Source organism: Callospermophilus lateralis, chromosome 17, assembly GCF_048772815.1.
Source record: "Callospermophilus lateralis isolate mCalLat2 chromosome 17, mCalLat2.hap1, whole genome shotgun sequence".
Taxonomy (NCBI): domain Eukaryota; kingdom Metazoa; phylum Chordata; class Mammalia; order Rodentia; family Sciuridae; genus Callospermophilus; species Callospermophilus lateralis.
This window is the reverse complement of record NC_135321.1, coordinates 65,419,192-65,490,613: the sequence shown is the minus strand read 5'-3', so window position 1 is coordinate 65,490,613 and position 71,422 is coordinate 65,419,192. Positions and strand designations below refer to the sequence as shown.

The 71,422-nt window shown below is 46.2% G+C and overlaps 1 protein-coding gene and 1 pseudogene across 3 annotated transcripts; both read right to left on the bottom strand.

Annotated features, from left to right (window-relative positions):
* Positions 1 to 12,266: 12,266 nt before the first annotated feature.
* On the bottom strand, positions 12,267 to 51,974 carry Ralbp1 (ralA binding protein 1). 3 transcript variants are annotated; one of them, XM_076836746.2, is made up of 10 exons: positions 51,643 to 51,974; positions 30,875 to 31,165; positions 28,385 to 28,843; positions 23,076 to 23,425; positions 21,143 to 21,304; positions 20,110 to 20,241; positions 18,576 to 18,677; positions 16,220 to 16,341; positions 15,448 to 15,571; positions 12,267 to 13,894 (listed from the first exon to the last, which is right to left on the bottom strand). In XM_076836746.2, exons 2-10 carry the CDS (start codon positions 31,116 to 31,118, stop codon positions 13,685 to 13,687), a joined length of 1,905 nt encoding a protein of 634 aa, XP_076692861.1. In that variant the 5' UTR covers positions 31,119 to 31,165; positions 51,643 to 51,974; the 3' UTR covers positions 12,267 to 13,684. The 3 variants fall into 3 exon arrangements, with proteins under 3 accessions (XP_076692861.1, XP_076692859.1, XP_076692860.1); XM_076836744.1 differs by lacking the exon at positions 51,643 to 51,974 and adding an exon at positions 51,095 to 51,200; XM_076836745.1 differs by lacking the exon at positions 51,643 to 51,974 and adding an exon at positions 50,760 to 50,780.
* A 5,168-nt stretch (positions 51,975 to 57,142) lies between these two features.
* LOC143382706 (bromodomain-containing protein 7 pseudogene) lies at positions 57,143 to 62,055 on the bottom strand (annotated as a pseudogene).
* Positions 62,056 to 71,422: the final 9,367 nt, after the last annotated feature.

The following is a 71,422-nucleotide window of genomic DNA, read 5'->3' as shown; positions in this document are numbered from 1 at the left end:
TTCTCTAGCCTTGGTGCTGCTGCCCTCCAGTCCCCTCTTGGTTTCCCCATGTGACCTCAGTTCCCACGTGAGTGGACACAGGCACCGCGTCATTTAGCACCGCGTCATTTAGCAGATCCCATCAGCGCGTCCCAGGTTCTCCCATGCTGGGCCAGCTGACAAGCCCCTCTTTGACCTTCCCTCGTCTGCTGTTGGCTGTGGTGTGCACGGCGAGCTGAGGGATGGCCTTCCTTCAGGAAGGAGCGCTGGGTCCTGTCCACTGTGCAGCCCTCACTGCACAGGCTCTGCTGAGAGAGAAAACTGGGCATCTAAGCAGCATGGAACCGTGCAGAGAAGGGACATGTGTCCAGAGCTCATGAAATCTCCATCCAGGATGCGGAAAAACGGGCAAACATAAAAAGGTGACATTCCCATAACAGTTGTCTGCGCTGGCATGGTGGCCACACCTTGTCATCACAGCCACTTGGCCAAGGCAGGAGAGCGAGTTGTAGGCCAGTCTGGGCAGCCTAGTCAGCCCCTGTCTCAAATACGGGCTGGGTGGTAGCTCAGCGGTAAAGGGCCCGGGGTTCTCTTCCCAGTACCAAGGACAACAAACATAGCATGTAGTGCCGGGCACAGTGGCCCACACCTGTCACCCCAGGACTCGGGAGGCTGAGGCAGGAGGATGGCAAGTTCAAAGCCAGCCTCAGCAACAGTGAGGCCCTGTCCCTAAGTCAAATCCAAAACAGGGCTGGGGTGTAGGGGTTTAGGGCCCTGGGTTTAATCTCCAGGTTCACGCCCCCCCCACAAAAAAAAACCCAGCTTGTAAATAATACAGATGGGAATGAATGCGTGATAGGGTCTAATGCAGGAGCTAATCTGAGACCGTCCTGAGCCACTCGGGGCTTTTGAGAAACTGGGGATGGAGAGGACAGCCACATCTTTCAGTCCCCCAGGAACTGGTGTGACCGCAGTTTCCCACCCCCAGTCTCCCCTGGCAGCACCCGCCTGCCCTCCCCTTGTTTGGGAGGAGGAAGTGTGTCCACCTGGACGGGTTCCCTGTGGCCCTTGCTGACTCCCCAGGAAGCCAGGCTACCTGCTCAGCTGCTTGAGGGGCGTGTGAGCTGTGTCCTGAAGTCCCGGCGGTACCTGTCAGTTTCTTCTAGAACCCTCTGACTCCCAGGGTCGGCCATGCCTGAGTGGTACAGTGGGTCAGTGTGCCTGCCTCTGGCAGGGATGCCTGCCTCGGGGGTCTGCAGCCATGGGGCAGGGACGCCTCCTTGGAGCTTGTCATCCTCTCTGGGCGTTGGTGTGACACCTGCTCCCTTCTCTTGGTTGACAGAAGTCCCCCTTTACATTGGGCCAGTCTATGTCCAGGGGAGCGGGTTGTGCCTGGCCTGGGAAGGTTGGGGCAAAAGTCCCCAAACAGTTCAGGGGCTGCGTGGTCATCAAGACTGTGCTGACAACAGTTTCACAAAGCTAGAAAGAATCATGAGCAGTATGAAAAGACAAGGAAAGAAAGGACCACAAACAATACAGGTCAATTCAACATTAGATGAGGTAATATCTGCAGCTGATGGAATGTCAGACAAAGAGTTCAGGATATACATGCTTCAGATGATCTGGAGTTTCAAGGAAGACATTATTCATCAAATTCAGACAATGAAAAATCACTTTGACAATGAATTACATAAACAAATCCAAGAAGCAAAAGATCAACTCTATAGGGAGATAGAGGATATAAAAAACAAACAAACAGAAATCCTGGAAATGCAGGAAACAATAAACCAAATTAAAAACTCAAATGAGAGTATTACCAGCAGAGTAGAACACTTGGAAGATAGAACTTCAGACAACGAAGACAAAGTTTTTCAACTTGAAAAGAACATAGACAGCTCAGCGAGAATGTTAAGAAATCATGAGCAGAACATCCAAGAATTATGGGATAACATCAAGAAACCAAACCTAAGAGTTATTGGGATACAAGAGGGTACAGAGGTCCAAACCAAGGGAATGAGCAATCTATTCAATGAAATAATACTAGAAAACTTCCCAGACTTAAAGAATGAAAAAGAAATCCAAATACTAGAAGCCTACAGGACACCGAATATACAAAATCATAAGAGATCCACACAAAGACACATAATAATGAAGATGCCCAACATACAGAATAAGGAGAGAATCTTAAAAGCCACAAGAGAGAGGAAGCAGATTACATTTAGGGGTAAACCAATCAGGATAACTGCTGATCTTTCAACACAGACTCTGAAAGCTAGAAGATCCTGGAACAACATATTTCAAACGCTGAAAGAAAAAGGGTTCCAACCAAGAATCATGTATCCAGCGAAATTAAGCTTCAGGATTGAAGATGAAATAAAAATCTTCCACGATAAACAAAAGTTAAAAGAATTTGCAGCTAGAAAACCAACTCTTCGGGTTGGGGATGTGGCTCAAGCCGTAGCGCGCTCGCCTGGCATGCGTGCGGCCCGAGTTCGATCCTCAGCACCACATACAAACAAAGATGTTGTGTATGCCGAGACTAAAAAATAAATATTAAAAAAAAAAAGAAAACCAACTCTTCAAAACATCCTTGGCAAAACATTACAGGAAGAGGAAATGAAAAATAACGATGAAAACCAACAGTGGGAGGTAGTACAGTAAAGGAAAAACTAAGCATAGAGGAAAAATAAATCATGTTAAGTATCGTACATAACCAAATATGGCTGGAAATACAAACCATATCTCAATAGTAACCCTAAATGTTAATGGCTTAAATGCACCAATCAAAAGACATAGGCTAGTAGAATGGATTAAAAAAAAAAGATCCAACAATATACTTCCTACAGGAGACTCATCTGATAGGAAAAGACATACACAGACTGAAGGTGAAAGGTTGGGAAAAATCATATCACTCATACGGACCCCAGAAGCAAGCAGAGGGGTGTTCATACTTGTATCAAATAAAATAGACTTCAAGCCAAAGTTAATCAAAAGGGATAAACAAGGACATTACATACTGCTCAAGGGAACCATACACCAACAAGACTTGACGATCATTAATGTATATGCCCCAAACAATGGTGCAGCTACATTCATCAAACAAACTCTTCTCAAGCTCAAGAGTCTAATAGACCACAACACAATAATCATGGGAGATTTTAACACACCTCTTTCACCAATGGACAGATCTTCCAAACAAAAGTTGAATAAAGAAACCATAGAGCTCAATAATACAATTAATAACTTAGACTTAATTGATATATACAGAATATACCACCCAACATCAAGCGGATACACTTTCTTCTCAGCAGCACATGGATCCTTCTCAAAAATAGACCATATATTATGTCACAGGGCAAATCTTAGCAATTACAAAGGAGTTGAGATACTACCATGCATTTTATCTGACCATAATGGAATGAAGTTGGAAATCAATAATAAAATGAGAAAGGAAAAACCCTACATCACATGGAGATTAAACAGTATGCTACTGAATGAACAAAGGGTTACAGAAGACATCAAAGAGGAAATTAAAAAATTCTTAGAGGTAAACGAAAACTCAGACACAACATATTGAAATCTTTGGGACACTATGAAAGCAGTACTAAGAGGAAAATTCATTTCATAGAGTTCATTCCTTAAAAGAAGTAAAAGCCAACAAATAAATGACCTCATACTACACCTCGAAGCCTTAGAAAAAGAAGAACAAATCAGCAGCAAACACAGTAGAAGGCAAGAAATAATTAAAATTAGAGCTGAAATCAATGAAATTGAAACAAAAGAAACAATCGAAAAAATTGACAAAACTAAAAGTTGGTTCTTTGAAAAAATAAATAAGATTGATAGACCACTAGCCACGCTAACAAAGAGAAGAAGAGAGAGAACCCAAATTACTAGCTTACGGGATGAAAAAGGCAATATCACAACAGACAATTCAGAAATACAGACGATAATTAGAAATTATTTTGAAACCCTATACTCTAATAAAATAGAAGATAGTGAAGGTATCGATAAATTCCTTGAGACATATGAACTACCCAATATCAAGTGAGGAAATAGAAGAAGCCATCAAAAGACTACCAACCAAGAAAAGCCCAGGATCGGATGGATATACAGCGGAGTTTTACAAGAATGGAGAGTTTTACAAGAACTTTAAAGAAGAACTAATACCAATACTCCATAATCTATTTCAGGAGATATAAAAAGAGGGAGAACTTCCAAATTCATTCTATGAGGCTAATATCACCCTGATTCCCAAACCAGAGAAGGACACCTCAAAGAAAGAAAACTACAGACCAATATCCCTAATGAATTTAGATGCAAAAATCCTCAATAAAATTCTGGCAAATTGTATACAAAAACATATCAAAAAGATCGTGCACCATGATCAAGTAGGATTCATCCCTGGGATGCAAGGCTGGTTCAATATACGTAAATCAATAAACGTTATTCACCACATCAATAGACTTAAAGATAAGAACCATATGATGATGGATGCAGAAAAAGCATTTGACAAAGTACAGCATCCCTTTATGTTCAAAACATTAGAAAAACTAGGGATAACAGGAACTTACCTCAAAATTGTAAAAGCCATATATGCTAAGCCTCAGGCTAGCATGATTCTTAATGAAAAAAAAAACTGAAGGCATTCCCTCTAAAATCTGGAACAAGACAGGGATGCCCTCTCTCACCACTTCTATTCAATATAGTTCTCGAAATACTGGCCAGAGCAATTAGACAGACAAAAGAAATTAAAGGCATTAAGATAGGAAAAGAAGAACTTAAATTATCATTATTTGCGGATGATATGATCCTATACCTAAAAGACACAAAAGGGTCTACAAAGAAACTACTAGAGCTAATAAATGAATTCAGCAAAGTGGCAGGATATAAAATCAACACACATAAATCAAAGGCATTCCTGTATATCAGCGACAAATCTTCTGAACTGGAAATGAGGAAAACCACCCCATTCACAATATCCTCAAAAAAAAAAATAAAATACTTGGGAATCAACCTAACAAAAGAGGTGAAAGATTTATACAATGAAAACTACAGAACCCTAAAGAGAGAAATAGAAGAAGATCTTAGAAGATGGAAAAATATACCCTGTTCATGGATAGGCAGAACTAACATCATCAAAATGGCGATATTACCAAAAGTTCTCTATAGGTTCAATGCAATGCCAATCAAAATCCCAACGGCATTTCTTGTAGAAATAGATAAAACAATCATGAAATTCATATGGAAAAATAAAAGACCCAGAGTAGCAAAAGCAATTCTAAGCAGGAAATGTGAATCAGGAGGTGTAGCGATACCAGATTTCAAACTGTACTACAAAGCAATAGTAACAAAAACAGTATGGTACTGGTACCAAAATAGGCGGGTGGACCAATGGTATAGAATAGAGGACACAGAAACCAATCCACAAAATTACAACTATCTTATATTCGATAAAGGGGCTAAAAGCATGCAAAGGAGGAAGGATAGCATCTTCAACAAATGGTGCTGGGAAAACTGGAAATCCATATGCAACAAAATGAAACTGAATCCCCTCCTCTCGCCATGCACAAAAGTTAACTCAAAATGGATCAAGGACCTTGATATCAAATCAGAGACTATGCGTCTGATAGAAGAAAAGGTTGGCTCCGATCTACATATTGTGGGGTTGGGCTCCAAATTCCTTAATAGGGCACCCATAGCACAAGAGTTAATAACAAGAATCAACAAATGGGACTTAAACTAAAAAGTTTTTTCTCAGCAAGAGAAACAATAAGAGAGGTAAACAGGGAGCCTACATCATGGGAACAAATTTTTACTCCTCACACTTCAGATAGAGCCCTAATATCCAGAGTATACAAAGAACTCAAAAAATTAAACAATAAGAAAACAAATAACCCAATCAATAAATGGGCCAAAGACCTGAACAGACACTTCTCTGAGGAGGACATACAATCAATCAACAAGTACATGAAAAAATGCTCACCATCTCTAGCAGTCAGAGAAATGGAAATCAAAACCACCCTGAGATACCATCTCACTCCAGTAAGATTGGCAGCCATTATGAAGTCAAATAACAACAAGTGCTGGTGAGGATGTGGGGAAAAGGGTACTCTTGTACATTGCTGGTGGGACTGCAAATTGGTGCGGCCAATATGGAAAGCAGTATGGAGATTCCTGGGAAAGCTGGGAATGGAACCACCATTTGACCCAGCTATTGCCCTTCTCGGACTATTCCCTGAAGACCTTAAAAGAGCGTACTACAGGGATACTGCCACATCGATGTTCATAGCAGCACAATTCACAATAGCTAGACTGTGGAACCAACCCCGATGCCCCTCAATAGATGAATGGATAAAAAAAAATGTGGTATTTATACACAATGAAGTACTACGCAGCACTAAGAAATGACAAAATCATGGAATTTGCAGGGAAATGGATGGCACTAGAGCAGATTATGCTAAGTGAAGCTAGCCAATCCCTAAAAAACAAATGCCAAATGTCTTCTTTGATATAATGAGAGCAACTAAGAACAGAACAGGAAGGAAGAGCAGGAGGAAAAGATTAACATTTAACAGAGTCATGAGGTGGGAGGGAAAGGGAGAGAAAAGGGAAATTCCATGGAAATGGAAGGAGACCCTCATTGTTATACAAAATTACATATAAGAGGTTGTGAGGGGAATGGGAAAAAAAATAAGGAGAGAAGTGAATTACAGTAGATGGGGTAGAGAGAGAAGAAGGGAGGGGAGGGGAGGGGGATAGTAGAGGATAGGAAAGGTAGCAGAATACAACAGTTACTATTATGGTATTATGTAAAAATGTGGATGTGTAACCGATGTAATTCTGCAATATTTGTAATGTTTTGAATAACCAATTAAAAAAAAAAGAAAAAAAAAAAAAAGACTGTGCTGACCGCTGTGGAGAGATGACACGGGCAGGCCCAGCCCCTGGTGCGCAGGGACGCTTCTGTGGACAGTTCAGGATGGAACTGATGATGAGGCAAGGGAGGAAAAGAGCAACTCCAATCTCAACGTGGGTTTGGCGGGGGCTTGTCACTGAGCCACCTCCCCAGACTGTTCTTAATTCTTTTTGATGATTTTTAGTTGTAGATGGACACAGCACCTTTATTTAGCTGGTTTTATGTAGTGCTAAGGATGGAACCCAATGCCACACACTGGGCCGCTACCCCAGCCCCCTTTCTTAATTTGAGAAGGGGTCTCACTGAGTTGCTGAGGCTGGCCTTGAACTTGAGATCCCCCTTCCCTGGCCTTAGAATCACTGGGATCCCAGGTGTGCGCCACCCACCCCCAACTTCAGTCAGCTCCTGTGCTGTGTGACTGTTTGTTCCACGCTGGATGTCAGTAATTGTCACTAATTGGCTGCCAGGCAGCTGCGAGTAGCATTTTGACCTGTTCATGAGAAAATAGGGCACAGCTCACAGTTCTTGACAAAGATCCTTGAGTCAGACTTGTCCCCAGCAGATGCCAGCACAGTGCAGGGCCTGCCTGGCCCCCAGGAGCTAAGGTGTGGAAGACAGGGGACAGGGAGGGCTCGGGAGGTGGACAGCGGGACCACAGGCTCTGCTGGGTGGCTTAGTTGTTGTGTTTGCTTTTATTTTTAGATGGACGCAACCTTTATTTAGTTTTATGTGGTGCTGGGGCTCGAACCCAGGGCCTCACACGTGCCAGGCGAGTGCTCTGCCGCTGAGCAAGCCCCACCCCAGGTTAGCTGGTTCTGAAAGCTGGCGACATTGGTGATTGAGGAGAGCATCCGGCCATGTTCCCGTGTGTCAGTGGCTGGGGACCCCCTCAGATGCAGACCCCATCTGTAGGTGTGGGTGGGCTGAGACCTGGTTCCCAGGGAGACTCTGGTAGCCAAGCCCAGGAGGAATGTGCTGCTGTGGCACTCGCTTCTCAAAGCACGAGGACATCTGACCACTTGCACTGGCCCTGTGTCGAGGCTCACGACCCCTGGGGAGGCCCACTCTGCCTACCCACATCATGGCAGCCCCTGGCTCCGAATCAGGCTGTTCACACTGGCATTTTAAGTTGAGGGCAGAGAACTGAGGGTTCTGCTTCCCGCTCCCCTCTGACCTCCCTCCAACCTCCCCTCCAACCAGGTCCTGGGATGCCCTGCGCTTGGTCCCACACTTGGTGGTCCTGATTGCTCTTCTCAACCAGCCTCTCCGGTCATCCTGGTCATCCTGACCTGGACCATCTGCCAGTGGAGATAGCAGGATGGTCAGACCTGGCAAATCAGAACACAAGCCCGGTTCCAGTTGCCCAAGATCCAGGAGTACGAGAGATCATCCCTGCTGGCTGAAGTGCAGGCGAGGGGCGTCCACACATGACAGGTCACCCCTAGGAAGGGCGACGTGGTGAGCAGGCTCAGGCCCAGAACCCGCCCCACGCCCTCCTCAGGGGCCCTCCGGGGGGCAGACACCGCCTGCTGTGCAGCCTCTCTTCACCCTAAGGCCTGACCACAGGCGGTCATGTGGGGCAAGGTTTTTAAAAGTCCCTACGAGGGAAGCAGAGTTGGCTAGGCTTTTCCAGAAAGGTAGCCTTTCAAAGAGGAGGCCCTGGCCCTCTCCGCTTATAGCTGGCGCTCATCCATCCCTGTCCATCTCCCCTGCTCTGACCCCATGGCTAGTGGTGACTGCAGAGATGGCCATGGCCCATGGCAGGCCATCAGCGTCCCTGCCATGCTGTCCTGGGTGCAACTGACAAATGAACCATCATCTTGTTCTCTCTGACTGGCTCTGGGACGTTGTGATACAGTGATAAGTCAGACATCTCGTCTCGCAGGGGACGACTTGAGGATAATGCTGACAACCAGCGCTGGGGACATAGGTGTACACCTCTGCCCTGTTAAACAGCTGGGGAGATTGCGAAGGGTGGGCACGTGGTTCCCGTAAGGCCAAGGCTCTGCCGTACACACGGCCCTTCTCTGGAAGCCATTTGCTGGCAGGAGACCTGCCCACAGCTCAGTGCCACTTAGCAGCACTGCCAAGTGTCGGCTCAGCCACCCAAGTCAAGCACTGTGGGAGCCAAGAGGGACGGGACGGATGCCTGGGGCCTGCGGGGACAGCAAATTCAGGGACGCCAGAGGACGAGACAGACAGCAGATGTGACTTTGATACTGTGGATACATCTAATGCTCCTCCCGCCTCTGCTGTACTAGAAAACCTTCTTTTGTGTCATGCTAATGTAACAGCGAAGTCCCCAAACTAAAGAGGGAGAAGCCATCAAGTTGCAGGCGTTGGGGGGAGGGAGGAACACAGCAGCAGCTCTGTCTTTATGCTCCACCAAAGGAGCCCGTGGGCGAGACTTAAGGACTCCTTCAGGTCCCTTCCTGGCACTTCACGGGTCTCCTCAGTCCTAGCACAGAAGTTTCTCATTGTACGTGCTGGGACAATGTCCATCTACCTTGTTTTGAAGTCTTTGCTTTCTCCATGACTCAAGCCCTTCCCCCTGGACCTTGAATGACAGCAAGGAGCACGAAGTTCCTGCATCACAACCAGAAACACATAATGGAACATTCCAGAAAGCCCAGTCTGCTGCCTGGTCAGTCTGGCTAGGCTCCAAAGGTGGGTTTGCTTTTAAGGTATTCTAGTATTCATTGTACCTGGTGCTGATTCAATAAAGACTGTCAAATAAAAAGAAATGTATTCTACAGCAGAGAAGAAGTTGCAATGAAAAAAATGTCACACAGGCACTAGGTCCCATCTTGGAATGCTATATGCAGAGCTTAATGGGTGATTCTGGTGGAAGCTCAGAAGATAGAATGCCAACAGGACTATGGACAGTAAAGACTGGGCTCATGAGGTTTCAGAGGAGGACAGCTCTATTATGTTCTGGCAAAGAAGTTGTCTACATTTTGTGTCCAACTTTCTGTGAGATTGAATTTAAAAGTGATGGACTGATACGTGGTGGCACATACCTGTCATCCCAGTGGCTCAGGAGGCTGAGGCAGGAAGATCGCAAATTCAAAGCCAGCTCCAGAAACTCAGCAGAGCCCTAAGCAAGTTAGCAAGACCCTGTCTCTAAATGGGAAAAAAAAAAAGGTTGGAGATGTGGTTAGGTGGTTGGATGCCCCTGGGTTCAATCCTTGGTATTAAAAAAAAAGAAAGTGATGAACTAACAGGAAATGTCAAGGTAGCCCAGCATTCAGAGGGTGGCTTGGATATTGCTGGTGACTTTTAACCATGTTTACTGCAGTCATTAGGAGCAGAAGGGTTTTAGAAACTTGCAGTTTGGCCAGAAAAGTGCAAGTAAAACTGGGCTGAGGAAGTTGTAGTTGTTATGGTCGTTAGAGGGGTTACAGAGAAGCTGAGCACTTCACCCAGAAACATCAGGCAGAAAGTGGCAAGACCACATTCACCTCAGGCTCAAAGGTGTGAAAGTAAAAGTTCCTTTGAGAAAAGACCAGCCAGGTGCCCTGCTTGCAGAGCAGCTAGGAAAGTGTCTCACAATGCTCAGCCACCAGGTGCTCAGGCACTGCAGCTGGGTCCCGGCTACTGCTCCAGATGGCAGCATGTGGCCTCAACCATGTGGCTGGTTCTGCAAGAAAACAGGGTGCTGGATGCAGGGGTCCTGGAGGCTCCCACCAAGCTTCAGAGGAAGGCCTGGGGCCAGGCAGAGCACAGAGGGCCGGCGTCCTGTGGCTGCTGCTGACAGGGCGACGCATGGACACGTGGGAGGGAAACCAAAGCTGTGGAACCACCTGGAAACAGGTCACATGGGCCACCACCAAGGCCACAGGGACAAACCCCACGACCTTGGAGAGAAGTAGAGCAGGCCACAGGTGCGAAGCCGGCTGGTGTGCAGCTGTCCCTACACTTGCTTGCCAGCTGGTTTCAGTCTTCCTCGTCCTATCCCAGCCCCCCATGCCTGGCTTCTCCCCTTCAGGATGGAGGTTTACTCTATGCCATTGTATATTAGGCACATGTGACTTGTCCTTCAACTTTTAAAGAGGCTCGTGCTGAGAGTTTGAGTCTGAGGAGGTTTGGGATTTGACACTGGGGTAACCCTGAGACTGTTAAGAGTAAGGGGAGGGGCTGGGATGTGGCTCAAGCGGTAGCGCGCTTGCCTGGCATGCGTGCAGCCCGGGTTCGATCCTCAGCACCACATACAAACAAAGGTGTTGTGTCCACCGAAAACTAAAAAATGAGTATTGAAAAATTAAAAAAAAAAAAAAAAAAGAATGTAAATATTAAAAAAAAAAAAAAAAGAGTAAGGGGAATTTTGGGGCAGAGCCCTTGCCTAGCACATGTGGCCCTGGATTCGCTCCTCAGCACCACATATAGGTAAATAAATAAAGGTATTGTGTCCACCACAACTGAAAAAATAAAAAATTTAAATTAAAAAAAAAAAAGCATATGGGGAACCTCGTGGCAACGATTGCATGGGTTCTGCACTGTGAGATGGGCAAGAGCTTTGGAGGGCTAGGGTTGAAAGGTTATGGCTTAGACATGAGATAAAACGTTCATGTGTGCAGCAACTCGAGAAGTTTCAGAGGTGAAATTAGATAACAAGGGATGTGACCTAACGAGTGGATTAATTCACTGACATGGATTAACCAGGTGGCCACTTCGCTTAGGTAAGGTGTGCTGGCCAGAGCAGGTCCTGCCGTGGCAGGTCTTTTGTACCTGGTGAGCAGGGCACTGTCTGCTTCCTGTGCCACGACACTCTGTGCCACGGAGTCCAGGCATACGGTGTCAGTTGACCATGGACTGACCTCCAAAACACGTTTCCTCCTCTAGGTTATTCTGCCAGCTAGTCTGGCCACAGCAGTGGAAAAGCTGACCACACACACACTTATCAACCTCTCGTCTGAAACGCCCACTTCTGTGAACGCGTCACCTGGGCCTTGCTGGGCTGGCGGCAGGCGAGAGGAGCCCTAGCCTCCCCTGCAGACCCCTGGCAGCCCACGGTGGGGTTTGCAAACCCAGGCTGGGTTAGTCACTGGGACGGGCCACTCTGCACATCTCCACCGGAAATGAGGGCAACGGATGTGAACGGATGCCAGCCCCGGACCCCTACCACAGTGCTGGTGGGGAGCCCTTCCTGCTGGGGAGGACACCTGCCTCAGGCTCCCTGTGCCGCTTCCTAGGTTCCTCTCGGCCGGGCGGGGAAGAGGGGTGCAGGACTGGGGTGGCCATCAAAGGCGCACAAGGGGGACACACGAGGCAAGGCACTCCTGCCCGTGAGGAGGTGCCCAGACCCACCCCTCAGCCGCAGCCTGCTCGGCTGTTCCAGAGAAAGAAGGTGCACGAGGTCACAGCAGGCGGCATTTCCCCAATGGCTGTTGAATTTATTTGCTCAATCAATAATGGTCCTGGCAAAAATTAGTTCACCAACGCTGAGACAGTTGTAACGAGACACTGATTTTAAAAACCCATGATACTGTTGTAGAAATCAGAGTTCACACCAACAGAAGAAACCTTCAGTATTGCCAGCAAATACAAAATGAACGTAAGATGTCGGACAGAACAGCAAGAAGGCGTTTATACATTTATATTTGACACCTGACCATATTTCAGTCACCATAATATCTTCTCTCCAGATTTAAAAAAATAGTATGCTGATTTCTATAACAAAGCTTTTTTTTCGTACAAAAATCAAATAATGGCCGACAAGTCACAACAGTGCAATAGGTAGAGGATAAAAAACCGCATCAGACAGGTGCTGGAAATAAATACTAACCAGGAGGAGGACAGGGCCTCGGGGTGCATGGGGTCTGTCTGCAGAGCTGCAGGCGGCCTCTCGGGCCGGCCGGCGGGCAGCTGCCTCAGGAGCCTGGCCTCCCAGGAGCCTGCCGGCAGCCATCTGATCTGACGGGCCAGAAGCAAAAGGGGCGTCCCAGTTACCCCCAGGAGGCGTCTCTTCCTATTGCTCGATCCTGTCGTCGGGGTCCCTCAGCGGGCTCACTGAGGGCAGGGACGACCTACCTTGGTGTAGGAGCATACATATGGCTTATTCAGGCAGAGACGGGTACATTCTAGCCCAAGCAAGCAATCCAGGTCACTGCTGACTGGAGGGTCTGTCACGCGGAAGGTTTCGGGTTTGAGAAACATTGGTGGGTGGATGCCTCGGGGCGAGGGGGCCGCCTCCGGCCGCCCCAGTGCAAAGGCCTCTGCTGATCACTGGCAGTGAGTAGCCGGAGCCCGCGGGCAGGGCGGGCAGGCTCCACGCAGCCTCCGCCTGCCACCGAGGCCACCTGGTATCGGGCTGCGGACTGTGGTTCAGAACTGTGGGAGGGCTACAGTGGGCAAAGGGACCCGAGAGCCACCGGCCGGCCGGCACACGGGAGGCAGCTCCCCGAATGGTCTGCACCGAGGAGGTGTGAAAGGCACAAGCAGGAGCCCGGGCCGCAGCCACAGGCGGCGCAGAGACCTGGCTTGGTGTCCCCACCTTAATGAGATCCTGATTCTGCTGTGATAGAAAAGCAAAGAAACACGATTTTTTGGTTTAAAAAGAAGCCACTCAAGGGTTAAAATAGTTATTTTAAGTTAACAAAGAAAATTAATTCCCCATAAGCTGACACTATCTGGAAAACGTCCGCTGCTCCGTCCACGGGACCCTGAGCCTGACGAGCCGACGTGACGAGGAGTCTGAGGAGAGAAGGCGTCTTTACAGAAGGGACAGCGCCGGCTGCACTGGGCACTCTGGGCCACAGGCGCCTTCCAGCGCCACTGCCTGGGCGCTCAGAGGGGCGTCTCCCGGCGGTCTCTGCTGGGCGACGGCTTCGCGGGCTCCTTGGCCGCCTTTGTCTCGGGCGCGCCGTCGCGGGGCTCCTCGTCCTCGGGCTGCTCAGCCCTGGCGCGCTGTGTCTGGAGCAGGCGCAGCTGCACCCGCAGCTCGATGATGGCCTCGCGCTCCTCATGGACGGCCTGGTTCAGGTGGTTGTTCTTTATCTTGAGAGTGTCAGAGAGAGGAGGTCAGAGGGCCGCCAGTAGGGCAGCAGAAGGACTCCGCCCCACGCCAGCCCAGGACCTGACTCCAGAGCACGACCCATCTTCAAAGCGTCACCCCAGCTGCAAAGCGTCACCATGCAGAAAGGACATGGTGGCCTGAATGAGCACCCTAGTGCTGGGAACAGAGGGACAGCCTAGCTTCCCAAAGCTTTAAGGACAAAAGAGAAGGGACATTAGCAATTGAGAGGGAGGAGTTAGGCAGGGTGGGAGAGGATCCCTTTATGACAGGGCTGTCCCTCCTGTGAACAGGGCCACTCGGCCTACAGAAAGCCACTGTCCACCCTGGATAGCAGCACCCACTCCACAGAGTCAGGGGTGCTGGGCGGCAGCAGACCCACACTGCCCGCCCCCTCCTGGGTGTGCCCAGCTCCGGGCAGGGGGGCTGAGGGTGTTGGCCTCCTGAGGGTGGGCACAGCGGGCTCCCGCGGCACCTGGCCAAATCCTCCCTCCCACCCGAAGGGGAAGGCAGCGCCATTCGGCCCAGTGTAGAGGCCACCTGCCTGGAAGGGAGATGACACTTGGAACCCACCTGCCACTCTCTGCTGCGGCAGCTCACCCCTGCCCCCACCCTAAGGACTCCCTTGGGATTTTGCTTCTGTGCTTCAGAACTACAACATGCCCCATGACACGGAAGGGAAGCAGACTAAGGGCCCCCGCGAGGTCTTCCCAAGGCCTCCCCCTGCGGTGGTGACTGTCCCAACTTTGGGCCTCCAGGGCAGCCGCTCGGCACTCTGCCCCACCCTGCTGTAGGACTCCGCGGTCCTGTCTCAGCTCACTCATCATCGCAGACCACCACCTATCTGTACTGGGGACAGAACCCCAGGCCCATCACCCCCGGCTGCACCCGTATGTTTCACTTTAACATGTGCCGAGACAGGGGCCTGCCATGTTGCCAAGCAGCCCAGAACCTTCCACACTCCTGCCCGGCCTTCTTTTGGCCTCGGGCAGGCGTGGCACGCTTGGCCCCAGCCACTGAGCGAGTCACCGAGGGGAGTAGAGCTGCTTCACTCAGGGAGGAGGGAGGGCCTGAGCACCCGGCCTGCCGCCCGCTAACTGTGCCCTGGCCCCAGTTCCCGAGAGCCAAGGCTCACCGCTGCTTTGTGGGCTGAAGGCCAGGGAAGCAGTCACCACTCGGCCCTCGGGGAGACCCGGGCCTGCTCCCTCCACTAGCCTGACTGTGCTGCTCCTGTCTGGGAACAGAGACCGTCTCCCTGCCAGGCAAGTGGCCTCTCCCCTGGGCCCAGAGTGGCGGATGGGGGCCCCATGGGAAGGCGGCCAGGTGCACTGGCCTCTGCGGGTGGGTCCAGGAGGCGCTCCATCACTGGGGTCACCACACTTCACACCCGCCTGAGGACACCCTGCCAGCAGCCCAGGCCCACCAACTCTGGGGTGTGATGCCCCCTAAGATCCTCTGAGCCAGTGGTCCAGGAAAGCCCAGAGGCAGAGTGCACCCACAGCCTTCCAGAAACCTCGGCCCAGCCACCCGCATGCACCTCTAGCTCCTCGTTCTGCCTCTGCAAGTCCTCCAGGATGAGCTGCAGCTCCTCCTCATCCTCGCTCTCACTCTCGCTCTCCGAGGAGTACTCCTCTGTCTCGCTCCGGCCATGCTGCTGGCGACTGTTGGGAGAGGCCAGGGCGCTTTATGAGGTACGCTGCCCACCCCCCCAGACCCAGGGGCACTTTACGGGGTGCGTCTGTCCCCCACCTCCTCAGATCCAGGGGCACTTTATGGGGTGCATCTGTCTCCCACCTCCTTAGACTCAGGGGCACTTTACAGGGTGCGCCTGTCCCCTCCCTCCTCAGACCCAGGGGCACTTTATGGGGTATGTCTGTCCCCCCGGCCCCCGTCAGACTCAGGGGAACTTAACAGGGTGTACCTGTCCTCCCCTCCTTAGACCCAGGGGCACTTTACAGGGTGCACCTGTACCCCCCTCCTCAGATCCAGGGGCACTTTATGGGGTGCGCTTGTCCCCCCCTTCCTCAGACCTGGGGGCACTTTTATAGGGTGTGCCTGTCCCCCCCCCTTAGACTCAGGAGCACTTTACAGGGTGCAGCCTGTCCCCCCCTCCTCAGACCCAGGAGTACTTTACGAGATGCGCCTGTTCCCCACCCTCAGACCCAGGGGCACTTTACGGGGTGCGCCTGTGCCCCCCTCCTCAGACCCAGCCCCGCTCCTGAATCTGCAGGAGCCACAGGCTGCTGCTCAGGGGGGCCTGGGGGCAGGAGACACCGGGCGGCACCAAGCCCTGGGCACCCCTGCCCTACCTCTGGATCTCGGCAATCTCGGCTCTGAGGCGCTCGATCTCCTCCTTCTCGGCGGCGATCTGCCGGCGCAGGAACTGCTCCATGGCCAGGAGCTCTTCCTGCTCCGTCAGGATCTCGTTTTCCTAAAGGAAGAGCACTGTGAGCCCTCGCAGCTCCCAGCCTAGGGGACGTCACTGCTCTGAGGTCTCTTCAGCTCCGTTCTGTGTTGAGCCCAAGGTACAAAATGTGTAACCAGAAGATTTCCTGGACCGAGAAGAGGCCTTGATAACAGCACACAGAGCCTCTGGAAGGAAGGACTCTTCTCTCCCTGCTCCCCTGCAGCCAAGGCTCAAGGCCGGACCCTGCAAGGCCAGGTGCGGTTGGCCCACAGTGGCTTCCCAGGAGGCAGAGTCCCCGCAGGCCTTCTACCACCGCAGGGAGGGAGCCAAGAGCGGGCAGCTCAGAGGAGGAGAGGAGGGCACGGAAGGCGCCCTAGCAGGCCATGCCTTCCCCCCACCCTGTGAGGAGACAGTGAACTGTCTGCTTTGGCAGAATTTCCAGTTATAAAACTCCAGTCACAGCTTCGGGAAAAGAGAATGGAAAAATCACTCTCTGCCCATGATCCAGAGAGTCCAACCTAGAGGAAAGCAGCAGTGCTGGTGAAACCCAGGATGCCACAGACCCTGCCTGTGGGAGGAGCAGCTGGCTGGGGGCCTTCACGCTTGCTCTTTCCTTCCCAGCAAACAGGAACCAGAGGAGTGAGTGGGGAGGAGTGAGTGGGGAGGACTGAGCGGGGAGGAGTGAGCCAGGAGAAGTAAGCGGAGAGGAGGGAGCCCGGAGGAGTGAGCGGGAGGAAGCCTGGGTGCTCCTGCTTTGGCCAACCCGCCAAGGTTGACGCATATAAGCTGAAGTGGTTTTAATAAGATTTAGTGATATTTACATAGCCACTTTCTCCCTTTTTTTTTAATATTTACTTGACCATTATGACTTTTAATTCATGGCATCTTTATCAGTAAACTGAAAAGGTCTATTAGCAGAACAAGTTGGGAGATAATAAGAATTTGTGATAAGCATTTGAATGAAACTAAACACTGTAAATACTGCATGTTATTTATAAATCAAAGAGAATATTTATTCTCAAACTCTCAAATGTGTATGAAGTTCTAGGCTGTAAGAGTTGATAGGTTTATGTATGATTTTATAGGTTAAGTTATTTACCTATGAAGCAAAATAGGAAAATATATTGAGAAAGGATTATGTTTACAGAGGCCTTCTTAATGTGTCATATTTCTTAAATGTTTTTTGGTGATACTGGGGATTGAACCCTGGTACATTCCACTAAATCACATCCCCAACCCAATTTATTATATAAATTATAATATAATTTATTTATTATATAAATAAAAAATATATATATTTATTTGAGACTGGGTCTGGTGGTATTGTTCAGGCTGGCCTTGAACTTGTGATCTTCTTGCTTCAGCCTCCCAGATAGCTGGGATTAGGTGTGTGTTACTGCTGCTGGCTTCAAATGTATTAGTATTTTTTTAATGCATACTCCAGTAATATTTAAGAAATAAAATGATACAATTCCAATGCTGTACATGTTACAATAACAAAAATAAAACCATATTGGTGGGGGGAAAAAAAAAAGAGTCAGGTTGAAAACCCTGGGGTGAAGGCCTGGTCCAGGACTCTACTCCTGGGCAGTTATGTGCCCCCACTGGACCAGGCAAGGGCCAGAAACACCCAAATCTGCAGGACCGGGACCCACACTGAGCTTCTCAAAGGCCACACAGACCAGGCAGGCAGAGCCTCGATGCCATTCCTTTCTGGTTGGATTCTGGAAACTTCCAAAACAGAGTACCTGACCTGAGAATTCAGAAAGACATGAGCTCAGGCCTGCTCTGTACCTGAACCAAAGAAAGATAAAAACCTGCCTCCAACAACTGATTTCACCTGCACAGCAGACATGGGACCATCCACATGCTGTCAGCAACAGCCATCATTTAAAACCTAAACTTACACTTCATGGATCCCACATTTTTAGACAGTAGGAACATATTCTAAGATACTCAAGTCTGATCTCATTAATGTGGAACAAATGCCACTAACATGTAGATACATCTCAGACTTGGGGAGGACTCAGGGGATTAAGCAGGACCTTTAGGTAGCACCCTGTAAGGAGAATCAGCACAAGGCCACCCCTCCTGCAGCTGAACCTACAGCACACACGAAGCAGTGCCAAAGCCACAGGCTCGACTCTCGGACCCCTTCTGTGATTTTGGTGAAAAGAGCCTATAGTTGAGTTTCTTATACTGTAAGTTAAAACTGGCGGTTCAGAGACTTACAAAATGGAGACAAAGAGTTAGCTTACCTGGGCAAGGAGAATGTTTATGACTTCTTCATTTTCATTCATTTCTTCTTTGGAAATGTCCTCCTTTGAGGCTATCTCTTGTGCAATCTTGGTTTCACATTCCTGTGGAGCAAGACAAGTGAGAGAACCCGTCAGTCTACAAGGAACACATCCTTAGCGAATCCACATCACCACAATCCAGGGGCCTCCCTCTCACTTCATAGGACTGGAAGGAGTCACAGGAACAGGTGAGCCACGTACACGGGCGGGCAGCTGCTAACTGGCCTGGAACAGGATACAGGGCCCAGTCGGCCTGCACCATGCAGATGCACCTTCTAGTGGGTGTGCCTGCCAGCTCTGGAACCCTTCTGCATAAACGACCCTCTGTGGGGCTCTGAAGGGCTGCTAGTGTGTCCATTTTTAGTGTATGATATAACTAGTTGTGACAATTACAAAAAGTCAAATGACCACGATGACCACCATCCACAATGACCATCATGATGCTACGGAACAGTCCACCATCACAGAGCCCCGTGGTTGCGCCACCACCTGATGGCTCCCAGCAGCTACCCACCTCCTCCCACTACTATGTATGGTTCTTGCTTCTCAAGTCTCCTATAAACTAAACCTATCACTCATCTTTCTCTCGTTGTTTTTTTTTTTTTTTTTTTTTTTTTTTGGTACTAGGGATAGAACCCGGAGGGCTCTGAGCTATACCCTCAGCCCTCTGCAATTTTTCTGACAAGTCTCACTAAGGTGCTGAGGCTGGCCTTGAACTTGTGACCCTCACGTCTCAGCCTCCAGCATCACTGGATCTCAGTGTGGGCACCACGCCCAGCTTCCTCTAGCTGCTTTATCACACACTGCTTTAAAACTCCTATTAGGCTCGCATCACAGCAGATGAGATGAGCTTCAGCCTCCTCGTGAGGCCTGGGCAGAGGTCACTAGCTCCAATTCCAGGCTGATACACCAAGGGAAGAGTTTGACTATGAAAACCAGGCACAGGAATGGAGAAAAGCTGGGGGCTGGAGAAGAGGAGGGGGCCCATCTGTGATGGCTTTTGTGGGCTTGTCCTCTGGGCTGCTGTGAAGAACAGCAGTCGAGACGCCCTCAGGGCAGCACCCAGTCTTCCCACACAACCCCACAGTGCCCCTTCTGCTCTCTCAGCCTGGCGAGCACCAGCTAGTGTTCTCGGGACCCGCCGCTGGGTCTCGGGATAGGCCTAAGATGGTACAGAAGTTGGGGGCGTCTTGCTCTGGTGCCGCTGTGAAGCTCCAGTCCCAGCTGACAACTACAGGCGAGGCCAGAAAATCAGAGTCCAGCTACGGACTCTTCCTAGAATTAGGTGACAGCGTACCCCATCTCCAAGACCTTCTAGGCAGCCCTCATCATAGCACTTTCCAAAGAGCCGACTCTTCCCCTGGGTTTCCGCTACCCCAGCAGGGCCTGAAGACAAGTCACCCGCCTGCCTGCTGTCTGCAGAAGGCTCTATCCACAGTTTTACTTATTTTATTTTAGTATAAACATGACATGCCAAAATAATAAATCCACTCACCTGTCTTTTAGCTTCTCTCAGTTTTCTTTTGAGGGCTGTCAAAATTCTTTGTACTTCCCATAATCTTTCTTCTTTAAATAAATCCTTTATCCCACCCTGCAGATCTCGATGTAAACAATTCAAAAGAAACTCCTAGAAAACAAAAGCACATACCAAATAGTACTCCATGTCTCACAACATAAAAATCATGTGCAGATTAGCTCCTTCTCCGTCCAGCGGTGGCATGAACAGTAGTGCTGCCTTCCAGGGGGCCTGTGAGTCCCGCCTGACCCGCCTGAGTGGGGTTCCCCCTCACTGATGCAGCTCGCTCACTCCCCGCGCCCTTCCCTCACACCATCAACTGATGAGAAATGGGGACTTGAAGAGATAAGGGAAGAGAAGCAAGGATTTGATGATGTGTGTGCACAATAAACAAATGCATAAATGGTCAAATATATGTAAATTTCCTTAAAAGTCCTGAATGTTTTTCTCATCTACATACTCAGAGTAGCCCTTGCATCAAGGTAGCACAGTGAAAAGCCAGGATTTGGCCTCACTCTGGTTGCACAGCCTAGCAGTCATGTGACATAAATTATTAACTTCCCTAAATTCCAGGGTGCTTATCAGTAAGATAAGAACTTTCAGGTGGCAATATCAGCAACTCTGTCCATACAACAGAGGTTTCTTAGAGACAGTGACTGTCCTGGGCTGAGACTTCTCACATTATCTCACTGGGAACTCCTGACATCAGCCCCATATGGGTATCTATTTAAAAAATAAGACACCAGCGCCTCAGGAGGTTGGCAATTTACCTGAAATCAGTACATTAACAAGAAGCAGAACAGGAGTTCCCACCAGGTCTCCAGTTCTCAAGACCAAAGCTCTCCCACCGGGACATGCTGACCTACTTGGCACCCAGCTGGAGAGGCCTGGCTTCCTACACAGAGGTACAAGTGTGAGGGCTCACACTTGAACGTGCAGGAAGCAGAGACTGTCCTAGCTCCACCATGCTGGGCCACGGAGTGGCAGGCATGGTGCAGCGTGAGGCACGCACCTGTCTCCGGATCTCCTCCTTGATACCCGCCTGGGTCTCTGGCAGCGTGGGCATGGTGGCCATGTTTGACCACCGCAGAGGTCTCGTCACTTGCTTTAGTACCACGTTTCCAAAGAGCTCTTGCACGTGTGTGAAGAGCACATACAGCACACGATTGCTGATCTGGGGATGAGATTGCAAGGAGACAGTTAAAATTGTCATTTTGTTTCATTTGCGTCTCCAGGTTGTGCAACCTTTAACCCTAGACACAGAAGTACAAGGCAGGCTGTGCTCAATGGCCAATTTAAGAAGAAAATCACAAAATCTAAGTTAAATCATATGCTCAAACACCATGAGGATGGAAGTGAAAAACAGGCCAGAAAAGGGATACAAAGCTGACGACTCTGTTATCGTTTTTGATGACTATGATATTAGCTGATTTAAAAAACAGATGCTCTTCATTTCTAACATGTACAGACACCACGTCCACCCCATACCAGCAGCTCCTCCCATGGACCAGGCAAATGCTAGAGCACCCACAGAGGTAGGGCTGACCGGGACCCAGCGTGGCTCCAGAGAAGGGCCTCCAGGTACACCTGCATGGCCAGCATTCAAAGGTGGCGGCCACCCTGCGCTGAGGTCAGGACAGGGCCAGCTGAACTGCTGTGAGAAGCTCTTTCCCACACTTACTCCTACAACTCACTGGGATCTGCAGCAACAAGGGTCCACAGCAGGGTAACATTAAGTAACAATGTAACATTCACCAAATGCCAAACTCCCAACTAGTAGAAATGATCATTATATTTTGAGAAATTTGAAAATATTTTTCTCCCAAAATATAATAAATATCTGGGCACAGTGGCACACGCCTGTCATCCCAGCAGCGCAGGAGGATCACAAGTTCAAAGCCAGCCTCAGCAAAAGCACGGCACTAAGCAACTCAGTGAGACCCCGTCAGTAAATAAAATACAAAACAGGGCTGGGGATGTGGCTCAGTGGCCAAGTGCTCAAATCTAATCCCTGGTACCAAAAAAAGGAAAAAAAAAAAACAAAAACTAATATATATATATATAATCAACATGCAGTAAAAGAATCTTTAGTGAAATAAAACATACTCTTATAACAGTGACAATGATTTATGGTCAGTGGCCTGTATGCTGGCCAAAAAGAGGACTGAAAATAAAAATTCACCACTATTTCCTGAGTAAAATATCAGTAACAGGGCTGGGGCTGGGGCTGGGGCTGGGGCTGGGGCTCAGTGGTAGAGCACTCGTGTCACACATGTGAGGCGCTGCGTTCGATCCTCAGCACCACATAAAAATAAATAAATAAAATAAAGGTATTAAAAAATAATAAAATAGATATTAAAAAAAGTATATCAGTAACTTGAGAGGAGAACATACCCTGACGCAGGCTCACCTGAACAGCAGTAAAGGCAAGCCAATCACAGGTACAGAAAGACACCAATGGACACACCACCTCTGATGCCCTGTTGGTGCCTTCTCACACTACAACCCTACAGATAGGTCTCTCTGGGACCCACTTTTACAAGCAAAAGCCTGGTTAAATCAAATGAACGTTCGGCCCTCTGTGCCTGAGTTTGATGTGTACGTGATATAATTAGGCAATGGTGCTATTTGATGAAACAGCAGAAACCTTTACAAGTTTATAGATGAAGTCTGTAACTGCAGGCACATGGGCTCTATCTACTCCAATAACAGATCACTGTCACCAAGAACTGCTTTATAACTCCACAAAGACTGTATGACATTCAAATTTCACAGCTACAAGCAAAAGGGCAAACATAGTGATCATCTTTCATCTGTTGAAACATCCACATTATGAAAGAAGACGCAGTCAAGCCAACCCATCCTCCACCACCTCAGGCTCCCAGCTTCACGTGCATCTGAAACAGCAAACATGCCCCAACTCCCAGGGCCGCTGGCACGGGTACCTGCACAGTGGGGCTGAGCACGATGGAGATGTTCTGTATGTTCATCTTCGTTTCCAGTTCCTTGGCAATGACGTGGTCCATGTGCACAATGAGCCAGGAAATGAGAAGGTAGTTACATTCTGGCAGTTCCTGGAGCAAACGCTGGAATTCCTGCACTTTCTCGCTCTCCGTGGCCCTCCCGCAGGCCTCTTCGAATCGGGGCATCAGCTCTTTGGTAAGCAAATTCTCTGGCAGGTCTCGCAGGTACTGCTTCAGCAAGCTGGCGACAGTGTTAGGCTCGTATTCTTCCAAATTTGGAGACTCCTCTCGGTCGTAGGCTGCTTTTAGTTCATCCACCTTTGATTTAATTCCTTAAACCATTCAAATTCAGAAGAAAGAATACTGAGGGAAAAAAATCAAACACACAGGCTTTCTTCTCTAGGACACTCCACCCCCACCTTGCTGGGCAAATCAAGAACAGCCACTGGCCACTAGCAGAACTCTTGACATGAACAACATACCTGCCCGAGGGCCACATAGTTCCCCTGTGGACACAATCGCAAAGACTGCACTTCAGCCATGTGCTGACACACCTGGAACCCAGTTACTGGAAGCTGAGGCATGGGGGTCATGACTTTGAGGCCAGTCTCAGCACCTGGCCCAGACCTTGTGTTGAAAAAATAAAAAGCACTGAAGATGTAGTCCAATGGCTGAGTGGCCCTAGGTTCAATTCCTAGCATTAAACTAACTAAACAGAAAATTACCTTTCAAGGGTGAACTTAATCACAACCTAAGTGATAACTGAAAATTTTAACATTCAGAGCAACTGCAAATATGTTAAGTAAATATGCTAACAGATTCAAGAAGAAAAAGAAATTTTGGAAGAATTAAACTACAACCCAAGTGTAAGTCTTACCCTCACAGCCAAATGTTTTCTTTTCAGTCATAAGACTGAAACATAAAATGTAACTTTGTTTACCTAAATATCCAATAGTTGTAGGTAGGCTTACTCTTTTAAAAGTAAAAATTTTACTATAAGTTTAACTGTAAACTCTTTGAAAACTATTCTCTATTAAGTAATCCCCTAATTCCTGTATAGTTTCTACTTTAAAGTATAAATTCTTTTTCTTTTGGGGGGGGGGTGTACCAAGGATTGAACTCAGGGGCACTTGACCACTGAGCCATATTGCCAGACCTATTTTGTATTTTATTTAGAGACAGGGTCTCACTGAGATGCTTTTTTGCTGAGGCTGGCTTTGAACTTGCAATCCTCAGCCTCCCGAACCACTGGGATTACAGGTGTGTGCCACTGCATTCAGCTTAAAGTGTAAATTCTTAAGTATCCCCGCTCCCTCCATTTTTGCATTACCAGTGAATCTGGAGACACTTTTCTACTAGCTACATCTCCAGTCCTTTAAGTATTTATATAACCTAAACAGAGCTGGGACTCAAAATAAAATGAACTTTGGGCTTCTAAAAATCAAATCATTTGCTTTTCTTATTGAACAGAAAGAAACTACATAAACTAAATATTTTTCAAACATTATATCAGCTTTTCAGTCTTTATGAAATCCACCTGTACTGTGACATGATTCAGTAACAACACTGATCCCAAAGAGCACAAAGTAGGTTTGTGCTGGGTTTTTTTGTTATTTTTTAGTTTTGACGGACCTTTATTTTTTATTTTTACATGGTGCTGAGAATTGAATCCAGTGCCTCACATATGCTAAGCAAGTGCTCTACCACTGAGCCACAACCCCAGCCCCAGTTTGTGCTGTTTTTTGTTGTGCTATTCTAGTTAGTTATACATGTTGTGCTGTTTTTAATACTTAAATTTTAGGCCAGTGATTCAAACGAGCCATCTAATCTGAAAGCATCTATAACCCACACAGTGCTTGCATTTGTGCTCTGGCACTTCTTAACTTTTGTAAAAACTTTTAATAGCATTAAAATAAATCTGTAACTTATCCAGAATCACAAACGGCACCATATATAAAAATAGCAATGTGGATCTTATTTTTGCATAATCTTTGAGACAAAAAGTTAGAAAATAATTCCTATTTTCTTACTTTGATGACAATATGAGTAAAACAGGATGAGCAACTAACTGTGAGTTCTGTCAAAGACCTCCTCTCTCCTCTTATGTGATATGTATGTGTATATATAAAACCCCCAACAGTACTGACCCCGCAAATCACCTAGGTACCCTTAGAAAGGAAGACATCCCTGTTCCGGACAGGGAGAGTCCATACTGTTAAAATGACTATACTACCAAACGTGCTGTAAGATTCAAAGCAACCCCCCGTCAAATACCAAGACAGTCCAGCACACAGGCACAGGAAGGACTTTCTCAATAGAACCCTAAATCTCAGGAAATGATGCTGAGAACTAATAAATGGGATACCATCAAGTTAAAAAGTTCCTGCACAACAACAACAACAACAAAAGACAATTAGCAATGTGAAGAGAGAACCTACAGAATGAGAGAAAATCTTTGCTAGCTGCTCTTCTGACAAAGGATTAAAATCTAGAATATATACGGAGCCCAAAAAACTTCACTTCAAAAAATATAACTTAATTAATAAATGGGCAAATGAAGCAGACACAACTCAGAAGAAATACAAATGGCGAACAAAAAGAGTTTAAAAATGTTCCACATTATTAGCAATCAGGGAAATGCAAATCAAAACTACACCAACATTTCATCTCACTCTAGTCAGAATGGCAACTGTCAAGAATACAAACAGGGGCTAGGGATGTGGCTCAAGCGGTAGAGCACTCGCCTGGTATGCGTACGGCCCGGGTTCGATCCTCAGCACCACATACAAACAAAGATGTTGTATCCGCCAAAAACTGAAGAATAAATATCAAAAGTTCTCTCTCTCTCTCTCTCTCTCTCTCTCACCTCTCTCTAAAAAAAAAAAAAAGAATACAAACAATAATAAATGCTGGAGAGGATGTGGAGAAAAAGGAATACTCCACACTGCTGGTGGACTGTACACCAGGACAACTACCATGGAAATCCTCAGTAGACCAGGCATGGACCATCACAGGACCTAACTATGCCACTCCTTAGTATTTATGCTGAAGAAATAAAATCATCCTTTCTTTTGGTACCAGAGATTGAACTCAGGGGCACTCACTGAGCCACATCTCCAGCCCTAGTTTGTATTTTATTTAGAAACAGGGTCTCACTGAGTTGCTTAGCACCTTGCTATTGCTGAGGCTGGTCTGAACTCATGATCCTCCTGCTCAGCCTCCCGAGCTGATGGGGTTACAGGTGTGTGCCACCATGCCCAGCTAAAGTCACCTTACTATAGAGATACATACACACCCATGTTCACAGCAGCCCAGTTCACAAACAGCTCAACTATGGAACCAGTCTATATGTCTGTCAATGGATGAATGGATAAAGAAAATGTGGTATATATACACAATGGAGTTTTATTTACATAAAGAAAAATGACCACACACCCCACATCAGGTACGAGCATAAGGCACCAATAAAAATATGGGCAAAATGTTTTCCCTTTAAAAACTGGACATTCAAATAAAGAGTACCTGGGAGAGAAAGATTACACAGATACAGTAAAATGTAGATGAGTAAATTAAAAACATAAAATTGCTTCAATTGTCTTTCACATTGGTTTTAAAGTTGGGAATGATATGTGAGTGAGGACCAAAAAATCCCCAGCAAAAAATATTAATGGCATTGAAAAAGGAAAGTCCCTAGCACCCACCACACCACAGCAGGCTGTGCTGACAGTTCTGTCCAGGTGAGCGCTCGGCCCAGGAGGAGAACAGGGAGACAGCTCAGTTTGAATATTTTCAGAAGAGAGAGAACCTGCCACTCTGACTCCCCAGGAGAACGCGCACATCAAAAACAGGTCAGAGAAAAAAAAGAGTCCTTTAAACAAATCCCAGAAACTCTTCAGAGAAACTTTCACTTAATACCAAAATTTTTCATGCCTATCAAGGTGATATAAGGAAAGCTTAAATCTTTAAAAACACAATTCGTCATATATTATTCTTGGGGTTTTTAAAATTTTTTCTTTAGTTATATATGCACACAAGATCTTTATTTTGTTTTTTTTATTTTAATGTGGTGTTGAGGATCAAAACCCAGTGCCTCACATATGCAAGGCAAGCACTCTGCCAGTGAGCCCCAGCCCCAGCCCCATACACTATTCTTTAAAAAATCAAAATTGCAAATATGTTTAAGTGTTGATTCTAGATAATATTAAGGAAGTATGAATTCAAATTCATTTCTTGATTGACTCTGTTTTCTATAAAATAGTAGCTCAACTACTCTTTTTAAATTTTTTTTTAAGTTGTAGATGAATACAATACCCTTATTTTATTTATTTTATTTTTGTGTGGTGCTGAGGATGGAACCTGCCCCCAATTACCCTACCACTGAGCTACAGCTGCAGCCCCATAGACCAACTACTCTTAATGTGTTAAATATTCAAGGACAAGTTATCTATTAGATTGTGTAAAGATTTTCCTAAGTATCAAAAATATCTGCCCCTTCTCAACAAACTTAAGTATTAAATCTACCTGCTGCAAACGTGTCAGAACCCAGTAAGTGGAAAGCTTCTTAAGCTCTGCAGATGTCCCCAGTGCACATGACTTAACTCACAAAAACATGTGACCAACAACTGATTTCATAAAATAACTCTGAACAGAAGTGGGTGATGCTGGAGGTGAGTCATGGAGCTGAGGGATGCAGATGCCTCCAGCTCAGAACCTCACCCAGAGCAGCATGGTGTCTATTTTGGAAGAAACCTGTTTACTTTTAAATAAGATACCATTTGCTTGATTTTAGACACCAAATATAAAATAAATTTGTGCCAACTATGAAACAAGTTTTCATACACACTGGATGTAGATAAATGGAAAACCCTCTTCAGTGATCCACGTACTAGCTGCAGGGGGCTAGCGGCAGCATTTGCACCTGGGGCCTAAGCATTCAGTCAAGCTCAGAAGCCACAGTGCAAGGCTGTCAGAGCTTCCTTCACTGCCCACCCCTCACTGCAGGCCCTCCCACCACTGAGCTTCACGCAGCCCAGAGGGCAGAAGGGAGAGCAAGCGGGCTCTGAGCACAGCCCTGCTGGATGATGCTCCCCAAATGCTTCCCTCCATCCTGTCCCTGCTGCTGTGAGCTATGAACAACTCAGGTGCAAATGCTTACAAAAACAGACTGTCAGACAAAGAGGTGGTGGTGGCTGCAACTGCAAGGGCCAGGGAGACGCTCGGGCCACAGCGCTCCCTACAGGCTGGAGACAGCAGCTCAGGTCCACAGCCCAGCAGCGAGGCGCACTCCATACCTGACACTCTGTAGATGCCCTCGCACTTCATGCCGTGCTTCTCCACGTGGTCCACACACTCGCGGAACACGGCTGGCAGGCGGACACCGTCGCACATCATGGTCCTCTCCACCGCAGCAGCCAGAGGGATCCCAAAGACAGGCCTGAGGCTGGGTGCATCCACCTGAGGCACCTCCGGCTCCTGGATGGGCTTCTTCTTTTTCTTCTTTTCCTTCCACTGTTTGACAACGTCAGCTGCCGTCAAGTCCTTTGACTTCTTCTCCTTATGCTTTTCTTCTTTGTGCTTTTCTTCTTTATGCTTTTCTTCTTTGGGTTTCTCTTTTATTTTAAAATCCTTCTCCTTCTTTTTAGAAAAGCTGGGCTTCTTGAAAACATGGATTCCCTTGGACCTCTTCATTTTGGAAGGGCTTTCGGCTTCATCTCCAGAACTATCTTCCTGAAAGGCAGCATAGCCTTCAGCTGCCAAAGAAATGCAAGGAGTGTGAGTTACGCGTGTGCTCAGTGTCAAAGTGGCCATCTGCTTTCTGAAAAGAGCACAGCTGCAGAGGTGCCCGGGCACCAGCTCTCTGGCTTTCCTCCTCAGCCCTGCAAATGCAGGCTTTGTGCTCAGCTAGTTGCAAGGGATGGTAGTGCCCCTGCCAGCCACACGAGGGCAACAGGCAGAGCACAGGCCTTGGCCCTACAGTGCAGGCATGTGAGTGGGGTGCTGGAGGTCCACACCGAGGACAAACACAATGGGCCCTGCAGCAGAGTGTCCTCTCTCCCGGTGACCCTGCCCTCCACCCAGGCTCCTCAGTTGGACTTTCAATGCAGTCTCAAGGCACCACAGAAACCGCTATGATGGTTCCTGACATCACAGGCTTGGCTCTCCTGTCACCAGCTACTGGGCTCTTTCTGCTGACTGGGGCAGGGACCACAGCCACCTCTTGGGAGGACTGCTCCAAGAGGTTCTCCCCATCTTGGATAGTGGCCAATGTGTCATCCCTTTGCTGGCAGAGTAGCTCTGCTCTCTCACACTGACCTAGAGCCCCATGGCCTTAATACCAGGTCACAATTAGCTTTTGTGTTTTGATTATTTTTGAGACAGGGCCTGCTCTGCTGCCAGGCTAGCCCCAAACTCCTCGGCTTAGTGACACTGCACCTCAGCCTCACAGCCTGTGGCTTCTGTTTTTAATGTCTCTAACTCTCCCATTCCTTTTCTTAGCTAGCTACAAGCTACTTTATAATAAAATCAAAGGTATTTCATAAGCTACCATCTAACTAAAATACCATGAATCCTACACTAACCAGGTGGCAAAAATCTTAAGGACAAAATACCATGACGTAAAGCAAGAAGAACTGTCACGCACTGCTGTCGGGAATGTGAACTGGTTTGACCACCTGGAAAGCTGTTCTGCGGGATCTCCGAGACTCAGGGCCTAGAGTGTGCATTTATATGCCCAGGCACACACACAGCAGAATTGCATAAACCCGCTCACCAAAAGACAGGCATGAGGGGCTGGGGCTGGGGCTCAGTGGCAGAGCACTTACCTAGCATGCATGAGGCACTGGGTTCCATCCGCAGCACCACATACAAATAAACAAATAAAATAAAGGCATTCCGTCCATCTACAACATCAATAAATAAATAATAAGGGAAAAAAAGGTAGGACTGCAGGGAAGTGCTCCTCACAACAGTTGAAAAATGAAAGTAGCTAATGATAATGCAGCAAAGTGGGTACATCCATCCTACTATGTGAACACAGTGAAACACTGTCCGGCCACAGAGGTGCACAGTCACTGCTGGGAGCAAGGAACAGGACTGGGCGGAAGAGACAGTCGAAGAAGGGGCAGGCCCCCACAGAGCCAGGTGTGACATCAGCCGGTTGTCTCTTGAGGCCCTGGGGCTAGGAGCTGACCTGCTCCCCAGTCTGCAGCGCTGAGCTGTGCGCTATGCCTGCTCCACAGGGCAACCAACACCATGAGATCCAAAATAAATACTGAATTTAAACCAACTCACCTCACCTGCCTTTAAAACACCCAAGAGGGCTGCATCCTCCCAGTGAATGGGAGCCTCAGAAGGTTGTGGCACTGGCCTATGACAAGGAGTAACTACCTTTTTCAGTTCCAACCAAAGTGTACCCCAAATGCCCACAAAACCTACTGAGAACGCAAGGCTTTCTCAGCCAAAATTCCAGTGTCTATTTTTTTTAATATTTTTTTAGTTATACATGGACACAATATCTTTGTTTGTTTATTTTTATACGGTGCTGAGGAGTGAACCCAGTGCCTCACATGTGTGAGACAAGCGCTCTGCCACTGAGCCACAACCCAGCCCTCTTTTTATATATTTTAAAAGATGTCCACTAGAAAACTTTTACCGTATTTGGAAATTTGGTAATTTGTGTGTCAAATTAAGACCCCAAAATGCAACTTCAATAGGTGAAAACCGAGACCCTGGAAGCAAGAACGTGGGCCACGCCAGCCTGACTGTGGGCAGAGGGCACTCACTCCTCTTCTCCTTCTTCTTGAACTTTCCTTTCTTCTTGCCATGGTCCTTCTCATCCTCTGATGCCGCATCGGCAGGCTCGTGCAGGGCATCATGGGGGGGCGAGGGCTCGCCCGTGCGGTACAGTCCAGGGAATTTTGTGGGGCTGATCTCCTCGGAGCTGGGCGTCCGGGTCAGCCCGCTGCCATGCTCGGCCCTGCGGTGCTCGCTGGGGCTGCTGGTGGGGGGCAGGAAGCACTCGGTCATGCTGAGACCAGACAGGGAGGTGGCTTCTCCTCACCTGCCCATCACACCTGTACAGAGAACAGAGGATCAGTCTGACCATCCACCAGCCAAGGAGCGCAAGATCGCCCCCAGCACGCCATCAGTCTTCACCGACAACCAAAAGCAGTTCCCCCACAACTCCCCTTTAAAAATGCCTTCATTTTATTATCTCAAGTTCCCTTCTCACAGCTGAGCACGCCAGGACATTCAAGTATCAGTAAAGTAAACCAACTGGAAATCAGAGTTGGGGTTCTTCAGGCAGAACCCACAGTTCCTTGAGGAAGAACTAGCTAATGTAAAGGGCCTCGTTTTGACTGCTACGCACCATAAAACCTCACTGAATAATAAATTAGACTACTTACGTAACTACATATGAACAGCTCACATCATTAAAATTTACAATGCTTCAATGACAGACTGAAGGAGTCACACAATCATAGGTCATTGACTATGACTGCCCGCTGCATGTGATTAGACAAGCCTGTGTTTCTAAGAGCCGTTGTATTTTGTGTGGCAGTTACACTTAAGCAAAGGAGCCCTCACTGATCGACCCTAAAACACACACAAGTTTTACTACAGCTGACACCACCAAAGGACAAACAAGAAGAGTTCAAAATTTGGTTGCTTTGTTTTCTTCTTTAGACACAGGGTAGTCAAAGTACTAAGTTTAAAAGCTACTTAGATTAATTAGTTCTTCCTCCTCTTTAACATTATTATGATACTAAGCTGAGGTTATTTTGCAGTTTTAAAACTCCATAAGCCAAAAGTGAAATATCTGGTAGATCTGACCCTGTAGTCAAAAAGACCTTAAAGTTAAAAGACAAGCAAATATCAAAAACATCTGTCAACTGAGATAGGAAATTTCTTTAAAAAGCAAAGAGTTCTTACAAATGAATGAAAATAGAAATAAACCAAGAGAACTAGACAATGTGAATAGGCAATTCATCAAAAACTTATTCACAGTTCACAAATATACAATGAAAACAATGTTAAACTTCAATGATAATTTTAAGAACAAGAGCTACTTTTCTATTATTAGACTGGCAATGTTTGAGGCAGGATCTCACTAAGTTGCCCAGGCTAGTCTCCGACTTGCAACCCTGCTGCGATCAGCCTCCTGAGTCGAGCAGGGGCAAGCACCACAGTGCCTGGTTCAATCCTTGTTTTCTCCTTGATGGGCCCTGTCTTTTGGCTATCACTTTTTTGGCAGCGGATACCGGGGATGGAACTCAGGGTAACTCGGCCATTGAGCCACATCCTCAGCCCTATTTTTTTGTATTTTATGTTCAGATAGGTTCTGAGTTGCTTAGCGCCTTTTTACTGAGGTTGGCTTTAACCTCGAGATCCTCCTGTCTTAGGCTTGAGCTCCTGGGATTACAGGCGTGTACCATGCACTCAGCTGGTTATCACTTTTGAAAGTGCATCCTAACTTTCCACTAATCCAAGGTACCTTAAGTTTAGGCAAACATAGGACTCAAGAATTCAGAGGGAGGTACAGTTCAATCAGACAAGTGATTACATCTCATGGATAAGGAAACAGTCCCAGCGTCCATGGAGGCTGACACACAGCTTGTGGGAAAGAGCACAGCTTCCTGTCAGACACACAGCCCTGCTGCACCCAGCCATGCTCTCAACTGTGCTACACGGCTAAGTCATTCCGTGCTCCACATCAGGCCTGCGACAGGCAGGAACATTCTGGATGGTGGAGAACACTCGTGGCTTCGTCAATGGCTACATAACTTGTACATTTACTAAAATCTATGCAACTCTTCACTTCAAGTAGATGGATTTCTTGGGATATAAACTGTAACCCAACAAAGCTGCTTAAAAATAAAAGATCAAGCACCAGCAACCCTGGCCCCAGGAGCCCTTCCTGTGATTCGACCCATTCAGCACAGGTCGCAGGAGCTGCCCCTTATGGGGCCAAGACCCTCTCAGCAGTCCTGCACCATGCCACTGACTGCACCCCATCTTCATCTGAACACACGCCCACTGGGCCCATCTGAGTCCCACACTTAACCCAACCCATGGCAATGCTTGAGGGCTTGTTTAATAAACTAACAGAACCTCCTCTGTTCTCAGCAAATGTACTGCCAAGACAAAGATCAGAAAGAATGAGTCTCGCGGTTAGCCTTAAATTTCAATTCAGGATACAGATCCAAATTTTATAGGAGTTCTTAAAAGTTTCCAGAACTTTCCTAAATTAACCTTAGTACAGCTTGTAAGAAAATTAGTACTTTTCCCCCTTTCCACAGAAATCAAGGCTCAGAAAGCTTAAGTAGCGTACCTAAAAAAAATCACAGAGCAAGAGGTACGGCTGGGAGCCACTTGACTCAAAAAAACCTCTTCCCCCCACACTGCCCTCAGGAGGACACTGCAGGGAAGAGTCGGGGGGCGGTTAGATAGTCTGGGTAGCCCTGTGGGCGTGGGCGTGGGCCCTGGGCAAAGGCAGGAGACCGGCTTAACAGCAGCAGCACTGCCAAGGCACCCTGGGAAGGGCGTCCGGAGACAAGGCGGGCTGGGCAGGACAAGGAGCTATGGTGGGGGTTGTCACCACCTGCCGAGCTGGCCAGTGATGAGGAGGCCACTGTGAGGAGGGCGGGGTGCTGGCAGCAGCACCAGACAGCTGCTGCTCACTCCTGCTCCTGGGGCACCGGCAAGTCCTCCTGGTGCACTGCCCTCCTTATGCATCTCCCTTACTAGGTGGACAAAGAACATTTTGATCATAAAGCATTTAACAGACTATGTTATAAGAACTACTCAGAATCAGTAGTTGCTGATTTGTGCTATGGACTGTGTCTCCCCCAACCCCAAGTTAAAACATAATCCCAAGGGTGATGTATTAGAGGCAGGGCCTCTTGGAGGTGACTAGTCACGAGGGTAGGGCCCCTTATTAACACATTAGTGTCCTAGCCAGGGGCTGAAGAGACCAGGGCTTGCTACTTCCACCCCAGGGGACGCAGGAGCACCACCACCTATGGAGCAGAGAGCTGAACTTCCCAGCCTCTAGAGCACGGCAATGCCGCCCTCGGTGCTGTTCCAGGAATCTGAAGGGACTGAGAGGACCTGATCACCACAGAGCTGGGGCAGCTGCAGCAGCCCTGAGGGCCAGGGCCAGCAGGCAGGTGATCAAGCAGGAAGGAAAAAGCAGCGTGTTCACATGAGGACAAGGGTGCAGAGTCACCTGGGGGGTAGAGACACCACAAGCCTGAACGCCATGGAAGCAAAAGACTTCAAATGACCAATGGAAAATTCAAGTATAAACATCCAGAGGTAAGGAAATACGAAAACCCAGAAATTCCTATTTTTGTGGCAAGAGATAATTTGGTATACATTTTTAAAAATTTAAATAAACCATATTTTTCCCTATTCCTCCTGATAAATATAACTAAAAACCCTAGGTATCAGATTTTTTAAAAGAAGATGCCAGGTGTGGTGGCAGACACCTGTAACACCACCGTGTAACACACAGCTAGCTACTCAGGAGGTTGAGCAGGATGTTGGAAGTTCAAGGCCAGCCTGGGGAACTTAGCAAGACCCTGTCTCAAAAAACTTTAAAAAGAAATTTGAAAGGAGGCTGAGGACGCAGCTCAATGTACAGTGCTTGCCTAGCATGTGTGAAGGCCTGGGTTCAATGACAGAGCCAGGAAAAACCGCTGGGAACTCAGCATCTCCCGAGGCACCTCTCCCGCCTCTCAGGGTCTTGTGTGCATTTAGCAGTGCTGGGGATGGACTTCTGGGCTCCTATGAGCCAGGCAAGTGCTCTGTCACAGAGCTCTGTCCCTGGGCCCTGAGGTCCTCTGGCCTCACATCACAGAGGTGGAGCAATGATGCCGGAAACGCTAAAGCTACAAGGACTCTGTGTGGTGCCAAAGCTCACATGACACACAGATGCATCCTGGAAACAAAATGGGGAACCCAAGAAACACTCCAGGTGTAGAGCTAACTGGTTTTCAATAAGACTCCTCCATGCTGGATGGAGAGGGGAAGCCCTCTGGACACGTGGTGCTGGACACACACAGACAATAATGTGACTCAATTCCTTGCATCAAGTCACACACAATTCATGACAAATCACAGACCTAAAATGTAAAGACTAACAACTATAAAACTTCTAAAACACATTTTTGAGACCTTTCAGCAGGTAAAAATTTCCTGGAAAGTACCAGAACACCATAATGATATTATCAATAAAAACTGGACTTCTCGTCAAGACGCTACTATGAAAATGAATGGCCAGGCCAAGACATGCGTCTAGACACACGTACAGTCAGCCCTCCAAGTCCAGGGGCTCTGCTTCCCTGGAGTCAACCACACATTAAAAACCTGTGGAAGGAAACCCATGTGTACCGAGTATGTGCAGACCCTCCCTGCCATCAGGCCCCAGGCCACACAGGCATTCACATGGTGTCTGCACATATCAGGTGCTCTGAGCAGTCTGGAGAGGATTTACATTACATGGAAGGATGTGTATAAGTTGTATGCAATAATTTGCCATTTCTTTTATAAGGGACTGGAGTATCCGTGGGTTTTGGTACCCACAGGGGTCTTGAACACAACATCCAAGGGAAGCAATCCCCTGCGGATAATGAGGAACAGCTCTGTATATGTGTGTGTATATCAAAGGATATTATTTAAAATTACAGTAAGATGTCCTTCAACTCAAAAAAGAAAGAGATATTCTGTGTTAGCTTTCCATCACTATAACAAATATCGAGAAGAATCAACCTTAGCGGGGCTGGAGTTTTGGCTCAGTGGTAGAGCGCTTGCCTTGCATATGTGAGGCACTGGGTTCGATCCTCAGCATCACATAAACATAAATAAACAAAATAAAGGTATTGTGTCCACCTATAGCTAAGAAAAAAATATATGTATATAAAAAGAATCAACCTTAGAGAAAAGGCTTATTTGGGCTGGTGGTTTTGGAGGACTTGGTCATGACCCAGGGCCCTGCTCCTCTGGGCACCACGAGGCGGTACATCACTGCAGGGAATGTGTGGAACAAGCCATTCACCTTGCAGCTGGGATGGAGAGAGAGGAGGGGGACTGGTGTCACTGTTCCCTCTGAGGAGCCACCTCCAGTGATCCAAGAAAAGGCCACCGCCCACGGGCACCACACCGGGTTCTAAACCCCTCACAGATGAGTCTCTGGGAACATTCCAGTTCAAACTTCAGAACAACCTAACACACAAACTGCAGAAGTGTGCAGTTTAAAATGGAAATATACCAATGGCCAGTAAGTACACGATGAAAGCCCCGCATCACTAACTATCCAAAACATGAAGCTGAAATCACACTGAGCTACCAACAGCAATGGGAAAAGGACAGTCCTGACCCTGGCAAGGACCTGGGGCGACCAGTCTTACACATCAAAGGGGCACACAGTTTGAGCGCTCTGGAAAACTGCTCAAGTGTCCTTGGTAAACACACCTTGGCAAGACCCAGCAACTCCACTCCTGAACATCTGCCCAAAGAAACAGAAACAAAAAGAATTCCGATCAGATCAACTCTGCCCACAGTGTGGACACTGGGCTAACACCAAACCACTAAAAACTAGAAACACCCCAAACCTCCTGAGCACCAACAGAACAGGAGGAGGAAGCTCCACACCTGACCTGGGATGGGTCCCAGTCACAACGCAAATGCTCCAAAAGCAGGCTGTGTGCGCACAAGAACGCAAATTTCATGTTTAGACTTGGTCACGGCCCAAGACATCACACTGCCTTTGTGCACATATTCCAAAGCTGCAGAGAAGTTCAAGACACTTCTGGCCCCAGCACTCTAACTAAGCAAACTCAGCCTCTACTCACAAAGTTCTAGAACATGGCTTCATCTAGGTGTCAAAGGAGCTGAGAACTGGGGGGAGGGGAGAAGAGGCAGCGAGCAAGAAACAAGTAGCAAGAGAAAACCCTCGGGGTTCGCCCATGGCTGCGTTCCCCTCCTGGACAGGCACGCCAAGTGAGGCCAGCACCATGGGTAAAACTTCACACGGTGTTTCACCGAATACAAACTGTATCTCAATAAAAACTCTGAGTAGGAAACTAAAAAGGCCATGGATGCTTTATGAGCCATTAAAAGTGACCTAGCTCTTCAGACGTTGCTGCTCCACTTGTGTGTCAGTATGCCACCCCACCCCCACACACACACTCAAAACACTACCACAGGAATATTATCTCCAAATCACACCAACACAAAAAGCATGTGGCTGACACCTGGGGAAAAAAAACTTCCCTCCAGAGGGGGAACAGAAGGTTAAGAAAGTCACTTCTACATAACCAACAGAGAGTGTAAGTTAGAAGTGGAAAGCATAAAGCCACAAATCTGGAATTACTTGTTAGAACCAAAACATTTCTACCTCTGAAACTGAATGATATTTCAAGTTCAAAGAACAGGCATAAAATTGAGATGAAGCAAAAAAAAAAAAAAAAACACTCAAACTCAAACTGAACTAAACAACTGTTTTAATTTCTCCAAAAGAAGAGGATATACATGGTTCTTAAAATAGTTTTTCTGCTCAAGCACCAGTATTAATTACCACATATAAAAAGAATCACTCACCTGTGCAAAGGGACAAAGCAGCATAGAGAAGAAAGTAATCAAGGTGGCTAAGTTAAAACCTCCTGGAATGACTTGAGAATAAATCTCCTGGTGTACTGAACTTAATATCATCTAAACATTAAAAACAGGAGCCAGAAAGCCAAGAGCCTGCTGGACTAGCTTGCAAGTTCAGATCCAATATTTTGCAAGTGCTCTTTATTAATAAATAAGAGGCTTAAATTTACCAGCAGTTTTTTCTTAACTTATGGTTCTTAAAAACAAGCAGCAAGTCTCATCTCCAACTTGTGGCCAACAAGGGGATGTTGGCCTAGCACAGCCTGAACACTGAGCGTGGCACAGTGGGACCTCCTGCCCGGGAATGCTGGACTCCCCCAAGCAGTCTCTATACATAGCTCTTCCAGTGAAGTAGAAAGAATCTGCCCCAAACCTACAGGGTCCAGGTTGTATGGACAACTAAGTGCCCCACACTGAAAAAAGAGACCTGCAAAAGATGCCCTGATACGTCAGGGAAGAGGGATTACGAAGATGGTATGAAGGTTTCCTGCCGGTGAGGGAGCCGGAAACAGCTGACACACAGGGTGGGAGCACCCAACAAGGACACTGGAAGCTTTAGGGTGCAAGGGAGTAGTTTCAAAACTAATGGGTCCCCAAAATCATTCCAGGTTTTAATAACCATAAAATAAAGGCAGTTGTATTTTATGAGACATGCATCTCATGTCTTCTCAAGACCCTACAAAAACCAGGCAGTAGATGAAGCAATAGGGAGACCTGAGATTCCACCCTAGAGAGCCCCAGAGGGAAGGATCAGGAAAAGCCACTTGTGCCCAACCAGTCCACAGGGAGACCAGAGAGGAGTCCCCAAGGGCAGGAGAAATGCACACTGGAGACTAGAAGCGTGGAACCGGGGCAGAAGAGTACCAAATCCTCCTCCATCATGCTATCTTATGATGGATAATGTCAGCCACCAGGATCTCAAGAACAAGCAGCTGGATTATATGACTTCGAAATAAGGAAATACCAAAAGAAACACCTAACAGAGAAGAATTCCAACCATGAGGGGTGCAAAAAAGCTGGAGCAGTTTCCACCTCAGGTCCGAGTGCTGTCTGGGTCCCCAGGACGACACCCAGGCTCAGGGGTTCTCCAGAAGGACCTATGGCATGCGTAGCACATGGCTGTGCTCACCGCTGGGATTTACTATGGAGAGGAACGCCGTGCAAAGCCACAAAGGGAAGGCAGGGGTGCGAAGCCCACAGGACATCAGGGTAAGCTTCCAGGGCCATGGGTCACGCTGGATGTGACTGCATCCTCAGTAAGAGGGTGTGTGTGGTTGCCGGGCACCTCAGCCATCAGCTCTGAGCTTCTCTTAAGGCTCTCCCAAAGTCTGCCTGACATGGACCAAAATTTCAAACTCTCGGCAAAAAAAAAGCAGGTGCTCAGCCACATCTTACTTGTGCATCACTGGGGAGCTGCTCACCTCGGGCCCCAGAGGCCAGCCTGCTGTGCCAGGCTGCTGTGCCAGCTCTCTCCAACACAATCTCACTTCCTATGCCAGCCTGAGGAATTACTCTGATTAGACTCTAAAATATTTTTAAAAATCCACATTCCACAAAAAGGAAGACTAGAAATCTTTCAAAATACAAGGGATTTTCTCTTAAGATATGAACATTACTATTCTTACATTTTTTTACATTTATGAGCTGAAATAGGACAAGGGTGACCTTTCAAACTATGCAGAACAGGAAGGAGGCCGAGTCTCACCAGGAGTGAAATGCTCTCCACGACAGACAGTCTCCAGTAAACACCAACCAGCATTCACTCAGGCGTGCCCATCCTCTTCCCGCACACCCCAAAGGAGGACCCCCATCCAGCTCAGCTGTTGTATAACTCACCCTTCACTCTAGCAACACTGTCAGGGTGCACTGAATAGACTACACTCTGGAGTTAGTGCTTTTTTCTATACCCTTCCTAAATGTCATCAGACTTAGGTGCTCATCCACACACTTTTAGTTAGAGCCCCAGATGTGACTCAGAGAAATTCACTTAACCACATGGTGACTTCAGGTTTTCCACACAGCCTCCCAATATTATACACTTTAATTATATATAATTAAAGCAATATGCCTAGCTGGGCATGGTGGAGCACGCCTGTAATCCCAGTGACTTGGGAGGCTGAGGCAGGAAGATTCAAGTTTAAGGCCAGCCTCAGCAACTTAGCCAGACTATTTCACAAAGGGCTGGGGATGTAGCTCAGTAGTAGAACAGCCCTGGTTCCATGTTCAGGAAACAAAGAGGCAGGGCAGGGGAGGGAAGAGTGAGCGAAGAGAGAAACAGTCATCCCCAGGTGTTCATGGGTGATGTGGTTCCAGGAACCCTGTGGATACCAAAATCTGAAGAGGCCCAAGTGGTTTGTATAAAATAGTACAGTGTTTCCATATAACCTACAACCCTCCCTTATACTTTATCACTCAACTGGTTATAACACCTAATGCCATGTAGAGGCTATGTAAACAGCTGTTATGCTATTCTGTTTAGAGAACAATTTCAAGAAAAAAAAACTGTACATGTTCAGTACAGGTACAATTTTGGCGAGTGTTTTTTGTTTGTGTTTTGATCCCCATTTGGTTGAATCCACAAATGTGGGACCTGTGGACACAGAGGGACAACTGTACACTCACCTAAAGGCACCTAACGTGCACATTATGAAAGGTCACTAGCTATAAATGAGATTAACAGCACACAAAAATTCCATTTTAGGACTGACAAATCACTTCATTTTTAAAGAATGGAAGTGATATGCAATTTTATTCTCAACCTATCAACAATAACTGGCTCTCAATTTTGTGCTCCTGAATTAATTTAACCTTCACTTCATAACGAATTATCACGTTTCATAAGTGTCAAGCTCCAAAAACAACTCTATCAGTATTTTTGTTTTCAATAATCTTTTATGTAAAACATTCACATTTAAACAACCTTTCAGGATGATCTGTTTGAAGAACTTGATCCAAATATAAAGGACCCATGGCTCTATCACATCACAGGTGTTCAGCAAACATTGAGTCCCTTCTTCTCCGCATCACATCACCACTGTTCATAATGGACATCCGCATATTTACACACACCTTTAGTTATGTTATGACATGCCTCTGGAAGGACATGCAAGGAAATATAAGGAGCCACCCCTTGGGAGGGATCTTACATGGCTGAGGAAAACGGGGAGAGAAGAGACATGCTTTCACCCTTGAGAACTGTGAGCATGACCTTTAAAAAACAATAATGTTTTAAATGGTTTTAACTAAAAGTGCAACAATATTATTTTCTTCTCTTCTAATATCGCCCTACAAGAGAACTGGAAATACAAAGATGGAGAGGCATGTAGGAAAATAATGGGCTTTGGGGTCCAACAGGTCGCCTGGACTCAACTCTAAGCTGCCTGGAACATGGGCTTGACCTTTCACTAACTGCCGCAATCTCTGTGCTGTTATCCAGCTACAAGGCAAAAGTACAAAAGTAACTAAAAAATATTCCCCACATAAAAGTCTGGAAGAGTTTTACCGCTTTTCATTTCCTTAATTTTCTAATGGAAAAGCCCTTCAGAAAATTTCAGTTACATTTTAAAAATACTATATACTCAAGAAGACAAGAAACTTGAAAAAAAAACAGCATCAGACATGATAAACAGTCATTTTTAATAAAACAAAAATAAGTAAAGGATAGGAACAAAATGCACATATAAAAGATGTTCTTAAAATGAAAGAACAGCAATGAGAAATGCACTTTTGCACCTACCAATTTTCTAAAGGCAAACAAGTTCCACACCCAGGACTATGGAAGGTGGCAACACTAGGGACAGCACACCTCTGCAAGGAAGGGGTGAAGAAACAGTCTCTTACTGTTGGCGGAAGCATAAGTGACATACGTCAGAGACATCTTTAAAAAGCTAACAAATGAATACACTGGTCCAGCAATTCCAGGGTCAGAACCACAGCCCCCAAATACAAAACAATGAGCAGGATGTAAATAAAACAATATTTACCTCAGCACTATGTCTGACAGCCAAAAAAAAATCTTCATTACCTTGTATCTTTAGAAATATAGCAGAGGGGCTGGGGATGTGGCTCAAGCAGTAACTCGCTTGCCTGTTATGCGCGGGGCACTGGGTTGGATCCTCAGCACCACATAAAAATAAAATAAAGATGTGTGTCCACCGAAAACTAGAAAATTAATATTGAAAAATTCTCTCTCTCTCTTAAAAAAAAGAAAGAAAGAAAGAAATATAGCAGAGAAAAGAGAAAAGAAAAAAGTGCTATAAGAAACTCACTGAACTATCGTGATAAAGGCAGCTTAATTGGCAAAGAAATAGCCGGACAGACGGCTGGCTGGACGAACAACAGTGATGAAAGGGGCAGAATAAGGAAACCAAAGTCCACCCTCCATGACAGAAACGAAAAATTGGCAAAAACTGCCATAAACATCTTTTTCAGAACCTGAAAACTACCCAAAAGCTTACAATAACCTAGACAGAGCTTACTCAGGAAAAACAACCGAATCTTGGTAAGAAACGAGTTTTGTGATGTTTTAACACACCCTCTGGTCACATCCTGGGGTCCCCAGATCAGTGACAGCCTTGAAAATCACAGCCTATATTTTTAGTAACGGTCAGCGGAATAAACCTCATCAGCAAACACAGCGGTTGGCCTATCTGTGGACCCGTGAAACACCTGCTCAGAAGACAGGTTTTATTTGACCCAGCGCAACTGACCTGGAACTCTCCCAGAGCAGAAGTCACCGTGGTGTGCGCGAGGAGTGCTGCCAGAAGCACTGACAGACACATGGCTCAGCTACTGCAACTGAAGCAGTGGGTAACAGGCAAGCAATGATAAGCAACCATCCTAAGAAGGCAGGCCACAGAATGCCACGGATGGGAAGATGGGCTTGGGACAGTGCCAGCTTCCTTTTAGGAATCCAGAGGCAGCCTGCGTGTACAGAGGCTGTGCACGTAGATGCTCAGCGAAGACTTGAGAAGGTTCTATACTCTGACCTGTCAAAGATCCTGAGGCTCTGCACAAACAGGAAACCACACTGGCTGAGTGCTTTAGGTGTCCCCAACAGGGGCAGCATACCTCTGCAAAGATGGAGATGCTTTTGCTTCCAAGAGTTTAAGAAAATCTCTTCTAATCATTGCCAAGTGAATAGAACAAAGCCTTCCACTGGCACACATGACAAACTCCACAGAAGTTACAACAATTAGTCCAGAAAAGCCAAGTAAGGAGAACTACAATGACCAGCAACAACAGCCTGGAGAAGGAGAATCTGACTTTCAGTTGTCATATTAGGATATTCACAAATGTTCAGCTTAGACAAAATTTGTGGGAATGCAAGGAAACAAGAAGAAACAGTCCATGCACAGGAGACAACAGAATTACAGAAACTGCTTCCAAGAAGGCGTCACTGGACTTATTACATAAAAACTTTGTCAGATATTTTAAGCATATTCAAGCACCAAAGAAAACCATATCTCAGGGCAGGGGTTGTGGCTCAGTGGTAGAGTGCTCACCTAGCATACACAAGGCACTGGGTTCCATCCTCAGCACCACATAAATGTAAAAAAAGATATTGTGTCCACCTAAAAACTTTATATATATATATATATATATTTATTTATTTATATGGAAACCCTATCTAAAGAAACAAAGGAAAGCAAGAGGATTCTGTCTCACTAAAAAGAGAACTCTGAAGGCAGAGATTATTAAAAAATGAATCAAACAAATCCTGAAGTTGAAAAGGACAATAACAGAAATGAAAAATTTGCTGGAAGGGCTCAAAAGCTGATCCAATCAGGCAGAACACAGAATCATGAACTTAAAGAGAGTCAACTGAGATAGATCAGTCCAAGGATCACAATGAAAAAAGAATTAGGAGAATATAACAGAGCCTGAAAGGTATCTGGGACAACAAAAGACTGCAAATATTCATCACAGGAGTCCCCAAAGAAGAGAGAAAGGAGCAAAAAGAAAACCCGAGGACAGCATGAACCAAACTTCCCAACGTAAGGAAGAAACTTAACAAACTCAAGTAGGATAAACTGGAAGAGATGCCACCACAACAAGCCTAGACAACTGAAAGACAAAGAATCTGGAAAAAAGCAAGAGGTTACTTACCAGATGCCAGAGACTAGAAGGCAGAGGCACGATATAACCAGAGAACTGGGAAAAACCCATCAAGCAGAAGTCTTTATCTGGCACCTTTATCTTCAGAAATCCAAGGAAAATTAAGACATTCCCAGATTAAGAAACACAGAGATCTCAACACTTAGAAGACTCACCTACCCTACAAGATACTCAACAGCATTCACACTAAAATGAAAGGACACTAGACAGTAACTCAAATCTACAAGAGAATAATGGCAAAGGTCACTATATAGGTAAATACAAAAACCGGTACAAATGTAGACTTGTCTGTATCTCTTTTCTTTCTCTTGATTTAAATGACAATTACATAAAGCAATAATTATAATCAGTGTTAAACATATAATATGTAAAGATGTATTTTATGATAATAACAGCATAAAGGAGGTGGGGTTATGTAGGACTAGTTTTTTATACTATTGAAATTAAGAAGGTATTAATCTGATACCTTAATCTGTTATAAAACTGTTGTCCTAGCTATGAGGGACACTGAAGCAGGAGGATCCCTCAAGACTATTGAGTTTAGGCAATATACTGAGACTCTGTCTTGCAAAAGAAACAAAACAAAATGAAATAGCAGTATGGAAGAAGTTCTTCTTTGTTAGTAATTACTTTAAATATAAACAAATTAAATATAAACAGTTTAAACAAATTAAATATAAACAGTTTAAACAAATTAAACTCCTCAATTAAAAGGCAGGTATTACTGGGTACGTTGGTACACACCTATAACTTAATCCCAGCAGTGTGGGAGGCTGAGGCAGGAGGATCACAAATTCAAAGCCAGCCTCAGTAACTCAGCCAGGACCTAAGCAACATATTGAGACCCTGTCTCAAAAGAAAAAATAAAACAGGCTAGGGGTGCAGTTCAGCAGTTATGTGCCCCTGGGTTTAGTCCCCAGTACAACAACAACAAAAGACAGACATTGGCAATGGATTAAATAAATTACCCAACTATATGCTGTCCACTGACTCACTTTAGATTGAAAGGTACAGACAGCCTGAAAGTAAAAGGACAGAAAAAATATTCCATATGAAGAGTAACCAAGAGACTAGACTGGCTAGGCCAACCCTACACAAAACGGTCTGCCTCTTGAGTATTATGTAAAGACAATGGTAAACCCATCAATGAAATATTAAAACCATGAACATATGTGCCTTTAATAACAAAGCCCACAAAAGACACAAACCAAAAAATGAGAGAACTGACAAGAGAAACAGTTCAACAACAGGAGAGCTCAATGACCCTTTCAGTAATAGACAGAGACTGGAAAAATATATAAACCAATGACACCCAGCACAGCTGAAGAGCCACTCTGCCACACGACCTCAAGGGGACGTGGACCTTCTCCAGGACAGATCACCAAACAAGACTCAGGAAAACACAAGAATGAAAATCAAGCATATTATGTTCTCTGATCATAACAAAATAAAACTGAAAATCAATAACAGACAAAAATGCTGCAAAGTAAAAAAAGTACGTAGAAATTAGGCAACACGTTCAACAAACTAGGAATATAAGGGAATCCCTCACACTGAAAAGGTCACAGTGGAACCCACGGCTGACATCATAGCCAAGGTGAAAGGCCAGAAGCTCTCTAAGAGCAGGAAGAAGATGAAGAAGAGTGCCCTTCCACTCAGCACAGCTCTCCCGGGGACCAGGGAAGACAGAATGAAAAGATCTCTCCGCAAGAGGAAAAGGTGGACCTGCTGCTCTCGGTGGATGGCAGAATCTTATATAGAAACCCCAAACAAATACACTAGAAAATGACTGGGTAAAGGAATGCAGCAAAGTTACAAGACACACAATGAAAACAGAAAATATGCAATGAACATGACAAAAAGGAAATGAAAGACTTACAAAATGAAAACTTATGCTGAAAGAAAGGAAATCTAAATAAATGGAAAGACATTCAGATTGACAGCCAGAGAACTTAATACAGATGGTCCCAACTTAGGATGCGTCAGCTAAAGATCCCCCCACGTCGTGTGGCTTTACCAGGACGCAAGTGCATTGTACTGGGGAGCACCTGGACTTCCTGTGGTTCAACTCAGGATTTTTTGATTTACAACGAATTTATCAGGGCATCAGCTACATTTTCAACTTAAAATATTTTTTAGATTTACAATAGGTGTTATGGCATGGCTCTGCAATGTCCTCAGAGCCTCCTGCGTTCAGAGGTAGGATTCTGGGAAAGCACTGGATCATAAGGGCTCTGACCTCCTCAGTGGATTACTCCACTGATCCTGGCTGAAGAGACTAGCACGGGGTGGTCCCACTTGGAGAGAAGTCACTGCTGAGTGCCCTGGGAGGGCCTATCCTTCCTCTCTCCTCCCTCTGCTTCTTGGGGGCCTTGAGCTGACAGCTTCCTCTGCCATGCCCATTTGCGAGGGGCCCTAAAGAGCCAAAAGAGAAAAACGAACAAAGCTGAGAGTCACACTTCTTGATTCCAAAACATACTACAGAGCTACAGTAATTAAAAGAGTATGTGATACCAGCAGGATAAATATGCTGACCAATGGAGATGAACTGAGAGTCCAGAAATAAACCCAGATATCTGTGGTCAATTGATTTTCACCAAGGAAATCAGGAGAGAATGATCTCATCAGATGGGGCAGCTGTGACAACTGTGATAACTGGCTTACCACAACCAATAAAATAAACCCTCTCACCATAAACAAAAGTAGCTCAATGTGGATCAACACCTAAATATAAGAACTAAAACCAAAGACCTCTTAGAAGAAAGAGGAGAGTAATTTTTTTTTTTTTTTTTTTTTTTTGTACTTTACCACTAAGCCACATCCCCCAGCCCTTTCTACTTTTATTTTGATACAGGGTCTCACTAAGTTGCTGAAGCTGGCCTTGAAATTGGCCATCATGTACAGAGGAGGGTAATCTTCACATCCTTGGATTTGGCGATAGATTCTTAGGTATGATGCCAAAAGCATGAGCAACAAACAAAAACATAAACTGTACTTCAAAACTGAAAACTTGTGGACATCAGTGGATTCGATCAAGACAGTTAAAAGCCAACCAAGAGTGAGAGAAGTATTCATAAACCACGCATCTGGCAAGGGTCTGGTATCCACAATATATCAAGAGCTCTGAGCACTCGGTCCTGAAAGAAACAGCCCCATAAAACATGGGCAGAGACCTGAATAGGTATTTCTCCAAGGACATGACACAAGCAACTGCCAAGCACATAGACACACCGTCACCCACCATGGAAATGGGAACAAACCTGCCAGAGGACACCACGGCACACTCTAGGACAGCCCAAAAACCCAAGGGAATAGCAAATGCTGGCAAAGATGTGGAGAGCTGGACTGTGAAGTGGGGTGCTGCTCTGGACGCGGCCGGCAGTTGCTCAAACGCTAAGCGTGAGAGCCCCATAGGAGCGCTTCCTGACTCTTCTCACATCAAGTGATGGTTGTCGTCCACACCAAACCCCAGTTCTCCAACCTCCCGACACCAACTGGGCGCACTCTGATTAGTCCACAGAACTCAGTGTTCGGCACGTGCTTCAGCTGCAGGTCACAAGCCCACAGGGCCACCTGCACTGACCAAACAGTCACAGATCCAGGTTCCCTCAACCCCCGGCTTGGGAGAGGCTGGTAAAAGGTTTCTTTTGGGGCTTAATGTAAATGTTCTAAAACTTACTGAGAGATGGATGCATAACTCTAAATACACTAGCCACCATTGAACTTGCACTTTAAAAGGGTTAATATCATGGGTCTGTGAATTATATTTCAATGAAGACACTGTTTAAAGTAAAAGATGTTGTGTGAAAGATTTGAGTCCTTGCCGTGTTAAAGACCGCTCCCACAAGGCTTGGTCACCTTCTGCTCACCTGGCCCCCTCCCTTCACAGCTGATACAGTTACTCCCCAAGTCCCCACTGCACTTCTGCAGGACCCTGGGCTGCTGCGCTCCTTCCCCAACCACTCCATCAAAATCACTTAGTTATTAAACTCAATAACTCATAATTATCAAATTTAATAGACTCCTAATATAATCCTGTTTTACTCAACTACTCAAAAGAATTTAAAAGAGCACTTTCCTTTAAAAAAAAAAAAAAAAAAAAGATTTTTCTTTTCTCCAAAGAATTGGTTGTTGTGTTAGCTTTGTGTCTCTATGATCAAAATACCTGCCAGGGACAACCTGGAGGAGGGAAGGCTTATTTATATTTAGTTCTGGTTCCAGAGGTTCACTCCAGGGTGTCAGTCCACTATTCTGGGTCCCAGATGAGGCAGCACAACATGGCTGAAGGGCGGGCGGAGCACTGCTCCACTCAGGCAGCTCGGAAGCAGAGATCAGGAGAGAGGGCAGAGGTCACAGGGAAGATATACCCTCCAGGGCAGTCCCCAGGGGCCCACCTCCTCCAGCCCTGCTCCACCTGCCTAGTTACCACCCAGTCAGCCCTCTCAAACTAGGATGGGCTGGTTAGGTTGCAGCTCTCACAATCCAATCGTTTCACCTCTGAACAGTCCTGCACCAACAGAAACTTTGGGGGCACCTCATGTCCAAACCACTAACTGTTGTCAAGTACAGCTTCCTTTTTTTTTTTTTTTTTTTTTAAAGAGAGTGAGAGAGAGAGAGAGAGAGAGAGAGAGAGAGAGAAAGAGAGAACTTTTTAATATTTATTTTTTAGTTATCGGAGGACACAACATCTTTGTTTGTACGTGGTGCTGAGAATCGAACCCGGGCCGCACGCATGCCAGGCGAGCGCACTACCACTTGAGCTACATCCCCAGCCCCAGCACAGCTTCCTTTTTGATGACCTTCCTTCTCATGATTCCTCTATATCTCTGAACACCTAGGAATTTCCTTTTCCAATTCTTCCTCTTCCTGGCTTTAAGTGTCCCTGTTCTCCAAGGCCTGTTTCCAGAATAACTTGTTATCGGTAAACTCTTCCCAAGTGGTGCTCCCCTAAATCAAAGACTTGAGCCCACTTAGAACACAAACAGATGGCTTCCCTTAAGAAACTGACCACTAGCCAGGCATGGTGGTACATGCCTGTAATCCCAGAGACTCAGGAGGCTGAGGCAGGAAGATTGTAAGTTTGAGGCCAGCCTCAGCAACTTAGGCCCTCAGCAATTTAGTGAGACCCTATCTCAAAATACAAAATAAAAAAGGGCTGGGGATGTGGCTCAGTAGTAACATGCCCCTGGGTTAAATCCCAATACACACCTACACACACCCCCACCCTGCAAATCAACCACTACCCCTCTGTACATCACTGAACACCCATGCTTTCTCCAGTCAAAGCAATATTAAAAACATAAGGCATCTGTGGACTGGTAGTATAGCCCAGTGGTAGAAATACACACCTACACACACCCCCACCCTGCAAATCAACCACTACCCCTCTGTACATCACTGAACACCCATGCTTTCTCCAATCAAAGCAATATTAAAAACATAAAGCATCTGTGGACTGGTAGATAGCCCAGTGGCAGAGCACTTGCCTAGCATGCATGAGGCCCAAACAAATATATTTATATTGTACTCACTGATGATTCAAGTAAAAGATCAAGTCTGACCTTCTAAAGGGGCCATGTGGTCTAATCCATATTCAAACCATCTTTATTTGGCACAGAACCTACCACACAGTAATTCTTGTATTCTAAATAATCAGCACTTTTCCTTGTTCCTTCTTACAAATGCTAACATAAGCTTCTATCATGGATTTTGCATTTTAAAAAGAACAAGCATACTTTTAGGTTATCTGAACCTGATCTCTCCTTGCCAAGCAAAAACTCTGCAAATATAGCTGCACAAACCATAACTGCATGAACTTGATGTAAGCCTTCTGATACCACTTCCGTCTTTTTACTTTAGAGAAAATGGTCCCTGCAAGACCAACAGTAAATAATGCTTTTGAAGAGTGAGAAAATTAGGTCATCTTACACTGCTTCTTGTTACTTTTTAAAAATTTACTTATCAGCAGTTACTGTTAAAACCAGCATATCCCACTTGGACCTATAGAGCATCAAACGGAAATTGGGACCCACTGCCTACTCCTGCCCATACAGTCCACAGTAATTAATCCCTTTCAGAAGACAATCCAAAAAACTGTCAAATCACGCAGACAATTCTGAAGAGAGAAGTGAGGTTTTCTTTCTCATTGAGTCTCATTTCGTTAGAAGTGCTGCCTCCCTGAACACCAAACCCAAATGGGCCTACACCTTATCACCCTCCAGTATTTGGGGAATGACTGCCAAGTGCGACAGAGCACTGCCCAAAGGATTGCAGCAGGATGCTTCCACTCCAAGAGGTAGAAACTAGTGGAAATCTCCGCACCGAGGCTGGGCAGGGCGCGACGCTCACTCAGTGTCCACAAGGCTGCACGTTCAAGATACCACGAGCTAAGGTTCTCCTGACCCTCGAGCATGCTGCTAGGCCTCCAGCTAACGCGCGCCGCTTGCTCAAGGAGTGGCCACCTGCAGTACCTAATGCCAAAACTTAAACTAGCGTGACCACTTCTGGAAGACAGAGGTGGGGGCTGTTCTGTAACCTGTTTCGCAATGCTGAATGCAGAAGAGGCGAGGGCAAGCGGGCCCGCAAGCCTGCGCACCAACACCCCGGGAGTGATCTGGGAGGGGAAGTCTCAACTCCAACGCAGACGAGCAGTCCACTCCCGCCGAGACCTGCAGAGGACCCTGCCCGCAGGCGCCAGGCCGGCAGCCTACCATGCGCGCTGCCCTAGGTGCCCCTCGCAGCCACCTCCGCTCACGATGCCGAATGCCGCCGAATGCCCCCGCTGCCTCCTCCGCGGCAGTGCCCCGTGCCGGGTGCCCCCGCAGCCTCCTCGCGCTCGGTGGCCGGTGCCCCCCGACAAGCCTCCTTGCGCTCGGTGTCCCCCCGACAAGCCACCTCCGCTCACGGCGCCGGGTGCCCCCGCTGCCTCCTCTGCGCGCGGTGTCCGGTGCCCCCCGCAGCCTTCTCGCGCTCGGTGCCGGGTGCCCCCCGAAGCCTCCTCATACACGGTGCCCCGCGCCTCCCGCAGCTCGGTGTTGGCCAGCGTCCCGCCCGAAGGCCCCGCACGGGAGCGGTGAGCCAGGCGGCCGCCCCGCGGGCGGAGGGCCGAGCCCGGGGCAAAGAAGACGAGTCTGCTCCGGAGGAGCACCGCGCCGGCCACGCCCCCCGCCCGAGCCCGGTGACACGCGAGGGCAACCCGCGACCCCGTGCTACCGTCCCCCGCGACTGACCTGCGTCGGCCGCCGCGCAACCGCCCGCCCCGCCGCTGCCACCGCGGCCGCGGCCGCCGCCTTCTGCGCCGCGCCCCGGGCCGGCCTCGGGCGCCCCATTCCCACCCCGCCCGGCCTTCGCCTGTTTACAAGGATTGGGACGGAACTGGACGGGCCGGCCCAGCGCGCGCGCACGCGCACGCCCTCCTCCCGCCGCGGCAGTCTTCGCGGCCCGCCTCCCTCCGCTCTGACGGCTGAGGCCGCCCTGGGCGAACGCCCGAATCCCGCGCGCGGCACGCCGGGAGTTGTAGTCCTTGGAGTCTCCGTTCCCCCGCATCTGAGGGCGCTTGTCCCGGAATAGAACTATAGCATCCAGAATGCACCGCGCCTTTCCCCGGGTTCGTCGAGGAGACCGGGGTCGCGCGAGAGGACGCGAGAGCGCTGGTGCACCCTGGAGCCTGCGCAGTGCTAGCCCGGGGCACTCCGGCCCTACGCAGTCCTCGGCCAATCGTGGCGCTGTGGCCTTGAAGAGGCGTTCGTTTCTCGCGCTTTGGCCGGCCAGTTCCTACCTTCCTCGTCGGCGGCTCAACCGCGCCAGCCGATCTCGCCAGCCTCAGGGGTCGTCCCGTCCTCGAGAGGGCGTGGGCGGGAAGCTGGCTCGCGTTTGGAGAGGCGGTGCCCGCCCGTGGGCGATGCGGGGAGAGCTCCCGGGGTGGAGGGGTGCGGCCGCTGGGCGGCCCTCGCCGGGAGGTGGCCGTGACCTTGTTGGACTCGCGTTCTGAGGTCCTGTTGTTTGTCTAAGACCGCGGGCCTGGGGCGGATGTCCCTGCAGCCCCCGCCGTTCCTGCGAGCCAGTCTTCAGAGCTGCGTAGCTAGGCTCAGCGCTCCCACTTCTGGCCACGAAGCCGTTGCTTCTGCTGTGCATTTCCTTCCCGCTCTCTGTGACCACTGGCAGTGACCACTGGGATGGCCCTGGGAACGTTCCAGTTACCGTACTCTCTGCCTCTGGCGACACTGATGGGCCGAGGGATAGACACTGACCCAAGCTGGGCATTATGGAGCCCTGGCCTGAATGGAAACAAGGGGGGCGGGAGAGGTAGTTGCTGAGATCAGGTTATGCTTGAGGCCAAACGAGCTGGGGCGGACGACAGAAAAAACACTGGCAGAGTGAGATTTGTGATTTCACTCATGGTTTGTGCCCCTCCTTAAGCATGTGAGCCCCTGAGCCAGGGGGCGAGCCAGCACATGCAGTCCGCCCTCTATCACTACTGAGAGGTGTGGACGGGTTTCTCAGCGGAGGCAGCAGCATGGCCATGCCTTCTGGCAACCAAGAATTTCAGTAGTCATCATGTAACCCAACCAGAACCAAAGAGCACACAATCCCCTGCGTTGGGGATTCTAAAGCACTGCAGCCTCTGTGCTCTTTTATGTATTATGAGCATCTGAGGTCCAGAAAAGCAGTGGCCAGTTTGCTTTTACAAGGGGACACGAGAGAGGGATGAGAATTTAGGGGAGGACACCAGCAGGGCCTGAGGATGAAGTAAATGCTGGAGAGAGGAAGAGAAACATTCTGTGGTGGCATCATGAGCACTGCAATATCAAACCTCGCCATTTTACACTGTGGACCTGTCCTGTAGACTTAAGAGTCCTGAGCCATCAACTTCCTCTGTCATCTAAGACAGTTGGTATTAAAATTGTAAGAGTTATAACCGATTTGATTGTATATCTTTTGTGTGAAAGGTCCTGACTAACACAGGTTCCTTTTTTTTTTTTTTTTGGTACCAGGAATTTCGAACCCAGGGGCACTTAACCACGAACCACATCCCCAGCCCTCTTTTTACATTTTATTTAGAGACAGGGTCTCACTTAATTACTCAGGTCCTTGCTAAGTTGCTGAGGTTGGCTTTGAACTCACGATCCTCCAGACTCAGCCTCCTGAGCTGCTTGGACTACAGACCTTGGCCCCCTGCCTGGGACAGCCTTCTCAGGCCCTGCCTCCGCCATCTTGGTGTCCCTAAAGGAATGAGGGCTGGGTGTGTGGCTCAGTAGTAGAGCACTTGCCTAGCTTGTGTCAGGCCCAGGGTTCCGTCTCTAGTGCTGAAAATCAAACAAGTTGGAAACAGACATAGCATGTAAGCAGTCATTAGGAGGCACGGCCAGATATAAATGACAATATTGCTAGAGACAAAAAGGGACGTTTTATTATGGTAAAGGGTAAGAACTATGGCAAAGGGGTAGGAAAACACAAAAGTTAAAAATATCCATGCATCTGAAAATAGGAACCCCCCTAAAAAAATGCAAAAATCACAAGAAATGAAAACAAACTGAAATACTAGTCATATGTAGGAAACTCCACCTAGAATTTTTTAAAAATTATCTTTTTGGTACCAGGAATTGAACCCAGGGCACTTAACCACTAAGCCACATCCCCAGCCCTTTTTACTTTTTATTTTGAGAAAGGGTCTCACTGAGTTGCTTAGGGCCTCACTAAGTTGCTGAGGCTGGCTTTGAATTCATGATCCTCCTGCCTCAGCCTCCCGAGCTACTGGTATTATAGGTATGTACTACAGCACCTGGCTACACCTTTTTTGAGTACAAATAAAAGCTTGTGCAGGATAGACCATAAGGTTTGACAAAATCCAAGTATCTGTACAATTCTAAAATATAGAAAACATTTGAAATATGTTCTCCTACCACAATGAAATTAAATTAGAAATCAACAAGAGAGAGAAATCTGAGAAATATCTACATGTTTGGAAATTAGACAACATATTTGTAAATAACCAATGGGTCAAAGAAGAAATCATAAGGAAAAGTTTAAAAAATACCCTTTTTCTTTTCTTTCTGCAGATCTGGCGATCAAACCCCAGGCCTTGCACATACTGGACAAGTGCTCTAACTGATCTGCACCCCAGCTCCAGAAAGTACTTTAAAATGAATGAAAACAAAACCACCACCACATATCAACTGAACGTGAAGGGAGGGACCTATAGCTACAATTGGAGGAAAGTCGGTGACACGCCACACTTATCTTAGAACCAAGGCGCTCAGAAGGTAGAGGGAGTACAACCTAAATTGAATAGAAGCAAGGAAATGAAATGATGAAGAGAACACAAATTACTGAGTTAGGAACAGAAGAAAATAGAAAAAAGACCCAAAAACTTGTTCTTTGAAAAAAATAAATTAGGCTAGGTGCAGTGGCGCACAGGTGTAATCCCAGAGACTTGGGAGGCTGAGGAAGGAGGATCGCAAGTTCAGAGTCAGCCCTAAGCAATTTAGAGCGACCCTGCTTCTAAATAAAATATAAAAGAGGGCTGGGGAGGGGTTGGGGTTGTGGCTTAGTGGTAGAGTGCTTGCCTAGCATGTGTGAGGCCCCGGGTTTGATCCTGAGCACCACATAAAAATAAAATAAATGTATTATGTCCAACTACAACTAAGAGATAAAATATTATTTAAAAGGGAGGAGGGGACTAGGAATGTGGCTCAGTGGTTAAGTGCCCCTTAGTTCTATTCCCAGTATAAAAAGAAAAAAAAAAAAAAAAGAATGAATTGATAAACTTTTAGCTAGGCTAAGGAAAAGAAAGAAGACATAAATTACCAAAATAGAAATGAAAAGAGGGGGATTGTCTGAATTTGCAATCTTGTGGGTAGCAAGGGTGACTAGGGTTGCACTGGCAGCATTGAGATATCTAGCAAAAGTAGCTCTGATTTCACGAGTTTGCATACATTCAGCCAGCAGGTCCCTGAAGTTATGATCTGGGGCACATGTTTCCTCTGTAAGCCTTGAATCCATTCATGTATTTCTAACATTTGTGAAAACTTGCTTTATGGGGCTGGGGATTTGGCTCAAGCGGTAGTGCGCTCGCCTGGCATGCGTGCGGCCCGGGTTCGATCCTCAGCACCACATACAAACAAAGATGTTGTGTCCGCCGAAAACTAAAAATAAATATTAAAAAAATTCTCTCTCTCTCTCTCTCTCTCTCAAAAAAAAAAAGAAAGAAAAAAAAACTTGCTTTATGATATGCATAGTTTGGCTTGCATAGTGATTCTGAAAGACCAAAGCAAATGTTGTTGTGTAACACAGTGGTGGTAGTCTAATTACTCTTAATAATAGGAAATCAGTGTGGAGCAAAAATATGCACCAGGAATCAGTAGATGGAATGTGGCTTTCCACCCCTCGGCTTTTATTTTATTTTCAAATAAAATATTTAATTACAAAAAATATATATATAAAGAGGGAGAACATTACAGACTTAACGGAAATGATGAGCATTAGAAAGAAATATGAAAATCAAAATTACAGTAATTAAAAAAAATTTTAGATGAAAATGGAGGAATTTGTAGGGAGAAGGAATGACTAAAGCTGACTTCAGAAAATCTTTTTTTCCCACTGGTGGTTCTGGGGATGGCTTTGTACAAGCTGGGCAAGTGCTCTACCACCAAGCCACATCCCAGCCCTTTTTATTTTTCATTTTGAGACAGGGTCTCACTAAAAGTTGCCCAGACTGGCCTTGAGCTTGTGATCCTTCTGCCTCAGACTCCTGAGTCTCTGGGATGACAGGCGTGCACCCTGCATTCCACTTAGAAAAACTTAACAGACACATGTTGAGTTTTGAAAAATTAAATTAAAAAATACAATTCTTTCCACAAAAAAAAACTCGGGTCCAGTTATCTTCACTAGTGTACTCTAAGAGATAGTTAAGAAAAAATTACATAATCTATTAAAGCTCTTTTAGAAAATAGAGGAATAAGGAACATTTCCCAGCTCATTTTATGAGGCCTATATGACCTTGGTAACAGCCATGGACATCAGCACAAAACAGAAATGCAGACCAATAACCTTCATGAATCATACATTCTAACAGGGTCAGTTTTCTGGCACTTGAATTACGTCTCAGAAATGCTATTTTTATTTTTTAAATGAAGTTATAGGACTTCTTTTTTGATACATCCCCAGCTCTTTTTATTTATTTATTTTAAAAATTATTATTATTATTATTATTGGTACCAGGAATTGAACTCAGGAGAGCTTAATCACTAAGTCACATCTCCACCCTTTTTTATATTTTTTTATTTACAGACAGGGGTTCGCTGAGTTGCTCAGGGCCACACTAAGTTGATGAGGCTGGCTTTGAACCTGTGATCCTTCTGCTTCAGCCTCCCAAGCCACTGGGAGTACAGGCAGGTGTGTACCACCACACCGGGCCTACTTTTTATTTTTTATTTTGAGACAGGGGCTTGCTAAGTAGCCCAGGCTCGCCTGGAACTTGAAATCCTCCTGCCTCAACCTCCCACGTCATTGGGATTATAGGCATATAATCTGGCAGAAATTTCCTTTTTTTTTTTTTTTTTTTTTTGGTGTGCTGTGTTTAAAAGATAAGACCTTTGGAACGCATTAGAAAAACAACACCAGAACCACAGGATTCTGCCTTTCCTTTTTGTAACGGTTCCCCTCATTCCTTGCTGCTATAAACAACTACTCTGGTCTTGCCTGTGGTCACTCACAATTGGCAGTGGGTTTAGCTGGGGCAATGCGATGGCTAATAGTCTCTCTGCAATGGTCTTTCCACACTAAACTCGTCCCCATTCCCTATACACAAGCATTGATAATTCCCCCACTTACAATATCATTTATTTATATAACTTATTTTCAGGAGCAATTTGGTTTTAATTTCTTTAGTGGGGAATTGTGGAAAATGTGGAACATCAAGGATTTCAGTTATTTTGAGGACTTTCTTTTTAAGGGATGACGGTGAAAAAGGCGTGTTCCAAGGTTCTCTGTCACATCCTCTGACACACCCTGGGAAAAGGCCAAGGGCTAACTTCGCTGGTATGCACAGCCCTTTCCCAGGTTCAGCTTTGTTACCTCATAGAAGTTCAATATCTGGAGCATTAAAATTAACTGTTGCAAAGTTTAATTAAAAGCACAATCTACAAATAGTTAAGATATTTTCAAAAGCATTTCCAAGTTCAGAATGAAAAAAAAATGTACATAATATATAATCAAATACCAGTGGCTTCAGGTCCCTGCTCCTTCATAACCTTCAGTGTGATCTGCGCAATTGTTCTCTACAAGGGAGAAGGAATGGAAATCCCCATTGCTTTTTCAACTCCATGCATGCTTACAAGGCACCTGGAGTTACTTGCTGGGCAAGTTCTTCAAGATTATTAGTCACCTGTTCGGCCAGGTGCATTTCTCTGTATCATAGACCCAAGGGACAGGTTATACTGGGAGGGGGTCTAGTGCTTGGTCGCTTGTTCTAAGCTTTCTGGAGCTCCCCCAGCAATCTCATGGTGTCCTCGAGTTTCTCAGAAACACTTCAGCCTCTTCAGGACCACACTTCACCTGGAGCACCAGGGTGTTCCTGCTTGCAGTGCTGTGAGCCTGTCAGGAGCGCAAAATGCCCGCTGGCTCTACTTACGTAATCCAGGGTCCTAACCTGGCCTTCTTCTTGAGGCAGTGATGTCTCAACTCCTGCCCTCCTTCTGTTGAAACATCCAGTAAACTATCTGCCTTCACAGATGGATTATCTTGGCATGTGGCCAAAGATTCATGGCTGCTGAAATCACTTGGAAGGTCAGAGTCTTCCCATGGGTTGAGCAGATTAAATCAGGCTCATCCTGAGGGATGTCTGCCAATGTGGAGTTGTAATGTGGGGCATGAGAACCGTGGGGTCCACAATTGAGTATAACACTGGGGTTACTTTGTTCTGTTCATGCCCTTGGAACAGCTGCAAGGCATTCACTGCAGAGGGAAGCTTCCCACTAGCCTTCCCAGTCTCACGGGGCAGTCGCTTGGTTCTCCTACAAGGAGAGCCACATGGTGGAGAAGTCCCAGGGCTCCTGTTCCACCTGGTTTTCTTCTTTCAAATTGGCACTAACAGTTGGCTGGCCACTGGGTCAGCTCCCACCTGAGTCCTGGACAGACCGGTCAGTCTGCTCCTCTTCCCTTTTGGAGGCACTGTTTCTCCACTATCTTAAGCACATCTGAGTCTTTATCGTCCTTATTGGGACTTTTGAAGGCTTGGGTTTTGGCGTCTGCAGAGTTCCCCCCTCCCCCCATGGCTGGCAGCCTCTGTCCTCCCTGCTCTGCCAGGCAACTGTTCTTTCTGCTTTTGAGTTTTCTGCAAGTCTGCCGTGAAGTCTATGCTCTCCTTCAGCTCTGCATTCTTTCCTGGCTAAGAATTTTCATTCCTGAGTGCAAAAGCTTCTTTGCAACTTTACAGTAAATGGTCTCTGGCTTGTTATGAATCACAGCATTGTTGCACATTAGTTGGAAGTTATCCTTTAGTTCTTCCATGGACTGGAATCTGTGTTCTTGATCTTTTCTTTCATGGTACTAAAATTCAAGGGGTGTTTAATGCTCATGGAATAGCCAGGAGCAATAGAAATTAAAAGAAAGCATTTGGGTCTTTTCTTTGCAATTGTCTCATCAGTTGATTCAAAGCTTCTTCTTTTTAAAAATCTTTTTAAATTTTTCATTATTTATTTATTTATTTCTTAGTTGTAGTTGGACACAATAACTTTATTTTATTTATTTATTTTTATGTGTGCTAAGGATCTAACCCAGGGCCTCATAAGTGCTCTACTGCTGAGCTACAATCCTGGCCCCCATCAAAGCTTCTTGAAGGGGTGTCTGTTCTACTTCTTGTTTGGCTAAAGAGCTTTCAAGAAGCTTCTCAGGGTCAAGTCTAATCTTACAGGGACATGACCCTGGAGGTGTTTCTCTGCCTTACTCTGCACAGGGTCTCGATCTCACCAGATCATAGTGTGAGGCCCATTGTGAGAAGATGGCCTCCACAAAGCAAGTCACATGCCAAGTCCCATATGCCAGGAACAATAGACTCTGCCCCTAGATAAGAGGCCCCCAAAATAATTTTTAGCCATTTATTTGCAAGAACTTCCTTGATTTCTGAAATAATGTGTTATGCCCCTCCAGGCCCTACACATCATTTCAAATGAAAGCTGTGGATGAAACAGCTGTCTTTTCGGCCAACATGGAAGGAAGGACAAGAACCGAAGTCATACGCACACTCCACAGCCTGATTCTGATGACTGGTAGAGCACCTGGCATGCAGTAGGTGATTAATCCATTTTTGTGCAACACAGCCACTAGAACTCTTGGTAGGAAGTGACAGAAATCACATTCAACCTGAAACCAAAAAGGAGGGTCTCCTGATACACGAGACCAGGAAGCCTAGTCCTAGCCACAGCTGGGTGTAGGGCTTCTGCTCCTGGTCAGGACTTGCCCTCCTCCTCGGGCTTTCCCCTTTTTGGTGTCAGGCTCACAGGCTGGCAGTCTAGTCTCCCCACAAAGTGACACTGCCCACCAAAGCATGTGTTCTCAGGTACTATGAATGTCTTCTTCCTCTGTTTGTGATGCCAACATCTGCCATGCACAGAACCACTGGGTCAAGAACTACATGTACGTTAACACATGTGACAACACAGTGACTGAGAGCATGAGCTTGGGAGCCAGTCTGTCTGGGTTTAACCCTCCATCTCTGAAAGTCCTAGATCACACTGAGTGCTTTCTAGCTAACACTATAGAGGGAAGTTATTCTTATTCTTCTTCTTCTTCTTTTTTTTTTTTTTTTTTTTGGTGTGGGGGATTAAACTCGGGGGCACTCTACCATTGAGCCACATCCTCAGTCCTATTTTGTATTTTTTTATTTAGAGACAGGGTCTCACTCAGTTGCTTAGTGCCTGGCCATTGCTGAGGCTGGTTTTGAAGATTCTCCTGTCTGAGCCTCCTGAGCTGCTGGGATCACAGGTATGTGCCACCATGCTGGGCTGAAGACAGTTATTCTTGTATTTGACTATGACTGTGTTTGAATGTTCCCTGCAGTCCTCGAGATTAACAATGAAGGTACACTAATGATGTGACTTGAAATCTGGCACGGGAGATGGGTCATGGAGAAGCCACTGTGAAGTACTTCACTTTATACCTGTACATCTCTGCTAAGTTCCTCTTTCTCATTCCCTGCGAAGGTCGAGATCGAATTACTTTTAAATTCCCCCTTTCCTTCTGAGTTTCTGATAGATTGTTAATTCCCTCTCCTCAAAAGAAAACAGCAGAGCTTGTTCTACTTGTAGACTTTCCCCCTCTGCTTCATTATAGACCAGATGGAGAAGACAACACAGGCTGGCCATCATGTTGGCTGATTGTTGAAAATAAGTGAACACCCTCAACCTTGGATAAGGACCTAGGAATTAAACCAGAGACCCTGAGCCTAATGGAAGAAAAGGTAGGCCCTAATCTCCATCATGTGGGAATAGGCCCCAACTTCCTTAATAAGACTTAATAGCACAAGAATTAAAACTAAGAACCAATAAATGGGATGGATACATACTAAAAGGCTTTTTCTCTGTAAAAGAAACAATCAGTGAGGTGAATAGAGAGCCTACAGAATGGGAGCAAATCTTTACCTCAAGCACATCAGATAGAGCACTAATCTCTAGGATATATAAAGTACTCAAAAACCTTAAAAAACAAATAATCCAATCAATAAATTGGCCAAAAAACTGAACAGACACTTCTCATAAGAGAATCTACAATCAATCAACAAACATATGAAAAAATGTTCAAATCTCTAGCAATTAGAGAAATGCAAATCAAAACTAAGATTTTATATCACTCTAGTCAGAATGGCAGCTATTAAGAATACAAACAACAATAAGTGTTGGTGAGGATGTGGGGGAAAAGGCACACTCATACATTGCTGGAGGAACTGCAAATTGGTGCAGCCAATATGGAAAGTATGTGATTCCTTGGAAAACTGGGAATGGAACCACCATGTGACCCAGCTATCCCTCTCCTCAGTCTATACCCAAAGGACTTAAAAACAGCATACTTCAGGGACACAGCCACATCAATGTTTATAGCACAATTAACAAGAGCTAAACTGTGGAACCTATGAAGATGCCCTTCAGTAGATGAGTGGATAAAGAAACTGTGGTACATATACACAATGGATAAAAGGGAATAAAATCATGGAATTTGCAGGTAAATCGATGGAGTTGGAGAACATAATGTTGAGTGAAGCAAGTCAATCCCCCAAAACCAAAAGCCAAATGTTTTCTTTGATATGAGGATGCTGACTCATAATGGCAATGTGGGGAGCATGGGAAGAATGGAGGAACTTTAGATAGGGCAAAGGGGAGGGAGGGGAAGGAAGGGGAGAAGGGAGTAGGATTGATGGTGGAATAGTTAGCATCATCACCCAAAGTACATGTATGAAGACACGAATGGCGTGAAAATACTTTGTGTACAATCAGTAACTTGAAAAATTGTGCTCTATGTGTGTAATATGAAATGAATTGCATTCTGCCATCGTGTATAACTAATTATAATACATAAATAATTTAATTTAAAAATAGAATAAAATACAAAAAGAAAATAAGTGAACACCACCTTCTCTGGTTCCATCCAAGTCCTAAAGACTTTCCAAGAGTAAGTAAACTATGAAGCGAGATTACACTTAGGGACTGCAAATTGGTGCCACCAATATGGAAAGTATGGAAATTCCTTGGAAAACTTACTTCCATTCATCCAGCTCAGCATAGTTATTTTAAGTTTCCACCAAAAGTCATGAAGACAATGATTTGTTCAATCATTTCTGGGGGAATAAAGTTAAAATTTGTGTCATGGAATAAATTATAGGGCTAGGGCTGCAGCTCATTGGTAAAGCACTTGCCTAGCACGCGTGAGGCACTGGGTTCTGTCCTTAGCATCACATAAAAATAAACAAATCAAATAAAGGTATTCTGTCCATCTTGACACACCACTGGGACTCACCTGAAAACCCCCACCTCACCTCCCAGGCTTTCGGAAGCGCTGAGTGATGTTGCTCAGTCACATTGTGTGTCATGAGGCAGACCTCGGCTACGGCCCTGTCTGTGTCTCTTTCCTTCCTGTCTGTCCCCACCTCTTTCCCTTGGTAGCCAGCACTGGAGATTTCAGTCCTGCTGGATTCCACCATGCATGGGACACGCTCCTTTAACAAATGAATTTCTACTTTTCAAGTGTCAGGAAGTCAGTCTATCTCCTCACTGAAGTTGAAGCAAAAAAAGGGCCTTAGCCAAAACAGGGCTTCGAAGTTTGAAGTTTGAAGTTTGAAGCCATCAAAGAATTTCTTCATAGTTGCTATAGTTGCTATCGGGAGCTTCTGGAACTAGATAGGACTGTAAGAACAGTGTGGGGGCCAATTACCAAGGGCCACCATTCAACATAACCTCCAGGGAGCTGGATTCCAAAGGGCAGGAGCCCTCCTGCTAAATAAAGGAGGAAAAAGGTCCCTCTAGTGAATAGAGAGAGTTCCTAGAGCCAGGCACGGTGGCACAAACCTGTGATCCCAGCCCCCAGGACTCTGAGGCAGAAGATTCAAAGCCAGCCTCAGCAACTTAGTGAGGCCCTACTCAGTTAGATCCTATCTCTAAATAAAATATTAGAAAGGGTTGTGAATGTGGCTCAGCTTGAAGCACCTCTGGGTTTAATACCTGAAACAAGGCAAAAAAAAAAAAAAAAAGTTCCTGGGCTGGGATGCAGCTCTGAGGAGGACCAGATGCCCAGCGTGTGTGGGTCCTAGGCTCAGCCCACAGTCCAGGGTGAGGGTCCCTCTGCTGCACATTTTAGCTTGCGTGGCAGGGGCTGCAGGGCCAGAAGCTGCAACACAGCAGTACTGGAGGACAGTCGGCAGGTGCAGGCCTCCTAACAAAGACTGAAGCATGCAGAAGCAGTGACCCCAAAATTTATTCCAAGGTTATTTATAACCAGACGAATGAGGCTTGCAAGAGAATATTTATGATATTGTTTTTAATAATGAAAGGTTTGTTAGCATAGGATTAAGTCAATTATGATAAATCCATTGTAATAAACAGTGTCTTTCTTTTAAAAAGTGGATCTTCATGTGTTGACATGGATGGGGCCTACTAGACAGCAGACAGCAAGCTGTTAGTTACCTCCATGGGACAAATATGAGAATATGTCCATCGTCTCTGTGTTAAGCTAGGTCTTTTAAAAAAAGCCATGGACTGGGGCTGGGGCTGGGGCTCAGTGATGGAGCGCTTGCCTAGCCTGTGTGGGGCACTGGGTTCAATTCTCAACACCACATATAAATAAACAAATAAAGGTCCATTGGAAAAAATATATATATATAATTTTAAAGCCATGGATTATGAGGAAGGCAATAATGATGTTTTTAGTCTGGAAAAAAAATCCTCCGCATTTTAACTTGCTTCCATCAGTGCCACAGCAAACAGCAGGACCCTGGGCTTATTCAGGATACAGATGAGAAGTTACTCCATGACTCTATTCAGGTGCTAGTGGCAGCTCCTTTGTCCAAAGTCTGAGGGCAAGAACTGTGATACAAAGTAACTTATATGTTTCCAGGGAAATAATGTAACAGTCTGTGTCAATATTAAAAGCATTCTAGAAGTTGCCAGAATCATGTCATAAATTCAGAAAGACATACAACATGAAAAACATGAAATGCAACAGAGTCCTAAGTTGAATTTCTGAGCTCACAGAATTGTCATATGCAATACGGTCACAATTTAAAAACACGTTTGTTGACTTATTGGAATTTTGATGGACTTAGGAAATTATTTGTATGCATCAAGTAATGTGTACACTTGTCTATCATAATTTTAAAAGATACCTTCTTTTTATTGATTTTATGTAGCAAATAGACACATTTTAAAATATTCCATTAATACCAAGCTAGAAACAAACCTGGGACCCCATAAATGCTAGGCATATGCTCCATCACTGAGCTATGCTGCCAGCTGTTTTGTTCACTAATTTTATTTTGAGACAGGGTCTGACTAAGGTCCTGAAGTTGGCCTTGAACTTGGAATCCTCCTGCCTGAGCCTCCCTGGTAGCTGGGATGAGAGGTGTGCACACTGCACCTGGCTCTTGCCATCATCTTTCATTCCTATCTCCCCTTTCTCAATCTCTCCTTTCTGAGAGAAATCTCTGGATTAATAGCTCATTTATGGTTACTGAAAAGACTGTTCAAACTTGGCCTTGAGTTATATTTTCCAATCTTATCTTCATTAACAAGCTCTGTTCACAGTAAAATATCTCTAACCTCATTGGGATTTGTATACGTATCTTTCTCCAAGATTTTACAGAACTTCCTCCTTATCTGTGGTTTTACTCTCTGAGGTTTTAGTTACCTGAAGTCAACAAGAAGGGCAAGTGCATCACAGTAAAACATTTTGAAAGTGAAGAGAGCAGGGTGGAAGGGGTGGGTGAGAGAGAGAGAGAGAGAGAAAGAAGCTACATGAACATAACTTTGATTACTGTATGTTGTAGTACTTATTCTATTTTATTGTTAGTTATATTTGTTAATCTCTTACTGTGCCCAACTTATAAGTTAAACTTTTATCACAGGTATGTATGCACAGAGAAAAAACATACAGTGGTCATAGGTTTGGGTGCTACCCCATTATGAAGATGCTCTTTTGTTTTTCCCTAAAGATTATGGTTTTGGTTTTTCAGTCTAGGTCTCTGATACATTTCAAATTATTTCTTAGGTAAGGATGATGTACAGATCAAAGTTCTTTTTTTCCCTTTATAAACATTCTAGTCATTCTAGTACCATTTATGAAAGCTTTTCTTTTCCTCATTAGAGAGCTTTTTTAAAAAAATATTTTTAGTTGTAGGTGGACACAATAATTTTATTAGTCTATTCTTTTTTCATGAGGTGCTGAAGATGGAACCCAGTGCCTCACATGTGCTAAGCAAGCGCTCTACCACTGAGCTACAGCCCAACATCTCATTGGAGAGTTGTGATCAAAAATTAAATGACTAAGCCAGACGTGGTGGCGCAGGTCTGTAATTCCAGCAACCTGGGAGGCTGAGGTAGGAGGACTGTAAGTTCAAAGCCAGCTTTAGCAACTTAGTGAGGCTCTGTCTCAAAATAAAAAATAAAAAGGGATGGAGATGTGGTTCAGTGGTTAAGCACCTTTGGGTTCAATCCATAGTAGTCCCCCCAAAATTAAATGACTGAGCTGAAGATACAGCTCAGTGGCAGGGTTTGCCTGGCCCATAGGAGGTCCTGGGATCTGTCCTCAGCACCACAAATATAGAAATAAAAACCAACTGACCAAACGCCTGTGTGATTCTAGGCTCTCTGTTCTGTTGAACCAATTTATCTACTGTTCTACCAGTGCCCTACTCATGATGACAGCATAATAGTGCTCTTTAAGTCATTATTATAACAGCTTATGTTTTGTTCTTTTTCAAGATACCTTTGGATATTCTAGATGCTTTCATTTCATAAAAATTTTAGAATCAGTCCTTATGCACCAGGCCCCAGGTTTGATTCCCTACAACCTACAAAACACTCAGTACAGGAACTGAAGTTGCATTATTTCAAGTTACAAAGACTAACAAATAGAATAAGTAAAACTAAATTAGCTATAAAAATCAAGGGAAATCATGTGGTTTACATTGTCATCTTTTTGAGCAAGTCGTTGTTAGATGGTATCTATTTAGTCTAAAAGTAGTGGTACAATTCACAACAGCCAAACTATAGAGCCAGCCTAAGTTTCCTTCCACAGGTGAACGGACAAAGAAAAGTGGTAGAGGTACACAATGGAGTTTTATTTCGCCATAAAGAAAATTGAAATTATGTCATTTGTAGGAAAAAGGAAGGAACTGGAGAACATTATTTTAAGTGAAATAAGCCAAAATCAGAAGGTCAGGGGTTGTATGTTTTCTCTCAAATGTGGAAGCTAGAGACCGAAAAAGGAAAAGAAGGGTGATCTCATGAAAAATCCAAAGGAGATGAGTAGAGGAAAGGAGTAGTGTAGGGGGAGAATGTTGGGGAGCGCACTGGCCCAGTGGTGTGGTTAGATTGTGTGCATGTGCATTTGTATAACAACAAACCCCACCATGATGTACAACTAAAAGGCACCCACCAGAATGGGGACAAAGGAAAGTAGTGCCACCTAACTGCATCTGTGGAATCATGGAGGATCTGCAGGAGTGAAGCACAGGAGAAGGCCAGCCTCAGGGAGCAGGCCTGGGGGTAGGGGAGGCAGCCTAAGTGGGCTTTCGTCATCCCAAGTCTGCTCTGTTCAGAGTGTTTAAAAAGCAAGTCACATGTATCATAGTGCTAAAAATTAGTTGAAATGAGAAAAAAATTAAATGGAGGCGTATCTTGCATTATGCCATCAAAAATAGACCAAGCAGCTGTTTCCAATGCTTGCAATTTTGGGCTACAAAAGACCCAGTTTATTTTTATAAAATTTCTCTTTTGTTTCTAAATGAAGAGATGGGGAAGATTTCAACCACTCTTCATTGCCTTTGTTTAGAAATCACACATTGTGAGTAGAGGTCTTCCATCAGTGAAAAACCAGACTGATTGTTTAAAATTCTGTTTTCTCTTCAATTATTCATCTTTAGAGAACCAATGACAGTTTGATGTGCTGTGTGACAATCGTGATCACAGGGTGTGGATCTAGAGGAAAATGTCTTGACAGGAATTTAAAACATGATTTTAAAAAATTCTCCTCGTTAACTCTTACAAAGTAACTACCTAATTGAAGCACGTCTTCCTTATTCTTCTTCCTTTTTTAACTTCAATAAAATACACATAGCCTAGAATTTGCCCTTTTTTTGGGTGGGGGCAAGGAGCCAGAACCAGGACTTGAACCCAGGGGCACTTAACCACCAAGCTACATCCCCTTTTTTTACATTTTATTTAGAGACAGGGTCTCCCCGAATTGCTCAGGTCCTCACTAAGTTGCTGAGGTTGGCTTTGAACTCACCATCCTCCTGACTCAGCCTCCTGAGCTGCTGGGACTACAGGCCTGGGCCCCCTTCCTGGCAGGCAGGCTTCTCAGGCCCTGCCTCCGCCATCTTGGTGTCCCTGGACTCCTCCCTAAGGGAATGAGGGCTGGGGTGTGGCTCAGTAGTAGAGCACTCCCTAGTATGTGTCAGGCCCTGGGTTCCATCACTAGCCCTGAAGAACAAACAAGTTGGAAACAGACATAAAAGCCAAATTTAGAGTAGGAATATTGCTAGAGATGATGAGGGATATTCCATTATGGTAAAGGGCAATGGTAAAAGGATAGGGAAATACAAGTTAAAAATCATGCCATACATTTGAAAGTGGGAACCCCAAAATAATGCAAAAATTTCAAGAAATCAAAACAAACTTGAAATATTGGCTATATGTAGAAAACTCCACCCAGAATAGCAAAATATGCACCCTTTCTTAAAAAAGAAAAGGAAAAAAGTTATTTTTTTTGGCACCAGGGATTGAACCCAGGAGCACTGAACCACTGAGCCACATCCCCAGCCCTGTTATGTGTTTTATTTAGAGGCAGGGTCTCCCTGAGTTGCTGAGGCTGGCTCCGGAGGCCATTTAAGCCCCTGGGCCTCTGACCTGCACCCACCCCGGGATGGAAGAGTGCTGGCCCAGTCTTTTTGTGTCTCCATGAGGCCTTGGGGATCAGCCCCGTGCCCACAGACTTGTGTGTCTACACCATGCTTTGCTGAGGTGTGTATTTGCCCTTGGACATTTTGGATATTTCTACCTTTTGACTATTGTGAATAATACTGCTGTGAACATTGGTATAGATATATTTAAATATTTGTTTGAGTCCTTGCTTTTGACTTTTGGGGAAAGGGCCAGAAGTAGAACTGCTGGTTCATTATGATTAGTCTATGTTTTTTAATGTTTTTTTTTTTTTTTAATGATAAGTCTAGTTTTTTCAGTGTTCCAATTTGCCACACCCTCACCAAAGCTTATAATTTTGTTATTCTGTAATAAACATCCTGATTAGTGTGACATGGTGCCTCATTGTGGCTTTGATTTGCACTTCCTTGGTGATGAGTGATGTTGAGCATCTCCCTAGGCTGTTTTGAATCTTTTTTGGAGGAGTACCTCCTGTGTGAGCCCTGTGCCCTTCCCTCACTGGGGGGCTTGCTCTTGCATGTGGTAGGACTGCAGGCCTTCTCATGTACTCTGGAGGCTCAACTTTTAGCAGATAATTGACTTGCAAATATTTTTTCTCATTCCATTCCCTCTGCTTCCCCACCTTGAGCAGTAGTTTTATATGCAGTAAATTAGACTGAATGTATGAGGGTTAAAGAACGAAAACTCCTCAGTGTGCCAGCCCCCTGCCATACAGTGTGGGTCTGGACTGGTCCCCAACAGCCACTTGTCAGAGGCCCACAGTGTCACTGGGAGGTGGCGGAGCTCTCACAAGGTGGGACCTAGCAGGAGGTGTCCAGATCACTGGGGGGCTGCCCTCGAAGGTGACAGAGAAACCTGGCCCCTTCCTTCTCCTTCCTGGTCATGAGGTGAGAGGCTCTGCCCCACCCCATGCTCCACCGTGACATGCTGCCCCACCAGAGGTCCAAAGCAAGGGGCCAACATATCATGATATCATGGCCTGAGGCCTCCGGAACCATGAGCCAGAATAAGCCTTTCCTCTCTCTCTCCCCCTCTTTCTTTCTCTCAATGAAAGGATTAGATTGATTTTTGGAAAGATTATTCTGGTAATTCATTTAAGGAAGGATTGTTATGGGTTGAGATTAGATTTGAAATGCACGTTAAACACATTTTCAACTCACCTTCCCCCTTAGCTTTCTCCCTTTCTAAGTTGATTATTACAAGTATTATGTAATAGTAACAGAAAGCTAATACCACCCAACTAGCCAGTTGCATCTGCTGAGTGATAAATTCCCCAGTGACTAACACATGAGCTGATTCATCTGATCTGATCCTTGAATAACCATTTAGTGGCTTGTAAACAATCTGTTTAAGGCTGCAAATTTAAAGAAGTAATTGCTGCATTATTTTTTTTTAAATCGAAGTAAAAACACTGACCTCTTTTAGCCATCAGTTGAGAAGAGCTGCCCTGCTCCAATACACCTGATCTACGGGGACTGGTGATGTAGCTTGGTGATAGAGCACTTGCCTAGCATCCACGAAGCTTCGGGTTCACCCCCAACACCACACACACACACACACACACACACACACACACCCCAACTCCTGATTTATGAAGCCATTGCTTTGAAACTATTCCAGGACTCACCAGGAGATGCTGCTTCTGGGAGTGGGAAACGTGGGGCCTGCTCCCCCAGGCCTCCCTCCAACCTTTCTGGATGAGACTCACAGTGGGTTGTCACCCCACACTGGGAGCAGGAATGGAGATCCAGTTATACAGTTTTTAAAAGACCTGGACTTGTATTTATGAAACCTTCTCCACGCTGACTTTAGGATGAGCCCAGTCCCCCTCAGTCTCTGCTGGAAGGTCCCCCCATGAGGTCGGGCAGCGTGTTTTCCATGGGAGTGAGGAGAGCAGAGTCAGCCGGGTAGATGCCCCCGGAGGAGCTGAAACTACTGAAGACACGCCTGCTTGGCTCGGTGCCTGCGGTCCTGCCCAGGCCCTCAGCTGTCGGCCATTTTTATACATCTATAAGAGCCAGTTCAGGGTAGAGGGTGAGGTCAGTGTCAAAGCACTTGCCTGGGTTTGATCCCCAGCTCCACCCATAACCCACTGTTTCACTATTAAGGAAATTTGGTTTCATTCTTAGGGGGAAAATTACCAGTTGATATGACATTTGAGGTTGTTTGAAAGCTCTGTGAAAGAAAAGCCCCACTGTGATCTGGAGGCAATTAATTTAGAGAAGCGTGATTTCCAAAGGTGAGTATTATATTTCAAGAGCTGATGAATGACATCTGAAACAAATGCCCCTCCTTTTGCAAAGACTGCTTTGACATGACTGCTTCTAGGAATTTTGTGGCAACACATATAAAAGCGTTGAACTGGATGAAGTTGACATGCAAAGCGTTTGAAGTTTGTCTTTGATTCTTAAAAAAAAAAAAAAAAGAGTTAAAGAAATAAAAGGGGAAGGAGATTTAACATCACTAAAACATTCTGAAAGTTTTCTAGGCTCATGCTATAGCACTATGGAAACCAAAAACAAATAGAAACATTTTTCAAAAGGATGGAATTTGGGGACTTCCCCCAACTTTCCCTGACTTCCCCTCCACAGCAGGGCAGAGGCTGAGGCTGAGGCTGCTCCCCCAGGATTAGGCTGGTGAGTAGCAAGGGGGCTTCCAAAAGGCAGTGCGTGGACAAGGTAGGGCAAGCCCAGGGGAATGACCAGTGGGTCCCCCGCCTGCCCCAAGCAGCCCTCATTTCCTGCTCCCTGACCTAAATCAGCCGCAGGAGAGAAGGGAGGGCCAGCAGCAGCCTGCTAACGTTGAAGATACACTGTGTGCCTGGAAGAATCGGTGTTCCCCGTGGGCTGACAGGGAATGCTCTAGAATATTAAGGGGAAAGCAAGTCACAGAAAAGTAAGTTAGTAGGATTCCACTCGTGTTTTTTATAAGGGTGTGCATGTGTACCTGACCTGGAGGACAAATGCAGCCATGTCCCCCACAAGAGGCAAGCCCGTCTTAAGAGCCCGTCTTAAGGCAGGCCAGGCCCTCTCACTGTTCCTGCTTGGGGACATGCTCTTCACTGTGAGGTCTCCCTGTTGCTCCGAGGTGTGGTGGAGCTGCCTGTGCAGCCTGCAGTGGCCTCCTTCCCTCTGTACCATGCCAGCCCAGTGGGCCCTCCAAGCCCACCCAAGAACCAAACAAAGGCTCAGATCACCTGACCCTCCAAAGGTGGCAAGACCCTAAAGACAGAGGCTGCTGCCTGTGAGAACACTACCTGTGGGTGCCCCAGCTTTGCCTGGTGGCTTCCCCTGGGGTCTGCATCACCTGCCCCCTCTCCTTCTTGCAGCCCAGCCATACTCCCTGCCCCACCCACTCTGAGCGCTTCTGTCTTCCAGGCTCCGTGGCCTGGGCTTTCCTCTCCTTTTCCAGAGGGATCTATGGAACCCCTTTGCTTTACAAAATGGCATCTCTTTCTGCTCTTGAAAATGCTCCGACAGGGGCTGGGGCTGGGGCTTGGTGGTGGAGCGCGTGTCTAGCACGTTTGAGGCTCTGGGTTTGATCCTCAGCACTGCATAAAAATGAAAGGATAAATATAAAGGTATTATGTCCATCTACAACTAAAAAACATAAAAAATGCCCCAAAACAGAGTCTGTAATGGGGAGTGAGGCGGGGAGGGGCAGCAGTTTTGCTAGCCGTGCTGGGCGGAGCAGAGCAAGGCGGAGGTTTCATCTGTCCACGGAACCACGCGTCTGATCTCCTGAGGGGAACCTGGAAGGGGAGCAGGAGGGAATGGTTGGAAGGGCTGCCCTGTTCTGCTCCACACACTTCCTTCTCTATTGCTGCCGTTGTCTCAGTGAGCATGAATTCGTGGTTCACTCTCAGTACAAAAAGGAAACAGAGTTGACTCTATTTGGATCTACATGTCCCTGGAG

Bases quoted from the DNA above. Each gene is read 5' to 3' on its own strand.
- Ralbp1 (XM_076836746.2), bottom strand. From the start codon at position 31,118: ATGACCGAGTGCTTCCTGCCCCCCACCAGCAGCCCCAGCGAGCACCGC. The intron at 16,342-18,575 runs GTAAGCTAACTC...CTCTTCCTTTAG, and splicing joins TAAACATTCTCCTTGCCCAG to GAAAACGAGATCCTGACGGA. The intron at 15,572-16,219 runs GTAGGGCAGGGG...CTCTCCCAACAG, and splicing joins GAGATTGCCGAGATCCAGAG to TCGCCAGCAGCATGGCCGGA.